This window comes from Manihot esculenta, chromosome 4 (genome assembly GCF_001659605.2).
Source record: "Manihot esculenta cultivar AM560-2 chromosome 4, M.esculenta_v8, whole genome shotgun sequence".
NCBI classification, from domain to species: Eukaryota; Viridiplantae; Streptophyta; class Magnoliopsida; order Malpighiales; family Euphorbiaceae; genus Manihot; species Manihot esculenta.
The window spans coordinates 24337991-24410079 of record NC_035164.2 but is presented as its reverse complement, the minus strand read 5'-3'; the positions used below and the strand labels follow the sequence as shown (position 1 = coordinate 24410079).

Here is a 72089-nt window from a genome sequence, read left to right as displayed (position 1 = left end):
ATTTTTGACTCGCGGTTGTCGAAGCCGGTCAAAAATAACCTTTTCGGTTATCAACAATCTTATAACTGTAGATAGTGGTAAAGGATCGAATCCATAGAGAATTAAAAACTTATCTATTTTTCTCAACAAGACCAAGAGATTAAACTGAATGAGAAACTGAAAGCAAGTAACTGAAAGTGGAACAAAAGTAAAGAGCAATAAAAGTAAAAAGAGGGGGTTTTGAGATTGATTTGATTAGCAAACTACGGACAGCAATTAAATGAGCAAGTAATTAAATAAAAGATAAATCTAATATGAAAAAGGTCTAGTTGAAGAGATAGATCCACTTTGGTTGTTTGGATTGATCATTGAAACATATGTTCTCTTGATTGATTCAATATATTAGTTATGGAGGTGGAAGACGCTTCTCACCACTATGTCTCTCCTTATGATTAAATTAATTAGGGAACGTCCTCTAATGAATTACTAATTAACAAATTGCTAAGGAACGTCCTTGGGCCTTAGGCATCAAAACAATTGTCAATTGCATGAAGAAATAGAGAGATCCAATCCTAGCTACCCAAACGCATGGAGATATTACTAGATCATACAATTCCTTAGTTATTACACCAAGTGTTCTTATGTTAGAATAATTCCAGCAATTACGGACTAAAAATTATCCCAACTAACAATCAATTACCTTGCAATCAAGAATCAAGTGGCCAATTTGATCAAAACAACAAAGTACTCATAGATTCAAGCACACAATTGTATGAATATTGAACTAATCAAAGACAAATAGTTTATGTTCAGATCTCACAATCCATAAAACAACCTTAATTTCAACCAATCTTCAACTAGAATAAAAGGTTTCAGCCACACATGGCTGAAACAAAAATCAAAAACAAGAAGAGAGGATGAAAGGGGAACCGAATGGAGGAGGTGGAGGTGGTGCGCCTCCCTTGCCTTGGCCGAATGGTGTAGATGAAGAGTGCTGTCCCAATCTGCCTTGGATGGCCTCTTTGAGATCTTTAAATATGTTTTAAGGTGCTGTCTTAGGGTTTCAAAAGGCTGCCCACGTTTTTAGAGGCTGTCCAAAATGCCCTTGGTCCAAGTGTGCCATCCATGCACATGTGTGAAAGGAAAAACGTGGGGCATGTGTGGCTTGTGCAAGAGTGGGTCTTTTGGTCTTTGATTGCTGCCCTAGTGTCTTCAAGATACTGCCCAAGGTGCCCAAGACTTGCCTTCACAATCTCCTTGCCGCCCATGCACTAATAAGGAAGGTGGAGCCTCCTTTTGAATTTTGAATGTGCATGGCATGAAAGGGGAAACATGTAATACCCGGCTAGACTCCGGTATCGGAATTCCTACCGTCCGGTGGAATCTCGGATGTCGGAGACCTCTAGAAGGGTTAAACCATGTTTTCATGAAATGTTTTAATGTTTTTGATGATTTTAAGTAAAGAGGAAATGAGTTTTGAATAAAAACAACTTTGGAGGGAAACTCAGGTTCGGCCGCCGAAACTCAAGTTCGGCCGCCGAACATGCATGCATTTCGGGTGTGCCTTAGGCCCCCGAAGGCATAAGTGAGGGAAGTCCAGATTCGGCCGCCGAACCTCAAGTTCGGCCGCCGAACATGGCATGCATGCGGAGGCACATTCGGCCCCCGAACGTGGCCTGGACAGCCACTATAAAAGGGTCCCTTAGCCGAAAACGGGCGAGCTTTTTCCCCATTTTCGGCCAAGGTGAGCTCTCCGCCTTCCCTCACCGATCATTGATGTTTTTCCTCTAGATCTTTCAAGTTTTTCATTTATTTTAACTTTGTTTTGAAGATTTGAGCTTTTGAGCAAAGTTTTGGAGCTTTGAGGTTCAAGAACTCAAATCTCTCCCAACTCCAAGTTTGGTCGCCTCTACTCTCGATCTTCAAGAGGTAAGAGTCGATCTCTAGCTTATGTTATGTTTTAAGTAAGTTTTATGAAGTTCTTAGGGTAGAAAATGCATGAGTAAGCTTATGTTGAGTTTATGAGTTTTTGATGAGTTTTTGAGCAATGTGGCTTGTAATGTGCGTTTGATGTGTTGTAGTTGGGGTTTAAGGTAGTTTGAGACCCCTAGGAGCTTGTATGCATGTTTTGGTTGAGCTAAATGCATGATGGTTTGAGTTTGGAGGCATTTGTGCATGTTTGAACCTAGTTTCTGCCCTTTTGGGAGAAACCAGGTTCGGCAACCGAAGGGACTTTCGGCCGCCGAACCCTCTTGTGGAGGCAGCCTTCGGCTGCCGAAGCTTGCCCCCGAAAGGAGACTTTCGTCTCTGTCTGGGAGTTTCGGCCGCCGAAAGTGCCGCTGAACATGCATGAGTTTCGCCTCTGTCTGGGAGTTTCGGCCGCCGAAGGTGCCGCCGAACCTGCCTGACTTTCGGCTCTGGAGGGACTTTCGGCCGCCGAACCTGCCTCCGAAAGTGCCCTGTCCAGCCTTCCTTTGCATGTTCTTCTATGGTTGTTTCATGATGTTTTAGGGGGTTTTTGGGGGATGTTTTTAGAGTCATGTTATAGTATGTTGGTCCCTCATTTGAGTCCACCTGTGTAGGTTCGGACCCGAGGAACCGAGGACCTCAGCAGTGAGTCAGCTGCTTCTGAGTCAGTAGAGCTTCGGCCAGAGGTGAGTGGAACTAAACTTAATGTTTTAAATTAAATTAAATGAAAGTTTTAGCATGATTCACGCATCATGAATGCCATGAGATATATTAGGGTGTTTGTATTAGAATTCACGAATATGTTGCATTGCATAATATGTTGTTGATGTGGATGAATGTTGAATGATCCACTAGCCCTCATATGTTATGACATGATGATATGATATGGAAGTCCAGGCGTGCCTGCACTACGCCCCTGGCACTATGTAAGAGAAAGACCGGAAGTGGCCTGCACTACGCCCCCGGCACCATGGATTATGTATGTTATGTTATGTATAAGAGAAAGACCAGATGTGGCCTGCACTACGCCCCTGGCATGATTGGATTATGTAGAGGGCTATATGGTGACAAATTCATCCTTGATATGATTAGTTGTGATGTGATGCATTCCATGATAGCATGTGTTTTAAATGCTTTATGATTCTGCTCACTGGGCTCTAGTAGCTCACCCCTCTCCCAAATTCCCTAGGTTTGCAGGTACGGGTTAGACAGAGAAATCAAGAAGAGTAATGAAGTCTTATGTATGTAATAGTTAGAATGTAGACATGACAGATTGTATAATGATGTATAGATATGTAATGTAACGATATTAAGGTTAGAAGTGTGCTTGACCATAGTATGTTGTAATCCCTTTTTGATACATGATCTTAATGTTTATTGATGACTATGTTTAGCCAACTCAACACTTGTTATGCCACCCATTAGGGGCATTGATGAGATCCCACAGAGGGGTCAAGTTTATGATTATGGTTATGTTCAGTGCATGCACAGGTTGAGTTTGGTGTATGACAGAATGTATGAAAGAAAAGTTTTAAATTTTTATGTATGATTGTTGATCATGTATGGGATTAAACAGGTCTTCAGGTTTCATGTCAGGCTTGCTACGGGTCCCGGCGGCCTTAAGCCGATCTGGATCCTAGCGCCGGTAGCGGTCCGATTTTCGGGTTGTTACAGAATGGTATCAGAGCCCTAGGTTCATATGTTCGGACCTAGAGTGTCGGGCTCATAGATGTTATAGAAGGTCAAGCACAATAGGAAGATCATGTCCACTAGGGTAGGATGTGGAGTCCTGTCTTATTTGATGATGTGAAATGCCATGATTATATACATGTGCATTAATGCTATGATGTGAAGAATATGTATGTGATGCGGGTTCATGTGTGTCCACATGAACCATATGATGCTAATGTTTATGTGATGTGTACTGTTTTTCAGAAAACAGGATGAGAGGAACTCGTCGATCAGCAAGATTGACTGGAGTACCACCTGAGGATGAGGACACGAGCGCCCGTCCTCCAGCATTGCCAAGGGCAATGTCTAGTAGGTCTAGTAGAGAAAGAGCAGTAAGAGACCCTAGAAGGTCTTTGGATATGGGTAGAAGCAGATCAGTCATAGGAACAGTTCAGGGAGGAGTGTCAGAGGACATGGGGGATGATATGGATGTAGAGCAGAGGAGGGATGGCAGTTTGGGAGTTAGCATGTCAGAAGAGGGAATGGGAGAATCCCAAGGAGGTACTCAGGCCTCAGGATTTGTTCAGCCACCTTACTACCCACCCTTCTCACAAAACCCTGGGTATTCTATGGGAGGCACATCGGACTACCACAGCTTTAGCCCTTATCCCACACAGATGCTGTAATGACCCGGAAACCGGAATCCCTCTGTAACGGCCCGAACCATTACTGGCACTAGGATCCAGATCGGCTTAAGGCCGCCGGGACCCATAGCAAGCCGACTATACTCTCTGTGTACCTGATAAATCCCATACATGATACAAAACGACTCAACAATCCTGTAAAACTCTGTAGGCTTAACTACTGCTACTCAGATATGTCAATCTGAAATGGCCCTCAGGGCCTATACCAGGGACTACTATCTGCTGTGGTTCAAGGGATTGAAACCCTTTTAATCTGTAACACATCCCACTGGTATCTCATCGAAGCCATACATTAAGCCTAACTCACACATTTCTCATCAAGAAACGTAAAACAGGATTTATGTACAAGGGATTCATCATACATCACACTATAGCAATGACACTAGGGAAAGCACAAGTCTATCCAGTATATGACAGTACATATCTATACATTTTATTACAACTAAGCTTTTAATTACATCATGTCCACCATGCTATTACAACATACATTCATGCATAACTTTCCTCTGTACTCTTGCTGACTCGGACTTCCCATAGCTATCTCAAAACCTGCAAAACTGGGGTTAAGGGAGTGGGATGAGCTACTACAGCCTAGTGAGAAGGAACAGTAAAACAGTTCAGAGTATGTTCAAAGGGGTCTAAAACTTCCTAACAACCCCAACACAAACAACAAACATACACATAATCATGCTTACACCATTAAAACATCAAAAACTAAGCTTTAAACCCTATATATGCAACTCTACCCTTAACCTCTTTACAAGCTTTATAAATCAGTAAAAGAAGTTCAAAACCTTCCTTTACCTTCTGAAACCAGAAGAGGAACAACCTGAAAGCTGATCTATGGACCAACACCTCTTCCAAAGCTCCAAACCACCAAACCTCTCCTTTTGACCCAAAACCTTCAAACGCACTTGACAAACACCACACCTGTGCATGGTGTGATAAAACCCTGCAGATGAGTCATGAGAGACGTGGCCTAACCCTCTGTCTGTGATTTGGAAGCAACACCTGGCCATGTCGTCGACTGATGAGTGCACAATAGCTGGCTGACCAACTCAACTTCGGCTGCCGAATCGCATGCAAAACCATGCAACATTTGGGGGCCGAACTTGAACTTCAGGGGCCGAACATTGGGCACTTTCGGCGGCCGAACTTTACCTTCGGCGGCCGAACATGGCAAAATGCCTCCTTGGCCTTTTCTTCTCCAAACTCAATCCATTTTCATTCTAAACCTTTAAAACACTTGTTTGAAAACATTTTAGAAAACTTTCTCTTACCCTTCCAGAGACCTCTGACATCCCCGAATTCCACCAGACGATAGGAATTCCGATGTTCGAATCTAGCCGGGTATTACAGATGCCATACCCACCTTATTATCCACCATATTCACAATACCCAATGTATCCACCCCCACCTTACTATCCAAATCCAGCAAACCCTACCCCAGGGGATGCTGCACCTCCTCCTCCTCCAGCAAAACTAGCAGCCCCAGTTGCTCAACCTTCTAGACCTAGCTCAGCCAGTGGAAGCAAGGTCAAGATGACCGACTACATGAAGTTGGGTGCTCCTCACTATGAAAAAGGGGATGACCCATTTGTGTATCTTGAGAGGGTCAAGGTGATCACAGATGAGATTGGGGCTGATGATAGTAGAGCCATTCAGATGGCTGGGTTCACACTTAAGTGCAAGAAGGCACGAGAGTGGTTCAAGAATTATGTGAACCCGAAAGTGGATAGCATGTCTTGGGAGGAGTTTGCAAACGAGTTTGCAGGATGGGCTTTCCCAGATAGTTCAAGGGAGCTGAAGATGATAGAGTTTGAGCAGTTGAGGTAGACTGATGAGATGGGTGTAGAGGAGTTCACAGACAAATTTTTGGAGTTGTTGCCATTTGCAGGGCAAAACCTTACTCAGACTAGAAAAGGTCAAGGAGGTATATCATGAAACTCCACTCCAGATATTCCTCCTTGATCCAGTCAGCAGATAGGGAGAGCTTCCATGCCATAGTGGATATGGCCCGGAAAATGGAGGCCAGTGCCATCGTTCAGGGGACAGTTAAACAGTCAGTGGCACAGCCTTCTGGTTCTAAGACCCCAGGCTCTTCTTCAATGAGTGCAGCAACATCAGGTAGTAAAAAGTGGGACAGAGGTCCCAGGAAGTCTAAGAAGAACAAGTTTTGAAACAAGGTTAAGTCCAGTCTGGGACTAAGGAGTGGCTCAAGCTCTGGTGCGGATAATGCAGTTTGTGCAAGGTGTGGTAAGCCACACAGGGGAGTATGTCGGTTTGGGACGACGGCCTGTTACAGATGTGGTCAGAAGGGGCATATGTCTCGAGATTGTCCAAGAGCAGCCCCGATGGCACAGTCCCAGCAGACAGCTTCAGGTAGTGTAGCGCAGCCAGCAGCTCCAGCCATGACTCAGGCCAGTGGCAGAGGCAGAGGGAGAGGGGCAGCCTCTTCTTCAGCGGGTTTCAAAGGTGAAGGTCCATCAGCTCCAGCACGGATCTTCACAATGACTCAGCGGGAGGCAGATGCATCTAACACCGTGGTGGCAGGTAACTTAGTCATTGGTTGTTCAGATGTGTATGCCTTGATGGACCCGGGCGCATCTCATTCTTTTATTGCACCGAGAGCCGTCTAGAGGTTAGGGTTGATGATCTCTGAGTTAGAGTGTCCTCTCTGGGTCAGTGGACCCAAGTGTGATCCATCAGTGGCAGAGTCAGCCTGCCAGTGTAGTCCTGTGTTTGTTGAGGGAAGATGCTTGTCCGTCGACCTTGTGGTTCTAGACTTGACAGATTTTGACGTCATTCTAGGGATGGATTGGTTATCTACCCATGGTGCTACCTTGGACTGCAGGGACAAGGTAGTCAGGTTCAGAGGTCAGGATGGGTCAGATGTTGTCTTCAGGGGAGACAGGAGGGGTGCACCTAGAGGTCTGATATCAGCTCTTCAGGCTCGTAGGTTGCTTAGGAAGGGATGTCAGGGGTATTTGGCTCATGTGAGAGAGCTTAGCAGTTAGGTTAGAGAGCCCGCCTCGGTGCCAGTGGTTAGAGAGTTTCTAGACGTCTTCCCAGACGAGTTGCCAGGTTTACCACCTGCTAGGGAGATAGAGTTCGAGATAGAATTGATGCCTGGAACCCGACCGATCTCTATCCCTCCCTACAGGATGGCTCCAGCGGAGTTGAAGGAATTGAAAGAACAGTTGCAAGAGCTGGTAGACAAGGGATTCATCCGACCGAGTACCTCACCCTGGGGTGCTCCAGTCTTGTTTGTCAGAAAGAAGGATGGATCCCTTAGACTTTGTATCGACTACAGACAGTTGAATAAAGTCACTACCAAGAACAAGTACCCTTTGCCAAGGATCGACGATCTATTCGACCAGCTAGCAGGAGCGGGTTGTTTCTCCAAAATAGATCTGAGATCTGGGTACCATCAGCTGAGGATCAGAGATGAGGATGTGCCAAAGACGGCTTTCAGGACCAGATATGGGCATTTTGAGTTCCTTGTAATGTCGTTCGGGTTAACTAACGCCCCTGCAACATTCATGGACCTCATGAACAGAGTGTTTAGCCAGTACCTGGATCACTTTGTTATTGTCTTCATAGATGATATCTTTGTGTATTCCAGGAATGCAGAGGAGCATGCCCATCATCTGCGGTTGGTTTTGCAGACCTTGAGGGAACATGGCTTGTATGCCAAGTTCTCTAAGTGCGAGTTCTGGCTGAGGAGCATTTCGTTCTTGGGGCATGTAGTGTCAGAGAATGGGATAGAGGTGGACCCCAAGAAGACAGAAACTGTGGCTAACTGGCCTAGACCCACTTCAGTGACGGAGATCAGGAGTTTCTTGGGTTTGGCAGGTTACTACAGGAGGTTCGTTCAGGACTTCCCGAAAATAGCAGCTCCTCTGACCAGACTAACCATCAAGAATCAGAAGTTTCTGTGGACCGACCAGTGCGAAGAGAGTTTTGAAGAGCTTAAGAAGAGGTTGACTTCAGCACCAGTTTTAGCTCTGCCATCTAGTGATGAGGACTTTACGGTCTTTTGTGATGCGTCCCGTGTGGGACTGGGTTGTGTACTGATGCAGAATGAGAGGGTGATTGCTTATGCTTCTAGGCAGCTGAAGAAGCATGAGTTGAATTACCCCACACATGACCTTGAGATGGCAGCAGTAATCTTTGCACTCAAGATGTGGAGGCACTACCTCTATGGGGTAAAATGTGAGATCTTCACAGATCATAAAAGCCTGCAGTACATCCTGAGTCAAAGAGATTTGAACTTGAGACAGAGGAGATGGGTAGAGCTGCTGAGTGACTATGATTGCAAGATTCAGTATCATCCGGGTAAGGCGAATGTCGTGGCAGACGCCCTAAGCCGGAAGTCAGTAGGCAGTCTATCCCACATCACGGCAGAGAGGAGACCAGTGGTGAAGGAGTTTTACAAACTCATTGATGAAGGTCTACAGTTGGAGTTGTCTGGTACCGGTGCTTTAGTGGCCCAGATGAGAGTGACACCTGTGTTTCTGGAGCAAGTGGCTCAGAAACAGCATGAGGACCTAGAGTTAGTGAAGATTGCCAGGACTGTTCAGTCAGGTAAGGACAGTGAGTTCAGATTTGACAGTAAGGGGATCCTCCGCTATGGGAGTCGATTGTGTGTACCAGATGACATAGGGCTAAAAGGAGACATTATGAGGGAGGCTCATAATGCAAGATACAGCGTTCACCCCGGAGCCACCAAGATGTATCAAGACTTGAAGAAAGTTTATTGGTGGCCAGCGATGAAGAAAGAAGTGGCACAGTTTGTGTCAGCCTGCGAAGTGTGTCAGAGGGTGAAGCTGGAACATCAGAAGCCGGCTGGAATGCTTAACCCGCTACCTATTCCAGAATGGAAATGGGAGAATATAGCTATGGACTTCGTAGTGGGGTTACCGGTAGCGTCCAACAGGTTGGACTCCATATGGGTGATTGTGGACAGACTCACCAAATCTGCTCACTTCATCCCTGTCAGGAGTGGCTACTCTGTGGACAAGTTGGCACAGGTATATGTGGATGAGATCGTCAGGCTGCATGGGGTTCCTGTTTCGATAGTGTCCGATAGAGGGCCCCAGTTCACCTCCAGGTTTTGGCGGAGTCTGCAGAATGCCATGGGTACCAGGTTGGATTTCAGTACTGCCTTCCACCCCCAGACGGACGGACAGTCCGAAAGGACCATCCAGACTATCGAAGATATGCTTAGAATGTGTGTGCTGGACTTTGGCGGTTCTTGGAGGCAGCATCTACCTTTGGTGGAGTTTGCCTACAATAACAGCCATCATGCTAGCATTGGGATGGCCCCATATGAAGCCTTATATGGGAGGAAGTGCAGGTCACTTGTTTGCTGGGAGGAAGTTGGAGAAAAGGCCTTGGCAGGGCCTGAGCTAGTAGAGATCACCAGCAGGGTGGTACCCATAATCAGAGAAAGGATCAAGACTGCTGCAAGCAGACAGAAGAGTTATGCAGACATCCGCAGACGGCAAGTAGAGTTTCAGGAGGGGGATCTGGAATTGCTCAAGGTGTCTCCAATGAAAGGAGTGGTTCGCTTTGGGAAGAAAGGTAAACTAGCCCCACGATACATCGGACCCTTTGAAATCTTGCAGAAGATTGGGAATGTGTCGTACAAGCTAGATTTGCCTGCTTCAATGGCAAGAATCCATCTGGTTTTCCATGTTTCAATGTTGAGGAAATTTGTGTCAGATCCGGGCAAGGTTCTTAGTGAGCCTGATGTGGAGATCCAAGAGGATCTCACCTATGTTGAGCAGCCAGTGCGGATCATAGACACCCAGATCAGAAAGCTGAGAAACAAGGAAATCCCGATGGTGAAAGTCCTATGGAACCACCACAATATGGAAGAGTGCACCTGGGAGACACGGGAGTCCTTGCTCCAGCAATACCCTTATCTTTTCTGAGGTTAGTTCCCTGTGAGTTTTATGTGCTTTGCATGTTTGATATGTGTATGCCATGCTATGTGTTAGTTGTGGAACATTCGGGGACGAATGTTCTTAAGGGGGGAGAATGTAATACCCGGCTAAACTCCGGTATCGGAATTCCTACCGTCCGGTGGAATCTCGGATGTCGGAGACCTCTAGAAGGGTAAAACCATGTTTTCATGAAATGTTTTAATGTTTTTGATGATTTTAAGTAAAGAGGAAATGAGTTTTGAATAAAAACAACTTTGGAGGGAAACTCAGGTTCGGCCGCCGAAACTCAAGTTCGGCCGCCGAACATGCATGCATTTCGGGTGTGCCTTAGGGCCCCGAATGCATAAGTGAGGGAAGTCCAGGTTCGGCCGCCGAACCTCAAGTTCGGCCGCCGAACATGGCATGCATGCGGAGGCACATTCGGCCCCCGAACGTGGCCTGGACAGCCACTATAAAAGGGTCCCTTAGCCAAAAACGGGCGAGCTTTTTCCCCATTTTCGGCCAAGGTGAGCTCTCCGCCGTCCCTCACCGATCTTTGATGTTTTTCCTCTAGATCTTTCAAGTTTTTCATTTGTTTGAACTTTGTTTTGAAGATTTGAGTTTTTGAGCAAAGTTTTGGAGCTTTGAGGTTCAAGAACTCAAATCTCTCCCAACTCCAAGTTTGGTCGCCTCTACTCTCGATCTTCAAGAGGTAAGAGTCGATCTCTAGCTTATGTTATGTTTTAAGTAAGTTTTATGAAGTTCTTGGGGTAGAAAATGCATGAGAAAGCTTATGTTGAGTTTATGAGTTTTTGATGAGTTTTTGAGCAATGTGGCTTGTAATGTGCGTTTGATGTGTTGTAGTTGGGGTTTAAGGTAGTTTGAGACCCCTAGGAGCTTGTATGCATGTTTTGGTTGAGCTAAATGCATGATGGTTTGAGTTTGGAGGCATTTGTGCATGTTTGAACCTAGTTTCTGCCCTTTTGGGAGAAACCAGGTTCGGCAACCGAAGGGACTTTCGGCCGCTGAACCCTCTTATGGAGGCAGCCTTCGGCTGCCGAAGCTTGCCCCCGAAAGGAGACTTTCGTCTCTGTCTGGGAGTTTTGGCCGCCGAAAGTGCCGCCGAACATGCATGAGTTTCGCCTCTGTCTGGGAGTTTCGCCCGCCGAAGGTGCCGCCGAACCTGCCTGACTTTCGGCTCTAGAGGGACTTTCGGCAGCCGAACCTGCCGCCGAAAGTGCCCTGTCCAGCCTTCCTTTGCATGTTCTTCTATGGTTGTTTCATGATGTTTTAGGGGGTTTTTGGGGGATGTTTTTAGAGTCATGTTATAGTATGTTGGTCCCTCATTTGAGTCCACTTGTGTAGGTTCAGACCCGAGGAACCGAGGACCTCAGCAGTGAGTCAGCTGCTTCTGAGTCAGTAGAGCTTCGGCCAGAGGTGAGTGGAACTAAACTTAATGTTTTAAATTAAATTAAATGAAAGTTTTAGCATGATTCACGCATCATGAATGCCATGAGATATATTAGGGTGTTTGTATTAGAATTCACGAATATGTTGCATTGCATAACATGTTATTGATGTGGATGAATGTTGAATGATCCACTAGCCCTCATATGTTATGACATGATGATATGATATGGAAGTCCAGGCGTGCCTGCACTACGCCCCTGGCACTATGTAAGAGAAAGACCGGAAGTGGCCTGCATTACGCCCCCGGCACCATGGATTATGTATGTTATGTTATGTATAAGAGAACGACCAGATGTGGCCTGCACTACGCCCCTGGCATGATTGGATTATGTAGAGGGCTATATGGTAACAAATTCATCCTTGATATGATTAGTTGTGATGTGATGCATTCCATGATAGCATGTGTTTTAAATGCTTTATGATTCTGCTCACTGGGCTCTAGTAGCTCACCCCTCTCCCAAATTCCCCAGGTTTGCAGGTACGGGTTAGACAGAGAAATCAAGAAGAGTAATGAAGTCTTATGTATGTAATAGTTAGAATGTGGACATGACAGATTGTATAATAATGTATAGATATGTAATGTAACGATATTAAGGTTAGAAGTGTGCTTGACCATAGTATGTTGTAATCCCTTTTTGATACATGATCTTAATGTTTATTGATGACTATGTTTAGCCAACTCAACACTTGTTATGCCACCCATTGGGGGCATTGATGAGATCCCACAGAGGGGTCAAGTTTATGATTATGGTTATGTTCAGTGCATACATAGGTTGAGTTTGGTGTATGATAGAATGTATGAAAGAAAAGTTTTAAATTTTTATGTATGATTGTTGATCATGTATGGGATTAAACAGGTCTTCAGGTTTCATGTCAGGCTTGCTACGGGTCCCGGCGGCCTTAAGCCGATCTGGATCCTAGCGCCGGTAGCTGTAACGACCCCAAAATGGACCGTCACCGGCGCTAGGATTCAGGTCGGCTTAAGGCCGCCAGAACCCGTAGCAAGCCTGCTATACTCTCTGTGTACCTGTAAACCTCATACATGATCATACATTTTCTGTGAAAATAAAACTCTTTTCTGAACCAAGGCTTAACCTGTGCATGCACTATCTCTGTACTCTGTACTCATGTACTCTGTACTCTGTATCCCTGACTAGAGCTTGCTCTAGATGGGTTAACTCATACCTGTTAAGCCTGGTTTTCACATACAGGAAAACATATATACATATACAGATCATGTACAAACAGACATCACTAGGTCAAGCAACAACTATTACATCTCTTTAATATTACATGTCCACTCTAAGCTATTACAGATCTCTTTACTTTTCCTGTACTCTGCTGGACTGTCCCTGTACACTGTACACTGAACCTGCAAAACTGGGGTTAAGGGAGTGGGATGAGCTCTATAGCCTAGTGAGTAGAACAGTAAAACATCTCAGTCAAATATGATCTCATGGAATGCACCATATCACAGACAAGCCACATCAAGAGTAAACCTGTCACCACATAGTCCCAGTAACTCTGTGCCAGGGCGTGGAATCGAGCACCTGGTCTTCCTGTCATATATGTATATGTGTAAATAACACCTCTGTACTTACCATTGCCAGGGCGTAGTCAAAGGCTCCTGGACTTTGCTATACCTGCCAGGGCGTAGTCAAAGGCTCCTGGACTTCGCTATACCTGCCAGGGCGTAGTCAAAGGCTCCTGGACTTCCTGTCTGAGACTATTGGATCATTCAGCATTCACTCACATCACCAAATAACGATGCAATGCAACATATTCGTGAATACTAATGCAATCAACCTATGGCATAAACATGATGCATGAGATATGCTAAAAGCAGTTTGTGGTTCAATGAAAAGTCATAAGTTTAGTTCCACTCACCTCTGGCTATCTGGACTGACTGACTCTGCAGGCTCTGAACCTCTGGAGCAGTACTCACTGCTGCTCTCTCTGGTTCCTCTGGTCTGTACCCTATACAGATGGACTCAAATGAGGGACCAAACAAGCGGAGCAATAACTCTCTTAAACTCCCCAAGAATCCCCTTCTAACACTCATGCAAAGCATGTAAAAGAAAGCTGGACAGGACACTTTCGGCGGCAGGTTCGGCGGCCGAATGTCCTCTCCAGAGACGAAACTCAAGCACCTTCGGCGGCACCTTCGGCGACCGAATCCCCCAAACAGAGCCGAACATTCAAAACTCACGGGGGCAAGCTGTGGCAGCCTAAGCCACCATGCAAGAGGTTCGGCGGCCGAATGAACTTTCGGCTGCCGAACCTGAGTTCATCCAGAACTCAGCTTCAACGGCAAACCATCTTCTCCTTCCCTTCCCTTCAACCACTCACACCATATATACTCCAACTCCTCAACACACATACACGTATATGATCACAGGGGTCCAAACTATCTAATAACCCCAAACAACAACTCAAACATAACACAGAAACATGTATACATGCATAAATCATCAAAACCACTATTTCTCACTTAACCATGCATCTCTATCCCTTAACTTCCATAAAACCTTCAGAAAACATATAAACAAGGTCCAGATCTTCCCTTACCTCTATAAACACGAAGATGAACACTCTGAACAAGGGAAAACGGATCAATTCTTTGTCAACCTCACTAACTCTCAAAGACTAACTTTTGCTTCAAACATTCAAAATCTTGTGACTAAGCGAACACTCTGCATGAGCTGCTCAAACTCAGCAAATAAATCATGGGAGACGTGGCCAAGCTTCTGGCAACAAGTTGAACATAACACCTGTCCAACATGCTGACTCAGGATGCCCAAAAACCGGCTGGCCAACTCAGCTTCGGCTGCCGAATCGCATGCAAAACCATGCAACATTCGGGGGCCGAACTTAATCTTCGGAAGCCGAACATTGGGCACTTTCGGCGGCCGAACTTAACCTTCGGCGGCCGAACTTGGCAAAAGTCTCCATGACTATTTTCTCTTTAAAAACTCAAAACAATTCAACATTAAATCACTGAAGAAAAACATAAATCCTACCCTTCAATAGAACTCCAACACCTTGGATTCCATCAGACAACAGGAATTCCGGTGTCAGATTCTAGCCGGGTATTACATTCTTCCCGCCTTAAGAACATTCGTCCTCGAAGGTTCCTAAAACACACAATTAACATATGAAACGGAGAAAACTAACCTCAAAACAAATAGGGATACTGCTGGAGCATAGACTCCCGCGTCTCCCAAGTGCACTCTTCTAGATTATGGTGGTTCCATAGAACTTTCACCATCGGAATCTCCTTGTTCCTTAACTATCTGATTTGCGTGTCCAGAATCCGCACTGGTTGCTCTATATAGGTGAGATCCGTATGAATCTCCACCTCAGGCTCACTCAGAACCTGATTCGGATCTGACACAAACTGTCGTAGCATAGAAACATGAAATACCGGGTGAATTCTCTCCATAGAAGCAGGTAAATCCAGCTTATACGACACATTTCCGATCCTCTGCAACACCTCAAAGGGTCCAATGTACCGTGGAGCCAATTTACCTTTCTTTCCAAAACGAACCACTCCTTTCATTGGAGACACTTTCAGCAATACCCAATTACCCTCTTGAAACTCTAACTGCTTTCTGCGAACGTCTGCATAACTTTTCTGTCTACTCTGAGCTGTTTTGATTCTCTTTCTGATCATGGGCACCATTCTACTGGTAATGTCTACTAACTCTGGCCCTGCAAGAGCCTTCTCTCCTACCTCTTCCCAGCAAACAGGGGATCTGCACTTCCTCCCATACAAAGCTTCATAAGGAGCCATCCCGATGCTCGCATGATGGCTGTTATTGTAGGCAAACTCCACCAAAGGTAGATGCTGCCTCCAAGAACCGCCAAAGTCTAACACACATAGTCGAAGCATATCCTCTATGGTCTGGATGGTCCTTTCTGACTGTCCATCAGTCTGTGGGTGGAAAGCAGTACTAAAATCCAATCTCGTGCCCATCGCACTTTGCAGACTACGCCAAAAGCGGGAGGTAAACTGAGGTCCTCTGTCTGAAACTATAGACACTGGAACTCCATGTAATCTCACTATCTCATCCAGATAGACCTGTGCCAACTTATCCACAGAATAGTTACTCCGTACTGGAAGAAAATGAGCCGATTTTGTGAGTCTGTCCACAATCACCCATATCGAGTCTATCCTGTTGGACGCTACTGGTAAACCCACTACAAAATCCATGGCTATATTCTCCCATTTCCACTCTGGAATCGGTAATGGGTTAAGCATTCCGGCTGGTTTCTGATGCTCTAATTTCACCCTTTGACAAACCTCACAGGCTGTCACGAACTGCGCCACTTCTTTCTTCATGGCTGGCCACCAATAGACCCTTTTTAGATCTTGATACATCTTGGTGGCTCCTGGGTGAACACTATACCTCGCATTATGAGCTTCCCTCATAATGTCTTCCTTCACACTGCCCCTATCTGGTACACAAAGTCGACTCCCATAGCGAAGGATCCCTTTGCTGTCAAATCTGAACTCTACACTATTGCCTGACTGAACAGTCGTGGCAATTTTCATCAACTCAGGGTCCTCATGCTGTCTCTGAGCTATCTGCTCCAGAAACACAGGTGTCACTCTCATCTGTGCTATCAACGCACCTGTACCAGACAACTCTAGCTGTAATCCCTCGTCAAAGAGCTTATAAAGCTCCATCACAACTGGTCTCCGCTCTGCTGCTATATGAGATAAACTGCCGAGTGACTTCCGGCTTAGGGCGTCTGCGACAACATTCGCCTTACCCGGATGATACTGGATTTTACAATCATAATCACTGAGCATTTCGACCCACCTTCTCTGTCGCATATTCAGCTCTCTCTGACTTAAGATGTACTGTAAACTCTTGTGATCGGTGAAGATCTCGCATTTCACCCCGTAGAGGTAATGCCGCCACATCTTAAGTGCAAAGATAACTGCTGCCATCTCTAGGTCATGGGTAGGGTAATTCAACTCGTGCTTCTTCAACTGTCTAGAAGCATAAGCTATTACTCTATCACTCTGCATCAATACACAACCCAATCCCACTCGAGATGCATCACAGAACACTGTGAACTCTTCATTACTGACAGGCAGAGCTAACACTGGTGCTGTTGTCAATCTCCTCTTGAGCTCCTCAAAGCTCTCTTCACACTGATCTGACCAGATAAACTTCTGGTTCTTCTGAGTCAATTTGGTCATAGGAGCTGCTATCTTTGAGAAGTTCTGAACGAACCTCCTGTAGTAACCTGCCAGTCCCAGAAAGCTTTTAATCTCAGTCACTGTCGTGGGTCTGGGCCAGTTAGCTACAGCCTCTATCTTCTTGGGGTCTACCTCAATACCCTCTGCTGATACCACATGTCCCAAGAAGGAAATGCTCCGTAACCAAAACTCACACTTCGAGAACTTGGCATATAAACCATGCTCTCTCAGTGTCTGCAGAACGATCCTCAGATGCTGGGCATGCTCCTCTGCATCTCTGGAATACACTAAGATATCATCGATAAACACAATGACAAAGTGATCCAGAAACTCACTGAATACCCTGTTCATGAGATCCATAAATGCTGCAGGGGCGTTAGTCAACCCGAACGGCATCACTAAGAACTCATAATGCCCATATCTGGTCCGGAAAGCTGTCTTAGGCACATCTGCCTCTCTGACTTTCAACTGATGATACCCAGATCTCAGATCTATTTTCGAGAAACAACCTGCCCCAGCTAGCTGGTCAAATAGATCATCAATCCGAGGTAAGGGATACCTATTCTTGATAGTGACCTTGTTCAACTGTCTGTAGTCGATACAAAGTCTAAGGGATCCATCCTTCTTTCTGACAAAGAGCACTGGAGCACCCCAAGGTGAGGTACTAGGGCGGATGAAACCCTTATCTACCAAGTCCTGCAACTGTTCTTTCAACTCTGTTAACTCAGCTGGCGCCATCCTGTAGGGAGGAATAGAGATAGGTCTGGTACCTGGCAGTAATTCAATTTCAAACCCTATCTCCCTATCAGGTGGTAGTCCTGGCAAATCGTCTGGGAACACATCGAGAAACTCTCGGACTACTGGTACTGTGGCTGGTTCCCTCACCTGACTGTCTAGCTCTCTCACATGAGCTAGAAACCCCTGACAACCCCTCCTAAGCAAACGACGAGCCTGAAGGGCTGAAATCATACCTCTGGGTGTACCTCTCCTGTCTCCTCTAAAGACACACTCTGACCCATCCTGGTCTCTGAGACTCACTAGTTTCTCTCTACAGTCCAACGTCGCACTATATGTAGATAACCAATCCATCCCTAGAATGACATCAAAATCTGTCAAATCTAGAACCACAAGGTCAGCTGGAAGGTATCTACCCTCGATAAACACTGGACTGAAACGACAGACTGACACTGCCACTGATGGGTCACATCTAGGTCCACTGACCCAGAGAGGATACGCTAACTCAGAACTGATCAAACCCAATCGCTCTATGGCTCTCGAAGCAATAAAGGAATGAGAAGCACCGGGGTCCATCAAAGCATACACATCTGAACACCCAATGATGAGATTACCTGACACCACTGTGTTCGACGTGTTAGCCTCCTCCTGTGTCACTGTGAAAATCCGTGCTGGGGCTACCGGATTTCCACCTCGGGAACCTGCTGCTGAAGTAGAGGCTACCCCTCTCCCTCTACCTCTGCCACTAGTCTGAGGCATGACTGGAGCTGCTGGCCGTACAACTGGCTGTACCACACTGCCTGAACTCATCTGCTGGGATGGTGCAAAAGTCATCTGCGGACAATCCCGAGCAATATGCCCTTCCTGTCCACATCGAAAACAAGCTGTAGATCCCAACCGACAAACTCCTCCATGTGGTTTTCCGCATCGTCTGCAGACTGGAGCTGTGCCAGAGCTTGAGCCACTACCTATTCCCAGACCTGACTTGACTTTACTCCAGAACTTACTCTTTGTTCCTTTTGCTCTATCCCATCTTTTACTGCTTAGTGTGGGGGCTTTAGAACCCGAAGCCTGTGCCTTTGAATGTTTCTGAATCTTGGCACTAGCTTCCATTTTCCTGGCTGCGTCAACGATGGTATGGAAACTCTCCTTTTCTGCTGGAAGAATCAAGGAAGCATACCTGGGATGCAGTCTCATCGTATATCTCCTTGCTTTCTTCTGATCAGTATCATAGGCTTGACCCACGTACTGAAGCAGATCCAGGAACTTATCTGTGAATTCATCAACACTCATTTCATCTGTCTGTCTCAACTGTTCAAATTCAATTACTTTCATCTCCCGCGAACTGTCAGGAAAAGCCCACCCTGCAAACTCATTGGCGAACTCTCCCCATGACATACTGTCCATTCGAGGCTCCACATAATTCTTGAACCATTCCCTGGCTTTCTTGCATTTTAATGTGAAACCTGCCATCTCAATGGCTCTCCTATCATCTGCTCCCAATTCACTGGTTATCATCCTAACTGCTCTGAGGTAATCAAATGGATCATCTCCCGTGTTGTATTTAGGAGCATCCAATTTCAAGTACTCCGTCATTTGGACTTTACCTCCAGATGAGCTAGGTTCATGTCTGTCAACAACAGGGGCTACTGGTTCTGGTGGTAGTACTGGTTCATTTGGCTCTAGGTGTGCTGCACTTGGATGGGTAGGGGAAGATGGATACATAGGATATGGTGGATAGTAAGGATAAGGCATATAAGGCATATAAGGAGGATATGGCACAAAACTCGAGTACTCCGACATACCTCCCATCGGATACTCTGGATAGCCAAAACCTGAGGTCTGAGCACCTCCCTGCGACTCTCCCATACCTTCCTCAAAACTGCCTATCCCCATGCTATCATCTCTAGACTGATCAATCTCCATAGCTTCCCTCCTTTCCTCTGATCTTCCTCCCCTAGCTGTTCCTCTTCTGCTCTCGTCGACAGACCTTCTAGGGTCTATTGACGTACCTTCCCTGCTAGATCTTTGAGACCTTGCCCTTGGCAATGCAGGAGGACGAGCAGCTGGTCTCTCATTCTCTAGTGGGACTCCAGTCAATCGAGCTGATCGACGAGTTCCTCGCATCTTTACTCTGGAAACACAACATAGAACATACCACTTTAGCACAGAAACATCACATATCAATCATACACATGCAACACTCATGGCATATCATAGCAGATAGGACTCAAGACCCTATCCTAGTGGACATGCTTGCCTATTGTGCTTGACCACTTCTAACCTGTCTGAGCCCAACACTGTCTCTATAGGTCCGATCATGTGAACCTGGCTCTGATACCAATCTATAACGACCCCAAAATGGACCGTCACCGGCGCTAGGATTCAGGTCGGCTTAAGGCCGCCAGAACCCGTAGCAAGCCTGCTATACTCTCTGTGTACCTGTAAACCTCATACATGATCATACATTTTCTGTGAAAATAAAACTCTTTTCTGAACCAAGGCTTAACCTGTGCATGCACTATCTCTGTACTCTGTACTCATGTACTCTGTACTCTGTATCCCTGACTAGAGCTTGCTCTAGATGGGTTAACTCATACCTGTTAAGCCTGGTTTTCACATACAGGAAAACATATATACATATACAGATCATGTACAAACAGACATCACTAGGTCAAGCAACAACTATTACATCTCTTTAATATTACATGTCCACTCTAAGCTATTACAGATCTCTTTACTTTTCCTGTACTCTGCTGGACTGTCCCTGTACACTGTACACTAAACCTGCAAAACTGGGGTTAAGGGAGTGGGATGAGCTCTATAGCCTAGTGAGTAGAACAGTAAAACATCTCAGTCAAATATGATCTCATGGAATGCACCATATCACAGACAAGCCACATCAAGAGTAAACCTGTCACCACATAGTCCCAGTAACTCTGTGCCAGGGCGTAGAATCAAGCACCTGGTCTTCCTGTCATATATGTATATGTGTAAATAACACCTCTGTACTTACCATTGCCAGGGCGTAGTCAAAGGCTCCTGGACTTTGCTATACCTGCCAGGGCGTAGTCAAAGGCTCCTGGACTTCGCTATACCTGCCAGGGCGTAGTCAAAGGCTCCTGGACTTCCTGTCTGAGACTATTGGATCATTCAGCATTCACTCACATCACCAAATAACGATGCAATGCAACATATTCGTGAATACTAATGCAATCAACCTATGGCATAAACATGATGCATGAGATATGCTAAAAGCAGTTTGTGGTTCAATGAAAAGTCATAAGTTTAGTTCCACTCACCTCTGGCTATCTGGACTGACTGACTCTGCAGGCTCTGAACCTCTGGAGCAGTACTCACTGCTGCTCTCTCTGGTTCCTCTGGTCTGTACCCTATACAGATGGACTCAAATGAGGGACCAAACAAGCGGAGCAATAACTCTCTTAAACTCCCCAAGAATCCCCTTCTAACACTCATGCAAAGCATGTAAAAGAAAGCTGGACAGGACACTTTCGGCGGCAGGTTCGGCGGCCGAATGTCCTCTCCAGAGACAAAACTCAAGCACCTTCGGCGGTACCTTCGGCGGCCGAATCCCCCAAACAGAGCCGAACATTCAAAACTCACGGGGGCAAGCTGTGGCAGCCTAAGCCACCATGCAAGAGGTTCGGCGGCCGAATGAACCTTCGGCTGCCGAACCTGAGTTCATCCAGAACTCAGCTTCAACGGCAAACCATCTTCTCCTTCCCTTCCCTTCAACCACTCACACCATATATACTCCAACTCCTCAACACACATACACGTATATGATCACAGGGGTCCAAAACTATCTAATAACCCCAAACAACAACTCAAACATAACACAGAAACATGTATACATGCATAAATCATCAAAACCACTATTTCTCACTTAACCATGCATCTCTCTCCCTTAACTTCCATAAAACCTTCAGAAAACATATAAACAAGGTCCAGATCTTCCCTTACCTCTATAAACACGAAGATGAACACTCTGAACAAGGGAAAACGGATCAATTCTTTGTCAACCTCACTAACTCTCAAAGACTTTAACTTTTGCTTCAAACATTCAAAATCTTGTGACTAAGCGAACACTCTGCATGAGCTGCTCAAACTCAGCAAATAAATCATGGGAGACGTGGCCAAGCTTCTGGCAACAAGTTGAACATAACACCTGTCCAACATGCTGACTCAGGATGCCCAAAAACCGGCTGGCCAACTCAGCTTCGGCTGCCGAATCGCATGCAAAACCATGCAACATTCGGGGGCCGAACTTAATCTTCGGAAGCCGAACATTGGGCACTTTCGGCGGCCGAACTTAACCTTCGGCGGCCGAACTTGGCAAAAGTCTCCATGACTATTTTCTCTTTAAAAACTCAAAACAATTCAACATTAAATCACTGAAGAAAAACATAAATCCTACCCTTCAATAGAACTCCAACACCTTGGATTCCATCAGACAACAGGAATTCCGGTGTCAGATTCTAGCCGGGTATTACAGTAGCGGTCCGATTTTCGGGTCGTTACAAAACATGTGATCTTTGGATTTGGCTTTCTTAATAAGCTAGATTTTGAAATTCAAAATTTGAATATGAATCTTGAAGATTTGAATTTCAAAATACTTTTCTTATTTGGCTCTTCATTTATGGCAACTTGAGACTTGGCTTCTTGAATAAGGAAAAGGCTACTTAGAAATTTGAAATTTGAATTTCAAATTGCTTTGGCTGAATTTTTTTCCTTCTTTGCCACTTTTCTTATTTAGCACTTTCCTTATTTAGCTTCACTTGAATTCAACTTGGCAAACTTGCTCTCCTTTGCTCCATTTAAGGCAGTTTTAAAGGCATTTTCTCCAAAATGTCCTTTTTCACCATTTTCTGCAAAATAATGTCAAGAGCACTAAATTAAGCAGAAATCATATAAATAATCATCAATAATATCAAGATAAAAAGGACTAAAACATGCTATATCATCTATTCAAAAGAAACACATGTTTAATGAATCCTCTCGGAATAATGTGTCTTTGGCATTTTGAAAAGTTACGAATATTAGGAGCTTAAAAATCTACCTATATGTAGATGAAAACTAAGTGCAGGAATGTGAAAGTGTAAGAAATTTAATGATTTTTTGTGGAATGAAGTAACAACTACTAAATAGTAGCTATCCCACTCACTACAACCATAAGAAAAATTATGGCTAAAATGTCAAATTTACTCTTAAACTATATAGCAAGCCTAAAACTATTATATTTTAATTTTATCTAAATTTGTCCTTAAACAACCATTAGAAAACCAAATAAAGTCATCATTTATCTCAGTCTTAATGTGTGAACTACACTCTACTCGGTCTATTTGTACTTATTTGATCTTTTAATAATAGTCCAATTTTAATTTTATAACAAAAATATTATATTTTATATTTTTAGGCCTCACTGCATAGTTCAAGAATAAATTTAGTCTTATTGCTGAAAAATAGCCTAAAATTTTTATTTTATGCCATCCAAATCTGTTTTTAATAAGTATGAAATTTATTATATTTTTATAGAGGAAAATATATAAACTATATATAGCTAAATTTAATATAACTATGAAACTAATTAAGAGTTAAATTTAAAAATAAATAAAAAAAAAGATAAGGGAAAAGTAATCAAGAATTTATCTCTAAAAAATATTTTTATTTTTAATAACTATCTAAAGAAAATCTGAAATTTGAGACAAAAGTATTCCTCTCATCTGACTAGTTGCAAATAATAATTATCCTTAAAAATCATTTATTTAATGTTTTTTATTTTTAAATAAAAATTAATTTAAAATTTTTAAAAATAAAAAATCCCTTTAGTCTTCAAACAAAAGAAATGGATGAGTTCTTTTGTTTAATATTCAAAATAGAATATTTATTAAGGCCATTCAGAACATTAAAAATGTTGAAGTTAGTCCAATTAAATAATTAGAATTTTCAGTTTAAAAAAAGCTTATGTAATGAAATCAGGTACATAATCTAAAAATTTGGTGTGTATTTATTATATCAAATGTTCTTGCCATTCCTTAGTGTCTTAAGTTTTTCGGAATCCATTTTATTTCATGGTATTTTCATTATATAGCTTTTTATCATTTATACAAATCATACAATGGAAGAATTAAGAAAATAAATGTCTACAATAATTAATGAAAACCAAATAAAATATAGATAAAATATAAGAAAATGACATCTTCAATAAATAAAAAATGTAAATGCATCAATCCGTAATTGCATGTCCATATACAAGGAAAATAAAAATGAATTCATTAATAAAATTTAAACTAAAGCTTAGTTAAAAAAAAAAAAAAAAAAAAGGTGAACAATCACAAAATCCCTTTATTTTCTACATGCAAATTTGTTCTTCAGATATTCATAAGTTCTTTTTTACTTTTTGGCTAGCCGACACTAGTGTACTTTAAGGTTTTCTCTAATCTCTAAGAGATATTTGAGACCTTTTCCTAGCCTTTATGTTGCCATGTTAACTTTGTATATTATTTTAGATCCAAATGATCATATTCATAATTTTTAGCTCATATTTACTCCAGCTATTTGCCTTAAAAATCCATAAATTTTAATTTTAATTCACAAATTCACTTCAACAATCTCTCAAAGCTCAAACTCAAGATTCTTTGAATAGAGTGAGCAAAGGGCATTTATGCCTACATATATACCTAATTAAGTTTCTTGAATTTTCTCATGTTCATCTTTACTCCAAGTTTTTATACTCTATTATAGTTTTTTTTTTTTTCGCTTTTAATTGCTTTTAATTGCTTTTAATTTATGGGCTTTTCATATATCCCTCAAAACGTCATAAACCTTTTAATAAATGAATTTTAAAAGTCAAGCCAAACTAACCCTTTTTTTATATAAAATTTGTACACTCATACAATATATTATAGTATTATTATTCCTTTTTTGACATGCCAAATAGCAATTAAAGCTCAAATAATAGTAACAACAATGGAGATCGAAGGCCTCGAGATTGAGTGAGATTCTTTTATATGGGCAAAATGACCACTCTAGGCTAAAAGTATTATTCCTATGTACAAAGTTAATTGATAAGGCACATGCATGAACTCTTGTCCTTACTATTTTGATGACTACTGTAATAATCAATTAAAGTTTATAACACTTGATTTATTATAATCAAGTATAAAAATACAGAGCTTCAAAATTTTAAATTCAGAAATTTATTTAATTTAATAATAGCTTAATCAATAAAATAATCTAAATTTTCATATTTTGGTAATGTAATCCACATTAGAAGAATTATGGTTTTTAACGATAAAAAAAAAACAATGAACAATTTAACTTTAACTCATTAATGATATATATATATATAACGATCAATAATGTAATTAGTCGTTATTATGCTAAATTTTTATGATTACTTTGAAATGCTCTCATTAAAAATGATATTCTTGATCCTTAAAGTGTAAGTATATCTTTTTTTTTTTTTTCAAACCCCATGTCAAATAGAGAATGAGTGAGCTATCACTTAAAGCTACTATAATATTAACAATATGGCTTGTAGAATATATAAACTCGCATTGAGTACATATTGAACTTTTCTTTTTTACTAGAAATATTGTGTACTCAATTATTATCATTATTGTAAAATTATTACATTGCAAAATATATTTTTTTAAATTTAATTTATAACAACCAATTTAATTATCATTATGAAAGAAAAATTGATCGTTATTGTTATAATTTTAATAACTAATCATATTATCGTCATAATTAATATTAATGACTACTGTACAATATCCTTATTAAAAATTCTTAATGAGAGAACCTCTAACGACGACATAACAACATAATAAAATAGTTATTAATGATTTTCATCTACTAATTTTTAAGATTTGAAAAAATATTCTCTCATTAATAAAAATTTTCTTTTAGTGCGAACTATTTAAATATTCATACAATTTACCGATTTTTCAAAATGTTTGAAAATTTTATCTAAATGGTTATTTTAGTTTTATTCAATTTTTCCAACTAGTACTTTTACTTTATTTTCTTGACGATTAAATCTTCATACTTTTATCAAAAACTTCTAAATTTCATTTTGATATATATTGATTAAATTATGTGGTTTTAGTCATACACCCATGATTCTCACTACCAACAAAGATTATCGTTTATGAGTATCACAATGAAATTATGGAAGACATGGTAATTGTGTTAAATTTAGATTTCAAAATTTAGTTTACAAAAATTAGATAATATCTTGACAACTTTAATAAATATGCCAATATATCAAGATTAAATACTTAGATTAGATCATGAAAATGCAAAAAAAAAAAAGATTATTTTTATAACTAAGCCTTTGATAATGCATTACCTATTGATTAATTTCATCATATAAAGCTTTCAAACAAATAAAACATTTTTAAAATAGCCATCTAGAAATAATAAATTATGCAATTTAAAAGAAATTTCCTTTGTACATTCATATTTGCTCTGTAATATCTTATCATATATTACATTGAAGCTGGGGTAAGATGTCTTTAATGAGCCATTTTGATATGTATTTGTTCGCTTGATGTGAAAAATGTGATCCATCCCAAAACACATATTCTTTGGGGTTTGGACAAATAGGTACTCCATGAGCTCCGCACATTTTTTTAATTGAGGGATTATAATTAAATCTTCCACCAATCCCACAACAACCTTTTCTAAGTGATTTAAATCCTGCACAATGTCAAAAAAAAATTATGAAAATATTATGCATAAATAACCTCTATATGTTATAATTTAGAAGATTTAAGAGATTTTTAAAGTCACTAACCAAGATTGGAAAAATTATCCAAAATCCACTCGAGAGCACCGTAAAGATCTCCATATATAATGTGTATGTGAGGATTCTTCTTTCTTATTTTTTGCAATGCAACTTGTAGATGATTGTTGTGATACATAAAGAAATCATTGTAGTCTTTTAAACAACCATGTGAATCATAAGAAGACTTGTTTGAAGAAAATGCTGTAAGGAAGCTTGGTGCACAACCCAATTGGAATGCTCCAGGTACAACCACTCGATAAGCACCATAATCAATAACTTTCTACAATCAATTAAAGAAATAGAATTAATTAGACCTAGTTGAATTAAAATAATTAAGGCTATATATCGTATAATGTAATACAATGCAATATAATCAATCATACAATATAATGGACAAACTAATAATTAGTTATGAATACTAGATTATATTAATTTTATTTTCATATTTAGTTTATTTTATAGTAGTAATAATTAGTTTTGATTACTAGATGATTAATAGTGGCTGTAATAATAATGGTGATAGTAGTAACAATGACTAAGTTATGGAAGCAATAGTAGCAATAATGGTGACAACAACGATGGTTCTTGTGGTAATTGTATTAGTAATAACCAAAAGGTGGCAGTAGTAGTTGTAGACATAACCAAATGGTGGCAGTGGTGGTTGTAATGATGGCAGTGATTGCAACCTATTGCAATGCTCGAGCAGGGGTCATTGTTAGGTGGTGATGGTGTAGCATATTTGAATGGTGATGGTACTAGTAGCTATGACGACGGTGACGAAGTGCTAGTCATGGATACAGTTGATTAGTGATGGCAATCAGTAGCAAAGACATTAGCTGTAGTGGTAAGTGGCAACTGTGATAGTGGTGGTGGTGACTTTGTGGCAATATCCATAATAGAATAAGAGCGTTGTTGGTAGTTATTGGCAATAAATAAAATAAACCAAACAAGTAATCATAACTATATCTATTTTTGTATATAATTCTTTATAAAATATAATAGGTTTACATTATATAATTATCATTCCATCTCATTATGTTAATTTTTTTTGCTACCAAATAAAATAATCAAATATAAAATGAAATTATGATTATATTGCATTTTTAATTAATATATATAAAAAACAACCTAAAGTTACTCTCATTGCAAGAAAGTTAAAGGTGAACTTACTCGAATAGCAGTCTTAATGGACTGTATAACTCTTGGCACCATGACCTTTACCTCTTCAATACTTTTTCCATATTGAAATGCAATGATATAATCATTGCATCCAATTGTCCCAATCATGTAAAGAGCATGTTTAAGTTTTCTCTTACATTCTATTAGACATAAAGAAATAAAACTGGTTGATTAATTTATAATATCGTTAATAAAGTATTAATTGACATAAGGAGAAAGATTATCACCTTTTCTGTCATTGCAAATTGCAGACAAATATTTCTTTAACCATTTATTTTGTACATAGAGAGAACTATTAGTGTATGGAAGTGGGATATGCCAGTTTATTAGGGTTTTAATAGACGATGCAGTGGCTCCAGCAACGGCAAAATTTACTCCGTGGCTGAAAGTTGAATTTGGATTCTCGTATGGCTCTAGTAGTGGAAGCCCAGCTGATTGAGCTGCAATTATTTTTGAAAAAAGTAATCAAATTTGAAATTTTAATTTTTTTTTAATAGAAACAAGTTAGCAATATATACATGAAATTTATCATGTAGAAAAATAATTAATTTAAATATATAATATTGACCCATGGTACAAAATTTATGTATGGATTTTAAATTAATATAATATTATTTTTATTTTTATTTTTTTCTATGTATAAACATCAATATTAAAGTGAAAAAATTATGTTAAACCCACTAAATCAACCCAAGGAATATTAAATAAAATAAAGTAAAATAACAAAGCATAAATAAATATCTATGGTGAAAAGGATAGAAACTATATAAGCCAAAATATTGAATATCTTCAGTAGGATGAATATATCATTTAGAAACTTATTTATCATTCAGTATTTCCATTTAATGCAATTTGGCTACTAAATTTCAATTAAATTATGATTGAAAAGGTAAACAATTTCCACAAGATTGTAAAAATTTGAAGGAAAACAAAAGATAAATATTAATAACAATCAAGACAGCTTTTTGATTTAGTTAATTAAACTAATCAACAAATCAAATAAAAAATCCTCTAATCAATTTTCTATTAAAAATCTACCAAATCAATGTAAAATTATTACTTACCAATATAATCAATTATTAGATATCCATCTGAGGATCTACCCGTTGCTTTGTGAATTGTTTGACCATAAGGAAATCTTGCATGATAAACTTCAGGCATCTCTACAATAGAATTACCCGTATCTGATATTGAGTCTCCTAATTGATATATTGCATCAAATTTGCATGTCTTGAGATCCTTAGCATCACCTGAATAAGATTGAATAAAGATGAAAATAGAGTTGATAAACAATGCAAATAAAAAGCCCATTTTAGAGGAACTCAGTGCTTGAAAGACAATATTGTATTTTGGCACTTTTTCCTCTATATTAGATCTTAAGGAGACTAATGTTTTATAGACATATTATGATAATAAACTAACTAACAAGTGATTAAGAAACACAAAATTTTAATCGAACAAACAACTTACTTGATAAAATTAGATGTTTTATATGTTATATGTACTTGTTATGACAGAAATATACAGATTAAAATAGATGATATTTTACTATTAACAAAACATTAAAAGAGGTTATTTATTTATTTATTTTCATTTTTAATTTTCTGACCTATATATTGAATGAAAATAGTTTATTTCACTCTATTTAGGTTTCTGTATGAGGTGTAGAAGACCAAATTATGATTGATTTAAGAATTTGTTACAATTTTAATTCAAAACTAATTTCTAATATCAATTTAGCACAAGCATATCTAATTCTATGTGGTAGCTCAAATGGTATTATTATTAATAAATGGTGAGACTTACGAAAACATTTTTAAACTTCCAAAATAAAGAATACAATAATAACTATTTTGGTCCTATAAGTCTTCCAAATCCCATAGTAAGCACAACATAATTTCAACCAAGAACATGACCATTTTGTCTTGCTCAATTTCCATTAAAAAAAAAAAGTCAAAATCCAACCTTAACCGGAATATCTCAATGGGGAGTGAAACTCAATCAACTTGCATAAATATTTAATTTATCTGACTGATATACTTTACAGACGATAAGGAATATTAATAAATTAAGATTACTGGAAGACACTTTTTACCTTGTGAGGGAAAAATAGTCTACTCCAAGATTTCAGCCAAAAGAGTATTTTCGAATCAGCAAATGTCGTTTGAGTATTATTTTATATTTAAATAAGTATATAAAAAGATATAATACAAGTAAATTCCTCATTAAGATAGAATGACCACAAAGAAGATCAAATCTATAGTAAACGCTTCTGTAACAGCCCGGAAACCGGTACCCCTCTGTAACGGCCCGAACCGCCACCGGCGCTAGGATCCAGATCGGCATAAGGCCGCCGGGACCCGTAGCAAGCCAAACATACCTCCTATCACCTGGTCAAATCCCATACATGATCAAAACTTTAACATAAAAACTGAAACATCTGATGTAACTACCGAGCTTGACCTGTATGCAACATAACTGAAAATATAAAAGGATCCCCTACTAGAGTCCTCATCAAAACTCTAGCTGGGTCAACATAACATACATCAAGCTGGGATTACATCCAAAGAACTAGAACCTAACCTGTGCATGCATCAAACACAAACACAAGACCTCCTCTAGGGTCCTCATCCATTACCATAGCGTGGTAAACAACACATGCCACCAGATTAGTTCAAACATAACTCAACAATAAACCAAAACATACATCATGTATTAAACAGGGACTAACCAAGTCTTAGGGCCAAGCACAGTACTAAACCATAAACATAACTCCACTTAACTTTACATTACAATAACTCAGTTGCATTACATCATGTCCACACTAACAGTACTAATCTATAACTATTACAAAAGCATAACCTCTGCTCTTGAGACTTCCCGATCAACCTCAAACCTGCAACACTGGGGTTAGGGGAGAGGGGTGAGCTAAAAAGCCCAGTGAGTAGAAACAAGGAAAACAGTTCATTAATTACATGCTCTCATGAAATGCGTCATAACACAAAGAAATCACATAACTGTATCTTGTCCGTCTCGGGGTCATGCAATTATCTACTCCCCACGGACCTGTTTCTGAGAGTTCTTTTCTTTGCTAGCATCCTTTACTCTCAAGGATCGGACATGACCTCAAAAATCCCTCTGTCGGTGCCCGGCTCCCCCAAAGGAGCTCACACAGGACTTTCACATACATGACAGGGTACCGAGTCCACAGAGAGCTCACAGGGACTTTCCTATATGTACTTGTCCGGCTCTCAAAGGACTTACCCAAGACTCAATGACAGAAATGGGCTATTGAAGTCGCCTTGGTCCAAACCTCCTGAATCAACATCAAATAATGCAATGCGCCATATTCGTGAAACTAGTGCAATCAATCCTATTACATATAAACATGATGCATGAACATGCTTTAGGCATTTGATTTTATAAAATAAAAGATTTAGTTAGTTCTACTCACCTCCTGGCAGACGCTGACTGACTCTGCAACTGCTAGCACTACTGGCCTCCTCGGTCTCTCGGGTCCGATCCTACACAGGTGGACTCGAATGAGGTGCCAAACATACTCTAAACAACTCATAAACATACCCCCAAAAACCCCTCTAAACATCACTTAAACATGCATAGAAAACACCCATGAAAAGGCTGGACAGGGCACTTTCGGCGGCACCTTCAGCGGCCGAACCCTCCCTCCAGAGACGAAACTCGGGCACTTTCGGCGGCACCTTCGGCGGCCGAAAGTCCCACTCCAGAGACGAAAGTCAGGCACTTTCGGCGGCCGAACATTACCTTCGGCGGCCGAAAGTCTGCTTTCAAGCCAAACTCAACTTTCGGGGGCAAGGTTAGGTGGCCAAACCATGCATCCAAAGGCAGGTTCGGCGGCCGAAACCACCTTCGGCGGCCGAACTTGAGTTCTTCCCAGAAGGGCAGAACTCAGCTTCACATGCATTCAAGCCTCCCAAACCTTCCAAACACCCCAAAACAAGCACCCAACCTTACCAAAACATGCATAAACACTTAACCATGCACAAAGGAGCTTAAACAACTAGATTAAACTCCAAAACCAACATCAAAACATACATAGATAGCTTATGACCCACATAGGCCAAAACCATCAAAACAACCCATAACCTCACTTACTCTCTCCCAATCATGCATACTCACTCCCACATGCATAAAGGGGCATAAACTAACATAAACTCCTCAACATAGCATCATATAACACACATTGGGCATAAAACCCACATAAATCCTAACATGCATATCTACCCAAACACATACATCAAATCTTCTTAAAACTTACTTAAAACTCATTAAAACATAAGGAAAAGCAGAGATCTACACTAACCTCTTGAAGATCGAGGGTTGGTGGGACCCGAACCTTGGAGATGTGGAGGAAACTAGCTCCGGGGTCTCCAAGCTCCAAATCCTTGATCTAAGCTTGAAAACTCTTCAAAATAACCATGGAACTCATGAAAACGTGGAGGAGATGAAGAAAAACATGAAAACGGCCAAGGGAGGACAAAAACTCACCTGAGCTCGAGAATGGGGAGAAAACTCGCCCATTTCCGATCTGAGGGCCTTTTATAGGTGGCCTGGTCGAAGACTTTCGGCGGCCTAACGTGCCCCCTAAACTCATGCAAGTTCGGCGGCCGACTTGACTTTCGGTGGCCGAACCTTGGCTCGTTCAAACAAGACTTTCGGAGGCCAAAAGCACTCCCGAAGTCTTTCCATGTTCGGCGGCCGAACTTCACTTTCGGCGGCCGAACCTGGCAATTGCCTCCTTGGTCTTTTCTTTTCAAAACTCAATTCATTTTCATTTAAAACCATGAAATCATGTGAAAAAATTTTAGAAAACACATTTTACCCCTCTAGAAGCCTCTGGCATCTTCAAAATTCCAGATTCCAACGGAGATTCCGCCGGAAGGTAGGGATTCCGATGCCGGAATCTAGCCGGGTATTACATTCTTCCCCCCTTCAAGAACATTCGTCCCCGAATGTTCCACAAACAAACAGGCATACAAAACACGCAAGCAAACAAGCAAGCAAAACTTAACAACCTCTCTCCTAAAAGAGAGACACAGGCACTACTGGAGTAAAACTCCCGGGTCTCCAAAAGAAACACCTTAGCAGTACCCAACCTACTCCTGAACTCCACTGGCTTCCGCTGCGCTACTCTGATCCTTACTCATCTCTTCTCTTCTCATCTTTACCAACTGGCTTCTTCACACTGCTAACCCAAAACTAACTCTAACTTTCACAGGTAGTACCCGGATTTCAGATCTATCTTGGAAAACAACCAGCTCTTACTAGCTGTCCTAATAGATCATCCACCCTGCATGGGAATACCTGCCCCCGGTAGTGACCTTGGTCAACTGCTTGAAATTGACACAGGGTCTCAAGGATCCATCCTGCTTTTCCCACAACGACACTGGAGCAATCCAGGGTGAGGTACTAGGTCGGATAAAACCCCTGTCTACCAAGTCTCACCTCTATTCTGACAACTCTCAACTACAAGTGCCATCCTATAGGGAAGGACAGAAATGGTTCTGCGTCCAGACACCACTCCTATACTCAACTCCATTTCCCTAACAGATGGTGAACCTGACAACTCGCCTGGGAGGACATCTAAGAACTCTCTCTCTCTAACAACTGGCACTGAGGCTGGTTCCCTGACCTGACTACTAAACTCTCAAACAAGAGCTAGAACTTTCTGACAACCCCTCCTACGTACCCTATGAACCTGACAGGCTGACATCAAACCTCTAGGCATCCCTACTGTGTCCCCTCAAAAGACTACCTCTGACCCATCCTGTCCTCTGAACTTGACTACCTCGTCTCTGCAGACCAAGATAGCACCACGAGCAGAAAAATCCAGTCCAACCCTAAACTGACGTCCAGACAGTCAAATCTAAGACCTCAAATTCGGGTGGAAGGCATCTACCCTTAACTGTCACAGAACTGAACCGGCAGACTGACTCTGCCCCAGATGGATCACACTCGAGTCCACTGATCCAAAAAGAACACTCTAGCGCAAAAGCTATCAACTCAACCTCTCGACGGCTCCTAGAGCAACTAAAGAAAGAGAGTACCAAGGTTCTCAAAAACATACACATCAGAACATTCGAAAGGGAGCGTACCTGACACCACCATGTTCGATGTGTCTACCTCTTGCTGAGCTTGGGTGAAGATCCGAGCTGGAGCTGACGGACCTTCTCCACGGGAACCTTCAGAAGAAAAGGCTGACCCTCTTCCTCTGCCTCGACCACTAACCTGAACCACGGCTGGAGCTACTGGCTGAGCTGCTCTACCTGAAGCTGCTTGCTGGGACGGAGCCAACCTGGGCACAGTGGGACACTCACGTGCTATATGCCCCTCCTGTCCGCACCTGAAACATGCTGTCGTCCCAACCCGACAGACTCCTTTGTGCGGCCTTCCGCACCTCAAGCACCTTGGACTGCCGGAGCCAGAGCTTGAGCCACCATAACCCAAACTAGCCTTCAACCGATTCCACAACTTGCTCTTCTTTGACCTTCTCAGGCCTCTGTTCCCCTTCTTAGTGGTGTTTCCCCACCTTTTATCTCTTGAGGCAGCAGTACTCAGAGTGGAGGGATCAATCCCTCCTGAACCTGAGATTCTGGAATCCTGAGTCTGAGCATCCTCCTGAGAATCTCCCATGCCTTCTTCTGACACTCTGATTCCCAAACTGACATCCCTTCTCTGAACACCCAACTCTACTTCCCTCATACTAGCTGACATCCTTCTCGGAGCCATTCCTTCTCTGCTTGCATCAAAAGACCTTCCAGGGTCCCTTGATGTTCCCCATCTGCTGACTCCCCATGACTGCGCTCTTGGCAGAGCAGGGGGAAAGGTGTCCATACCTTCCCTCTCAGATGGAACTCCAGTCGATTCCACAGATCGACGAGCACCTCGCATTCTGGCTCCTCTAAAGAACAACACACAAGCATACAAACAATCATTAGCACCATACGGTTCATATGAAAACACATGAACCTGCAACATACATGCATACATAGCATAACATCATGGCATATCACATTATCATACAAGACAGGACTCAACATCCTATTCTAGTGGACATGATTCCTCCTATTGTGCTTGCCCTTCTATGACCTCTAAGCCAACCTCTTTCCGATGTGCAACACACCGTACTCTCGAGGCCCAAGGCTCTGATACCATCTCTGTAACAGCCCGGAAATCGGTACCACTCTGTAACGGCTCGAACCGCCACCGGCGCTAGGATCCAGATCGGCATAAGGCCGCCGGGACCCGTAGCAAGCCAAACATACCTCCTATCACCTGGTCAAATCCCATACATGATCAAAACTTTAACATAAAAACTGAAACATCTGATGTAACTACCGAGCTTGACCTGTATGCAACATAACTGAAAACATAAAAGGATCCCCTACTAGAGTCCTCATCAAAACTCTAGCTGGGTCAACATAACATACATCAAGCTGGGATTACATCCAAAGAACTAGAACCTAACCTGTGCATGCATCAAACCACAAACACAAGACCTCCTCTAGGGTCCTCATCCATTACCATAGCGTGGTAAACAACACATGCCACCAGATTAGTTCAAACATAACTCAACAATAAACCAAAACATACATCATGTATTAAACAGGGACTAACCAAGTCTTAGGGCCAAGCACAGTACTAAACCATAAACATAACTCCACTTAACTTTACATTACAATAACTCAGTTGCATTACATCATGTCCACACTAACAGTACTAATCTATAACTATTACAAAAGCATAACCTCTGCTCTTGAGACTTCCCGATCAACCTCAAACCTGCAACACTGGGGTTAGGGGAGAGGGGTGAGCTAAAAAGCCCAGTGAGTAGAAACAAGGAAAACAGTTCATTAATTACATGCTCTCATGAAATGCGTCATAACACAAAGAAATCACATAACTGTATCTTGTCCGTCTCGGGGTTCATGCAATTATCTACTCCCCACGGACCTGTTTCTGAGAGTTCTTTTCTTTGCTAGCATCCTTTACTCTCAAGGATCGGACATGACCTCAAAAATCCCTCTGTCGGTGCCCGGCTCCCCCAAAGGAGCTCACACAGGACTTTCACATACATGACAGGGTACCGAGTCCACAGAGAGCTCACAGGGACTTTCCTATATGTACTTGTCCGGCTCTCAAAGGACTTACCCAAGACTCAATGACAGAAATGGGCTATTGAAGTCACCTTGGTCCAAACCTCCTGAATCAACATCAAATAATGCAATGCGCCATATTCGTGAAACTAGTGCAATCAATCCTATTACATATAAACATGATGCATGAACATGCTTTAGGCATTTGATTTTATAAAATAAAAGATTTAGTTAGTTCTACTCACCTCCTGGCAGACGCTGACTGACTCTGCAACTGCTAGCACTACTGGCTTCCTCGGTCTCTCGGGTCCGATCCTACACAGGTGGACTCGAATGAGGTGCCAAACATACTCTAAACAACTCATAAACATACCCCCAAAACCCCTCTAAACATCACTTAAACATGCATAGAAAACACCCATGAAAAGGCTGGACAGGGCACTTTCGGCGGCGCCTTCGGCGGCCGAACCCTCCCTCCAGAGACGAAACTCGGGCACTTTCAGCGGCACCTTCGGCGGCCGAAAGTCCCACTCCAGAGACGAAAGTCAGGCACTTTCGGCGGCCGAACATTACCTTCGGCGGCCGAAAGTCTGCTTTCAAGCCAAACTCAACTTTCGGGGGCAAGGTTAGGCGGCCAAACCATGCATCCAAAGGCAGGTTCGGCGGCCGAAACCACCTTCGGCGGCCGAACTTGAGTTCTTCCCAGAAGGGCAGAACTCAGCTTCACATGCATTCAAGCCTCCCAAACCTTCCAAACACCCCAAAACAAGCACCCAACCTTACCAAAACATGCATAAACACTTAACCATGCACAAAGGAGCTTAAACAACTAGATTAAACTCCAAAACCAACATCAAAACATACATAGATAGCTTATGACCCACATAGGCCAAAACCATCAAAACAACCCATAACCTCACTTACTCTCTCCCAATCATGCATACTCACTCCCACATGCATAAAGGGGCATAAACTAACATAAACTCCTCAACATAGCATCATATAACACACATTGGGCATAAAACCCACATAAATCCTAACATGCATATCTACCCAAACACATACATCAAATCTTCTTAAAACTTACTTAAAACTCATTAAAACATAAGGAAAAGCGGAGATCTACACTAACCTCTTGAAGATCGAGGGTTGGTAGGACCCGAACCTTGGAGATGTGGAGGAAACTAGCTCCGGGGTCTCCAAGCTCCAAATCCTTGATCTAAGCTTGAAAACTCTTCAAAATAACCATGGAACTCATGAAAACGTGGAGGAGATGAAGAAAAACATGAAAACGGCCAAGGGAGGATAAAAACTCACCTGAGCTCGAGAATGGGGAGAAAACTCGCCCATTTCCGATCTGAGGGCCTTTTATAGGTGGCCTGGTCGAAGACTTTCGGCGGCCTTGCCCCCTAAACTCATGCAAGTTCGGCGGCCGACTTGACTTTCGGCGGCCGAACCTTGGCTCGTTCAAACAAGACTTTCGAAGGCCAAAAGCACTCCCGAAGTCTTTCCATGTTCGGCGGCCGAACTTCACTTTCGGCGGCCGAACCTGGCAATTGCCTCCTTGGTCTTTTCTTTTCAAAACTCAATTCATTTTCATTTAAAACCATGAAATCATGTGAAAACATTTTAGAAAACACATTTTACCCCTCTAGAAGCCTCTGGCATCTTCAAAATTCCAGATTCCAACGGAGATTCCGCCGGAAGGTAGGGATTCCGATGCCGGAATCTAGCCGAGTATTACAGCTTCACTCGATCACGTCAGGAAAAAGTGAAAAACCTAAGTTAATTTGCCACAACACATAAATCTAAATGATAAATTTATCATAAACATTTATCGATAGAATTTCATATCCTATATTATCTAGGATTCATTCTCTTATCTTATTTAGGATTTCTTATCCTATCTTATATAGGACTCCACATCCTACGCTAAATATAATTCTATTATCTCATACACTTCTAACAATATCCAAACTCTATCTAATACGCTATATAAGAAGCTCACAATTATGTTATTATCTCAATAGTCAGTTCAATTATTTATTTAATACTCGTATTGAATTAAGCATCGGAGAAGTTGCCAAGCCAATCCACACTGTGTTCTCTCTTATTTTGCAAGTTCATATCTAAAAAAATATAATGCAAACAACATCATTGGTGCCATCTATGAAAAATGATATAGAAGTTGTGTGTCTCCCTTATTCTGTTTGCACTATAAATTTAAAAGAGAGATAGCGAAATAGATGGCTTGCATTCTGTAACAACTCCATTAAGAAAACTTTTATCTTACTTTATCAAATTTATAGTAGAAATCTGAGGTAATCTATTTATATGTTCCTCCTAAAACTCATCTATAATAGTTAAACAAGATGAATAATAAATTTTGCAAAAAATAAATATCTATTCAGGTTGTAATTTATTAATTCTCATACTGCATTAAATTTCCTCATTACTCAGAGTGAATGTTGAGTCTTAATGATTATTAGTTGATATGGTCTTAGTAGTAGTGATGGCCCTATGACTTTGGCTGTAAGAATTTCATTAGAATATCCAATCTAAGCCACTATATTCTTTAAATAAATCAAAATTCTGATACAATGGAAGATTTGTTGAGTTTACAAATTAACATTAGTTTATAGTTGTCGTGACTTTTAATTTTTTTTTTAATATTAAAGTAAATGTTGTAGTTATTTTACTGATTGGGTAGTCGATGCAAGGAGAAACCTTCTATTGCTCAATTGCAACCCATCCAAATAGGAATGAAAGTAGGCATACTTTTAGCAATATCTACAAAAGCCAACATCAATTACTTTTCTATGATTGGTTGTATGGTTCAAAATTACCAAGATAACATTTTGTCGATCCTTTCATGAAGTGAGGCTATTAGAACTTTATTTATTCATTTTTATTTTTCACAGCCTTGCCACAAAACTTGATTTGTTATAAGAATTTTCTCTTTATTTATTTATTTCTTTCCAAGCATGCCGTCAAAAGAATAATGAGTAGAAGAACATTCATTTACTTACAATAACATAAACTTTCATTAGTTAATCAAAGTACCTAGTGCTCTAACTTGTTTTGCATATCTTAATCCACATGAAGAGCTGGTGCAACATCATTGGCACTGCCTATAGGGAAAATCTATTTTCTCATGGAACACAAATTCTATGATTATTTGTTCTAGCTCCTTCCTTCATCAAAGGCCTCCTATTGACTCTAGCCATGGTGTTGAAAACAATAATTCTACTAGACCGATCAATGGCATAAATAGTAATGTGATGAGCATTAAAAATCTGTAGATTTATGAATCAATGACCCATGAGCAACCCCTTCAAAAATTAAGATTGTTAACTGAATTTTTTAAGAAACAATAAGGGTATGGCATGACCCATCTTTTTTTTTTTTGCTTTTAGAAATAAAAATCCATTTGAGAGGTTTTAGAAATAAATCTAATCAAGTTGTTGAGTTTTAGTTATATTCTTAGTTCCTTCTATAAATTAGTGAAGGGTCTAGAATCTGATCTATTTTTACTTTTTTTTTTCCTTTGGTTTGTACTTTGCTCAATTGATTAGTCAAGAAAAAATAGTATCTACAACTTGATTTTGAGCTTTAGAGATTCATTTGGGTTCACATATTTATTTAAAGCGAACATCAATATTCTCTAGCTTGGTTATGATAGAAATTATTATTTCTAACTTTGAGCAAGTAGGATTATTATGTTTATATTTTGTTAACAACAGAGAGAAAAAAAATGCATATATTAGGCTTTGCATATAATTTTTGATAGGGATGGTTATAAAAGAATTTCAATTGAAATGTAATTTTTCCTTATGCTGTTAAAGGTATGTGTTTGATCTCTTAGAAAAATTTACAAATGTAAAATGACAATTCTCATGTAACTATTGTAAACTATGGAAAAAAAACTAACAATTTACGTAATAGATCGTTGAATTACGATAACTATATCAGACCCATAATCTATGGGGAACAACTAAATACCGTTAATGCGTGCTACGCCTATGAGTGCAATAAATAATATTATTAAATTAATTGGTTTTGTAAAGGCTAACTGCTTGTTTGAGCTAGGATAGAGATCCCGCATCAATAAATAATAAAGTGGTACAGGAATATATTTATACATATTCTAACTTAAAATTAGTAGATATCTTAGGTTAACTATTTTGGTCCAAGTGGAAAATGAATGAAAAAGTTATTTAAATCAGTTTTTGTTGGGCTGTTATGAGTTTATTGTTAAATAATTTAATGGTAACCTTATTGATGATTTTTATGTTATGATACAATAATTTATAAAAGATATAAGGTTTATTTAATAAAAAAAAAAGAGTATAAGACCAAAAGTTATAACTAAAAAAATATTATTGATATTGCATTGACTCTATGAGACGAGTTTAAATCTATAAAATAAGAAAAATACTAAGTTTTAAATTTTGATATTGCATTCTGCAACAACTCCACGAAGAAAACTCTTATCTTATTTTATCAAATTCATAGTAGAAATCTGATGTAATCTATTTATATGATCCTCCTAAAACTCATTTATAATAGTTAAACAATAAGATGAATAATAAATTTTGTCAAAAATAAATATGTATTTAGGTTGTAATTTATTAATTCTCATACTACTGATGCAAGATTTTTTTTATCAAAGAGAAAAAAAAAATCCTCATTACTCTTGAGTGAATGTTGAGTCTTACAAATTATTGGTTGATATGGCCTTAATAGTAGTGGTGGCCCTCACATGAATAAAGAAATTTGTCCTATGACTTTGGTTGTGAGAATTTCATTGGAAGATCCAATCTAAGCCACCATATTCTTTAAATAAATCAAAATTCTGATACAATGGAAGATTTGTTGAGTTTACAAATTAACATTGACCTATGACTTTGGTTGTGTGACTTTTAATTTTTTTAATATTAAAGTAAATGTTGTAGTTATTTTATTGGTTGGGTAGTTGATGCAAGGAGAAACTTTCTATTGCTCAATTGCAATCCAACTAAATAAGAATGAAAGTAGGCATACTTTTAGCAATATCTACAAAAGCCAACATCAATTACTTTTCTATGATTCCTTGTATGGTTCAAAATTACCAAGATACCATTTTGTCGATCCTTTGATGAAGTGAGGCCATTAGAACTTTATTTATTTATTTATTTTTATTTTTCACAACCTTGCCTCAAAACTTGATTTGTTATAAGAATTTTCTCTTTATTTATTTATTTCTTTCCAAGCATGCCGTCAAAAGAACAATGAGTAGAAGAACATTTATTACTTACAATAACATAAACTGTCATTAGTTAATCAAAGTACTTGGTGCTCTAACTTGTTTTGCATATCTTAATCCACATGAAGAGCTGGTGCAACATCATTGGCACTGCCTATAGGGAAAATCTATTTTCTCATAGGAACACAAATTCTATGATTATTTGTTCTAGTTCCTTCCTTCATCAAAGGCCTCCTATTGACTCTAGCCATGGTGTTGAAAACAATAGTTCTACTAGATCGATCAATGGCATAAATGGTAATGTGATGAGCATTGGAAACCTATAGATTTATGAATCAATGACCCATGAGTAACCCCTTCAAAAATTAAAATTGTTAACTGAATTTTTTAAGAAACAAGAAGGGTATGACATGACCCATCATTTTTTTTTTTTTTTTTTTAGAAATAAAACTCCATTTGAGAGGTTTTGTCCTGAAGTATTATTAAAGAGCTTAAATTACTCCTAATAAATCTAATCAAGTTGTTGAGTTTTAGTTATATTCTTAGTTCCTTCTATAAGTTAGTGAAGGGTCTAGAATCTTATCTATTTTTACTTTTTTTTCCTTTGATTTGTACTTTGCTCAATTGGTTAGTTAATAAAAAATAGTATCTACAACTTTATTTTGAGCTTTTTTAGAGAGTCATTTGGGTTGACATATTTATTTAAAGCGAACATCAATATTCTCTAGCTTGGATATGATAGAAATTATTATTTCCAATTTTGAGCAAGTAGGATTATTATGTTTATATTTTGTTAACAAGAGAGTGAAAAACATGCATATATTAGGCTTTCATATATTAGGCTTTGCATATAATTTTTGAAAGGGATGGTTATAAAAGAATTTCAATTGAAATATAATTTTTCCTTATGGCGTTAAAGGTATGTGTTTGATCTCTTAGAAAAATTTGCAATTGTTTAGTGACAATTCTCATGTAACTATTGTAAACTATGAAAAAAAAACTAACCATTTATGTAATAGATCGTTGAATTACAATAACTATACCAGACTCATAATCTATGGGGAACAACTAAATACAATTAATACGTGCTAAGCCTATGACTGCAATAAATAATATTGTTAAATCAATAGGTTTACATCAGTAAATAACAAAGTGGTACAGGAATATATATATATATATATATATATATATATATATATATATATTCTAACTCAGAATTAGTAGATAACTTAGGTTAACTATTTTGGTCCAAGTAGAAAATGAATTGAAAAGTTATTTAAATAAGTTTTTGTTGAACTGTTATGAGTTTATTGTTAAATATTTTAATCGGTTATTGATGATTTTTAGGTTATGATACAATAATTTATAAAACATATAAGGTTTATTTAATAAAAAAAATAAGAGTATAAGATCAAAAGTTATAACTAAAAAAATATTATTGATTTGCATTGACTCCATGAGACGACTTTAAATCTATAAAATAAGAAAAATACTAAGTTTTAATAATAGTACAAGAGAAATAATAAGATCACATATTTAGAGGTTATCATATTGGGACTAAGATATCTTAATTTAGTGGGGTGTGAAATCCTAAGTTTAAAAAGATATATTTTTATAGTAGGTATTATGCCCAGAGCACCAGTCTTGTTAAGTCCAAACTCATAGGGATTGTGACTGGACATTGATGTTGAAACATATGATCCTTTTTCATATTCGAATTTTGCATTTTAGGCATGGTCTTTTATATTTCAAGTATCCAATCCATAATAGTTGGATAATTTAATTGGGAATATATCAAGTACATTACTTAGTTTAATATGTTTGATAATCATTTTAGTGCGTTTAATTTAAAAATATTTTTATCAACATAATTTATATAATTACTATATATTATATAAGCATTAATTATAGCATTTGTCATTTTTGTCTTTAATATTTACAATGGAAATTACAGAAACACATTTACAATTTACTTGTAATTTGTTATCTCATTATAATTTTTCAAATTTAGCCGTAGTTATTTAAATTTTGTTAAATTTAAATTATGATAATTAAAATATAATAATGCTTCTAAAAATAAACCATGATAATATACTTCATAAGAAAAAAATAATTAAAGAACATAAAGTAATAAATCGATTAAAATAGTTAAAATTTAGAATTTGAACAATGATCACTAAAACACAAACTAAGGACGAGGCTTATTGTCTATTCAAAAGAAACACATGTTTAATGAATCCTCTCGGAATAATATGTGTCTTTGGCATTTTGAAAAGTTAACGAATATTAGGAGCTTAAAAATCTACCTATATGTAGATGAAAACTAAGTGCAGTAATGTGAAAGTATAAGAAATTTAATGATTTTTTGTGGAATGAAGTAACAACTACTAAATAGTAGCTATCCCACTCACTACAACCATAAGAAAAATTATGGCTAAAATGTCAAATTTACTCTTAAACTATATAGGAAGCCTAAAACTATTATATTTTAATTTTATCTAAATTTGTCCTTAAACAACCATTAGAAAACCAAATAAAGTCATCATTTATCTCAGTCTTAATGTGTGAACTATACTCTACTCGGTCTATTTGTACTTATTTATACTTATTTGATCTTTTAATAATAGTCCAGTTTTAATTTTATAACAAAAAAAATTATATTTTATATTTTAGGCCTTACTGCATAGTTCAAGAATAAATTTAGTCTTATTGCCGAAAAATAGCCTAAAATTTTTATTTTATGCCATCCAAATCTGTTTTTAATAAGTATGAAATTGATTATATTTTTATAGAGGAAAATAGATAGACTATAGCTAAATTTAATATAACTATGAAACTAATTAAGAGTTAAATTTAAAAATAAATAAAAAAATAAGGGATAAGTAATCAAGAATTTATCTCTAAAAAATATTTTTATTTTTAATAATTATCTAAAGAAAATCTGAAATTTGGGACAAAATTATTCCTCTCATCTAACTAGTTGCAAATAATAATTATCCTTAAAAATCATTTATTTAATGTTTTTTATTTTTAAATAAAAATTAATTTAAAATTTTTAAAAATAAAAAATCCCATTAGTCTTCAAACAAAACAAATGGATGAGTTCTTTTGTTTAATATTCAAAATAGAATATGTATTAAGCCCATTCAGAACATTAAAACTGTTGGATTTAGTCCAATTAAATAATTAGAATTTTCAATTTAAAAAAAGCTTCTGTAATGAAATCGGAATCCATTCCATAGTCTAAAAATTTGGTGTGTATTTATTATATCAAATGTTCTTGCCATTCCTTAGTCTCTTAAGTTTTTCAGAATCCATTTTATTTCATGGTATTTTCATTATATAGCTTTTTACCATTTATACAAATCCTACAATGGAAGAATTAAGAAAATAAGTGTCTACAATATGATATGGAGCAATTAACCTTGGACTTTACGGCAGATTTGGACCGGACCTAACTTTTGCTGCCTACGTCCGATAGAGACCCACGATAGCTTTTCGGAAAAGAAATTTCAAGACGCACGATTTTCAAAAGTGTGACGAGGGCCGAAGGTCCGTCACTAAGTTCGATATGGAAATTCCATCTTTTAGAGGGTCAATTTTACATTTTAATTATTTTTTTGGATATTTTGGGTATTTTCATAATTTTGCATATTAGGGTTTTATTTCTATTATAAATAGCCTCCCTTGGGCATATATTTCGAGTATCCAATCCATAATAGTTGGATAATTCAGTTGGGAATATATTAAGTACATTACTTAGTTTAATATGTTTGATAATCATTTTAGTGCATTTAATTTAAAAATCTTTTTATTAACACAATTTATATAATTACTATATATTATATAAGCATTAATTATAGCATTTGTCAATTTTGTCTTTAATTTGTCTCATAAACAAATGAACAATGGAGATTACATAAACACATTTACAATTTACTTGTAATTTGTTACCTCATTATAATATTTCAAGTTTAGCGTTGGTTATTTAAATTTGGTTAAATTTAAATTATGATAATTAAAATATAATAAAGCTTTAAAAATAAACCATGATTATATACTTGATAGGAAAAAAATAATTAAAGAACATAAAGTAATAAATTGATTAAAATAGTTAAAATTTAGAATTTGAACAGTTATCACTAAAACTCAAACTAAGGAGGAAGCTTACTGTCTATTCAGAAGAAACACATGTTTAATGAATCATCTCGAAATAATACTTGTCTTTGACATTTTGGAAAGTTAGAAATATTAAGAGCTTAAAAATCCACCTATATATAGATGAAAACTAAGAGCAGTAATGTGAAAGCGTAAGAAATTTAATGATTTTTTGTGGAATGAAGTAACCACTACTAAATAGCAGCTATTCCACTCACTACGGCCATAAGAAAAAATTATGGCTAAAATGTCAAATTTACTCTTAAACTATATAGTAAGCCTAAAACTATTATATTTTAATTTTTAGGTCTTAATAGTCAAGTTTTAAATTTATAACAAAAAATTATATTTTATATTTTTAGGTCTTGCTGCATAATTCAAGGGTAAATTTAGTTTTATTGCTGAAAAATATTTTAAAATTTTTATTTTATGACATCCAAATCTGTCTTTGATAAGTATGAAATTGATTATGTTTTTATAGAGGAAAATGGATAGAGTATAGCTAAATGTGATATAACTATGAAACTAATTAAGAATTAAATTTAAAAATAAATAAATAAAAAAGAAAAGGGATATGTATCAAGAATTTATCTCCAAAAAATATTTTTATTTTTAATAATTATCAAAAGAAAATCTGATATTTGAGACAAAATTATTCCTCTCGTCTAACTAATTGCGAATAATAATTATACTTAAAAATTATTTATTTAATATTTTTGTTTTTAAACAAAAATTAATTTGAAATTTTTAAAAATAAAAAATCCCATTAGTCTCCAAAAAAAAAAAAAATCAATGAGTTCTTTTGTTTTATATTCAAAATAGAGTTCTTATTAAGCCCATTCAAAACATTAAAAATGTTGGATTGAATCCAATTAATTAATTAGAATTTCCAGCTTAAAAAAAGCTCCTATAATGAAATCAGGTGCATAGTCTAAAAATTTGATGTTTATTTATTATATTAAATATCCTTGTAATCTCTTAAGTTTTTCAGAATCCATATCATTTCATGCTATTTTCATTATATAGCTTTTTACCATTTATGCAAATCATACAATGGAAGAATTAAGAAAATAAGTGTCTACAATAATTAATAAAAATCAAATAAAATATAGATAAAATATAATAAAATGACATCTTCAATCAATAAAAGATGTAAATGCATCAATCTGTAATTGCATGTCCATATACAAGGAAAATAAAAATGGATTCATTAATAAAATTTAAACTAAAGCTTAGTTTGTTATAGGATTGAAGTGTTAGATGATTAGAAAAAAAAAAGTGAACAATCACAAAATCCCTTTATTTTCTACATACAAATTTGTTCTTCCAAAGATATTCATAAGTTCCTTTTTACTTTTTGGCTAGCCGACCCTAGTGTACTTTAAGGTTTTCTCTAATCTCTAGCAGATATTTGAGACCTTTTCCTAGCCTTTATATTGTCGTGTTAACTTTGTATATTATTTTAGATCCAAATGATCATATTTATAACTTTTAGCTCAAATTTACTCAAGCCATTTGCCTTAAAAATCCATAAATAAATTTTAATTTTAATTCACAAATTCACTTCAACAATCTCTCAAAACTCAAACTAAAGATTCTTTGAATAGAGAGAGCAAAGGGCATTTATGCCTACATATATACCTAATTAAGTCTCTTGAATTTTCTCATGTTCATCTTTACTCCAAGTTTTTATACTCTATTTTAGGTTTTTTTTTTCTTTTAATTGCTTTTTCTTCAATGTCCCCCCTTTAAAATCTCTTTTTTTTTATAAATGAATTTATGGGCTTTTCATAGATCCCTCAAAACATCTCACACCTTTTACTAAATGAATTTTAAAAGTCAAGCCAAACTAACCCCTTTTTTTATATAAAATTTTTACACTCATGCAATATATTATAGTATCATATCCGAAAAAAATTTTATTAAAAAGTATTATTATTGCTTTTTTTGCCATGCCAAATAGCATTTAAAGCTCAGATAATAGTAACAGCAATGGAGATTGAAGGCCTCGAGATTGAGTGAGATTCTTTTATCTGAGCAAAATGATCACTCTAGGCTAAAAGTATTATTCATATGTACAAAGTTAATTGATAAGACACATGCATGAACTCTTGTCCTTACTATTTTGACCAGTATTTTCAATTTTAGCATGTCCATACCAAATGAATTTCATACCTATGATAATTTATAATGACCAACCATGAAATGAAACTTTTGGATAACCATATCAGGTTTTCTAAAACACTTATTAGTGAAAAAATGTTATTACAACTATACTAATCCAATTCCTTAAAATGGTTTTAGCCCTAACTTACATCATTATCAATGTCGTGTATCAAAATAAAATTATCAACATAATAATCAATTAAAGTTTTCAACACTTGATTTATTATAATCAAGTAAAAAAATATAGAGCTTCAAAATTTTAAATCGAGATATTTATTAAATTTAATAATAGCTTAATCAATAAAATAATCTAAATTTTAATATTTTGGTAATGTAATCCACATTACAAGAATTATAGTTTTTAATGACCAATCTAACTTTAACTCATTAATGATATATATATATATATATAACGATCAGTAATGTAATTAGTCGTTATTATGCTAAATTTTGATGACCACTTTGAAATACTCTGATTAAAAATGAGGGTCTTGATCATTAAAGTGCAAGTATATCTTTTTTTTTTTTTCAAATCCCACGTCAAATGGAGAATGAATGAGATATCACTTAAAACCACTATAATATTAACAACATGGCTTGTAGAATATATAAACTTGCATTGAGTACATATTAAACTTTTCATTTTTATTAGAAATATTGTGTACTCAGTTATTATCAATATTATTATTTTCAATTATTATCATTATTTTAAAATTATTACATTGCAAAATAATGATTTGTTTAAATTTAATTTATAACACCCATATTAATTATCATTACAAAAGAAAAATTTATAGTTATTGGTATAACTTTAGTAACTAATTATAGTATCGTCATAATTACTATTAATGACTACTGTACAATATCCTTATTAAAAATTCTTAATGAGAGAACCTCTAACGATGACATAACGACAAAATAAAATAGTTGTTAATGATTTTCAATTACTAATTTTTAATATTTAAAAAAAGTTCTCTCGTTAATAAAAATTTTTCTTATAGTGCAAACTATTTAAATATTCATACAATTGAACAATTTTTCAAAATGTGTGAAAATTTTATCTAAATGGTTATTTTAGTTTTATTCAATTTTTCCGACTGGTATTTTTCACTTTGTTTTCTTGACGATTAAATCATACACCCATGATTCTCACCACCAACAAAGATTATCGTTATATGAGTAACACAATAAAACTATGGGAGACATGGTAATAGTGTTAAATTTAGATTTTAAAATTTAGTTTACAAAAATTAGATAATATTTTAGACAAGTTTAATAAATCTGCCAATATACCAAGTTAAATGCTTAGATTAGAGCATGAAAATGAAAAAAAAAAATTGATTATTTTTGTAACTAAAAAAAAAAATTGATTATTTTTATAACTAAGCCTTTGATAATGCATTACCTATTGATTAATTTCATCATATAATGCTTTCAAACACATAAAACATTTTTAAAATAGCCATCTAGGAATAATAAATTATGCAATTTAAAAGAAACTTCTTTTGTACATTCATATTTGCTTTGTAAGATCTTATCATATGTTACAATGAAGCTGGGGTAAGATGTCTTTAATGAGCCATTTTGACATGTATTTGTTCGCTTGATGTGTAAAATGTGATCCATCCCAAAACACATATTCTTTAGGGTTTGAACAAATAGGTACTCCATGAGCTCCGCACATTGTTTTAATTGAGGGATTATAATTAAATCTTCCACTAATCCCACAACAACCTTTTCTAAGTGATTTGAATCCTGCACAATGTAAAAAAAAAAAAAAATTAAAATATTTTGCATAAATAACCTCTATATGTTATAATTTAGAAGATTTAAGAGGTTTTAAAGTTATTAACCAAGATTGGAAAAATTATCCAAAATCCACTCGAGAGCACCATAAAGATCTCCATATATAATGTGTATGTGAGGATTCTTCTTTCTTATTTTTTGCAATGCAACTTGTAGATGATTATTGTGATACATAAAGAAATCATTGTAATCTTTTAAACAACCATATGAATCGTAAGAAGACTTGTTTGATGAAAATGCTAAGGAAGCTTGGTGCACAACCCAATTGGAATGCTCCAGGTACAACCACTCGATAAGCACCATAATCAATAACTTTCTACAATCAATTAAAGAAATACAATTAATTAGACCTAGTTGAATTAAAATAATTAAGGCTATATATCGTATAATGTAACGCAATGCAATATAATCAATCATACTATATAATGGACAAACTAATAATTAGTTATGATTACTAGATGATCTTAATTTTATTTCATATTTAGTTTATTTTATAGTAGTAATAATTACTTTTGATTACTAGATGATTAATAGTGGCTGCAATGATAATGGTGATAGTAATGACCAAACGATGAAAGTGGTAGTTGTAGACATAACCAAATTGTGGCAGTGGTAGTTGTAATGATGGCAGCGATTACAACCTATTGCAATGCTTGAGCAGAGGTCATTGTTAGGTGATGATGGTGTAGCGTATTTGAATTGTGATGATACTAGCAGCTATGAAGATGGTGACAAGGTGCTAGTCATGGATACAGTTGATTAGTGATGGCGGTCAATAGCAAAGACATTAGCTATAGTGGTAAGTGGCAACTGTGATAGTGGTGGTGATGACTTCGTGGCAATATCCATAATAGAATAAGTGTTGTTGGTAGTTATTGGCAATAAATAAAATAAACCAAACAAGTAATCATAACTATATCTATTTTTGTATATAATTCTTCATAAAATATAATCGGTTTACATTATATATAATTATCATTCCATCTCATTATGTTAATTTTTTTGTGCTACCAAATAAAATAATCGAATATACAATGTAATTATGATTATATTGCATTTTTAATTCATGTATATATATAAAAAACCTAAAGTTACTCTCATTGCAAGAAAGTTAAAGGTGAACTTACTCGAATAGCAGTCTTAATGGATTGTATAACTCTTGGCACCATGACCTTTACCTCTTCAATACTTTTTCCATATTGAAATGCAATGATATAATCATTGCATCCAACTGTCCCAATCATGTAAAGAGCATGTTTAAGTTTTCTCTTATATTCTATTAGACAAAGAAATAAAAGTGATTGATTAATTTATAGTATTGTTAATAAAGTGTTAATTAACATAAGGAGAAAGATGACCACCTTTTTTGTCATTGCAAATTGCAGACAAATGTTTCTTTAACCATTTATTTTGTACATACAGAGAACTATTAGTGTATGGAAGTGGGATATGCCAGTTTATTATGGTTTTAATGGACGATGCAGTGGCTCCAGCAACGGCAAAATTTACTCCGTGGCTGAAAGTTGAATTTGGATTCTCGTATGGCTCTAGTAGTGGAAGACCAGCCGATTGAGCTGCAATTTTTTTTTGAAAAAAGTAATCACATTTGAAATTTTAATTTTTTTTAATAAAAACAAGTTAGCAATATATACATGAAAATTATCATGTAGAAAAATAATGAATTTAAATATATAATATTGAACCATGATACAAAATTTATGTATGGATTTTAAATTAATATAATATTATTTTTTATTTTTATTTTTTTTTCTAGGTATAAACATCAATATTAAAGTGAAAAAATTATGTTAAACCCACTAAATCAACCCAAGGAATATTAAATAGGATAAAGTAAAATAACAAAGCATAAATAAATATCTATGGTGGAAAGGATAGAAACTATATAAGCCAAAATATTGAATATCTTCAATAGGATGAATATATCATTTAGAAACTTATTTATCATTCAGTATTTCCATTTAATGCAATTTGGCTACTAAATTTCAATTAAATATGATTGAAAAGGTAAACAATTTGCACAAGATTGTAAAGATTTGGAGGGAAAAAAAAAAGATAAATATTAATAACAATCAAAACAGCTTTTTGATTTAGTTAATTACACTAATCAACAAATCAAATGAAAATCATATAAATCAATTTTCTAATAAAAATATACCAAATTAATGTAAAATTATTACTTACCAATATAATCAATTATTAGATATCCATCTGAGGATCTACCCGTTGCTTTGTGAATTGTTTGACCATAAGGAAATCTTGCATTATAAAGTTGAGGCATTTCTACAATAGAATTACCCGTATCTGATATTGAGTCTCCTAATTGATATATTGCATCAAATTTACATGCCTTGAGATCCTTAGCATCACACGAATAAGATTGAATAAAGATGAAAATAGAGTTGATAAACAATGCAAATAAAAAGCCCATTTTAGAGGAACTCAGTGCTTGAATTACAATATTGTATTTTGGCACTTTTTCCTCTATATTAGATCTTAAGGAGACTAATGTTTTATAGACATGTTATGATAATAAACTAACTAACAAGTGATTAAGAAACACAAAATTTTAAACTAACAAACAACTTGATAAAATTAGATGTTTTATATATTATATGTACTCGTTATGACAGAAATGTACAGATTAAAATAGATGGTATTTTACTATAAACATAATATTAAAAGAGGTTATTTGTTTATTTATTTTTATTTTTTATTTTCTGACCTATATTTTCACGGAACATTGTTTATTTCATTCTATTTAGGTTTCTGTATGAGGTGTAAGATGACCAAATCATGATTAATTTAAGAATTTGTTACAATTTTAATTCAAAACTAATTTCTAATATCAATTTAGCGCAAGCATATCTAATCTTATGTGGTAGCTCAAATGGTATCATTATTAATAAATGGTGAGACTTACAAAAACATCTTTAAACTTCCGAAAAAAAAAGAATGCAATAATAACTATTTTGGTCCTATAAGTCTTCCAAACCCCGTAGTAATCACAACATAATTTCATCCAAGAAAATGACCATTTTATCTTGCTCAATTTCCATTCAAAAAAAGTCAAAATCCAACCTTAATTGGAATATCTCAATGGAGAGTGAAACTCAATCAACTTGCAATAAGTATTTAATTTCACAAATGAGAAGCTCAACTCATCCAGAATATTAATAAATTAAGATTATTAGAAGGCACTTTTTACCTTATGAGGGAAAAATAGTCTACTCTAAGATTTCAGCCAAATCTTGTAAGAGTAATTTTGAGTCAGCAAATATCGTTTTAGTGTTCTTTTATATTTAAATAAGTACACAAAAAGATATAATAAAACTAAATTCCTCATTAAGATAGAATGACCACAAAGAAGATCAAATTCATAGTACAACGCTTCACTCAATCACATTAGGAAAAACTGAAAAATCTAAGTTAATTTGCCACAGCACGTAAATCTAAGTGATAAATCTATCGTAAACATTTATCTATAGAATTTCATATTCTATCTTATCTAGGATTCCTTCTCTTATCTTATTTAGGATTTCTTATCCTATCTTATATAGGATTCCACATCCTATGCTAAATATAATTCTATCTAATTCACTATATAAGGAGCTCAAAACTATGTTAGTGTCTCAATAGTCAATTCAATTATTTATTCAGTACTCTTGAATTAAGCATCGGAGAGGTTGCCAAGCCAATCCACGCAGTGTTCTATCTTGTTTTGCAAGTTCATATCTAAAAAAATATAATGCAAACAACATCATCAGTGCCATCTGTGAAAAAATGATATAAAAGTTGTGTGTCTCTCTCATTCTATTCGTACTATAAATTTAAAAGAGAGATAGCGAAATATATGGCTTGCATTTTGCAACAACTCCATTAAGAAAACTCTTATCTTATTTTATTAAATTCATAGTAGAAATCTGATGTAATCTATTTATATGTTCCTCCTAAGACTCATCTATAATAGTTAAACAATAAGATGAATAATAAATTTTGTCAAAAATAAATATGTATTTAGGTTGTAATTTATTAATTCTCATACTACTGATGCAAGATTTTTTTTTTCAAAAAGAAAATAACATCCTCATTACTCTTGAGTGAATGTTGAGTCTTACAGATTATTGGTTGATATGGCCTTAACAGTAGTGGTGGCCGTCACATGCATAAAGAAATTTGTCCTATGACTTTGGTTGTGAGAATTTCATTGAAAGATCCAATCTAAGCCACCATATCCTTTAAATAAATCAAAATTATGATACAATAGAAGATTTGTTGAGTTTACAAATTAACATTAGTTTATAGTTGCTGTGACTTTTAATTTTTTTAATATTAAAGTAAATGTTGTAGTTATTTTATTGGTTGGGTAGTCGATACAAGGAAACTTTCTATTGCTCAATTGCAACCCAACCAAATAGGAATGAAAGTAGGCATACTTTTAGAAATATCTACAAAAGCCAACATCTACAAAAGCCAACATCAATTACTTTTCTATGATTCGTTGTATGGTTCAAAATTACCAAGATACCATTTTATCGATCCTTTGATGAAGTGAGGCCATTAGAACTTTATTTATTTATTTTTATTTTTCACAACCTTGCCACAAAACTTGATTTGTTATAAGAATTTTCTCTTTATTTATTTATTTATTTATTTCCAAGCATGCCGTCAAAAGAATAATGAGTAGAAGAACATTCATTACTTACAATAACATAAACTGTCATTAGTTAATCAAAGTACTTGGTGCTCTAACTTGTTTTGCATATCTTAATCCACATGAAGAGCTGGTGCAACATCATTGGCACTGCCTATGGGAAAATCTATTTTCTCATAGGAACACAAATTTTATGATTATTTATTCTAGTTCCTTCCTTCATCAAAGGCCTCCTATTGACTCTAGCCATGGTTTTGAAAATAATAGTTCTACTAGATCGATCAATGGCATAAATGGTAATGTGATGAGCATTGGAAACCTATAGATTTATGAATCAATGACCCATGAGTAACCCCTTCAAAAATTAAGATTGTTAACTGAATTTTTTAAGAAACAAGAAGGGTATGGCATGACCCATCTTTTTTTTTTTTTCGAAATAAAACTCCATTTGAGAGGATTTATCCTTAAGTATTATTAAAGAGCTTAAATTACTCCTAATAAATCTAATCAAGTTGTTGGGTTTTAGTTATATTCTTAGTTCCTTTTATAAGTTAGTGAAGGGTCTAGAATCTATCTATTTTTACCTTTTTTTTTCCTTTGGTTTGTACTTTGCTCAATTGATTAGTTAATAAAAAATAGTATCTACAACTTTATTTTGAGCTTTTTTAGAGAGTCATTTGGGTTGGCATATTTATTTAAAGCGAACATCAATATTCTCTAGATTAGTTATGATAGAAATTATTATTTGCAACTTTGAGCAAGTAGGATTATTATGTTTATATTTTGTTAACAACAAAGAGAAAAACATGCATATGTTAGGCCTTGCATATAATTTTTGAAAGGGAAGGTTATAAAAGAATTTCAATTGAAATGTAATTTTTCCTTATGCTGTTAAAGGTATGTGTTTGATCTCTTAGAAAAATTTGCAACGTTAGATGACAATTCTCATGTTACTATTGTAAAATATAAAAAAAATTGAAAAAAAAAACTAACAATTTAAGTATAGATCTTTGAATTACAGTAACTATATCAGACATTGTTATTTTTTTCCTTGAGATAAAGGAGATGGGTATTGGAGTGTTAAACCTATAATCTATGGGGAACAACTAAATACAGTTAATGCGTGCTAAGCCTATGAGTGCAATAAATAATATTGTTAAATCAATTAGTTTTGTAAAGGCAGCTACTTGTTTGAGTTAGGATAGAGATCCCACATCAGTAAATAACAAAGTGGTACAAGAATATATATATATATATATATATATATATATATATATATACATATTCTAACTCAGAATTACTATATAACTTAGGTTAACTATTTTGGTCCAAGTAGAAAATGAATTGAAAAGTTATTTAAATCAGTTTTTGTTGGGCTGTTACGAGTTTATTGTTAAATATTTTAAGTTTAACCTTATTGATGATTTTTATGTTATGATGCAATAATTTATAAACTTATAAGGTTTATTTAATTAAAAAAAATAAGAGTATAAGACCAAAAATTATAACTAAAAAAATATTATTGATGTTGCATTGACTCCATGAGATGAGTTTAAATCTATAAAGTAAGTGATACAGGACTATTTAGACTCCGTCAGGAGTTTCAACCAATATTGTTTGGTTAAGACGAAATAAGAGAAAAGATAGGCTAAAAGACGAAAAGTCTTATTGAAATTTCTTAAAGATTGAAAAGTGAGTTTCTAATAGCCAAGGGAGGCTATTTATAATAGAAATAAAATAATCCTAATCCTAATAAGAGTCTAAAATCCTAATAGCCAAGGGAGGCTATTTACAATAGAAATAAAATCCTAATATGCAAAAATAATCCTAATCCTAATAGGAGTCTAAAATCCTAATAGCCAAGGGAGGCTATTTACAATAGAAATAAAATCCTAATATGCAAAAATAATCCTAATCCTAATAAGAGTCTAAAATCCTAATAGCCAAGGGAGGCTATTTACAATAGAAATAAAACCCTAATATAAAAATACCCAAAATATCCAAAAATAATTAAAATATAAAAGTTAGCCCCGGTCCAAGTCTGCCGTAAAATCCAAGGCTAGTTGCCCCGTGTCATTCCCTTCCACTTGTAAAGAACTCGTCCTCGAGTTGTCATTAGCAGGGTAGTACTGAAATAGATCTGCCACATTAAACGTCTTGGAAATTTTCATTTCATGTGGGAGCTCAAGAACATAGGCATTGTCATTGATCTTCTGAATGATCCGGAATGGACCAATCTTCTTGGCGTCAAGCTTTTTCTGTCCTCCACCACACTCCTTGCGTAAATACACCATAACTTGGTCACCGACATTGAAGGACTTGAAACGCCTATATTTATCAGCTGTAGCTTTACATTTGTCATCGGCTTTTGTAAGGTATTGTTGTAGCTATTTGAAAATATCCACGTGCTGCTTTGCCAAGTTGCTTGCTGTAATACTGTTGTAAGCAAATTCCACCTGGTCTTGGAATTTTTCACTCTCCTTTGGACTCATCTTGTAATGAGGCAGATTCGGTAATTTTGATCCAGGAATGAGATCAATCTGATGTTGGATATCCCGCGGAGGTGGAAGCTTTGATGATTCCTCCACTGTCTTAGGAAACTCCTTCAATAGCTCTTTGACGGGTGGTGGTAAAGATGGTGCATCCTCCATTGTACTTTTTTCTCTCACCAATAAAGTCAGTGTGCCCCCAGATTTCTCAACTGCGCCTGATAGCTTCTGCACTCCCGTAGAAATAGCAACAACATTCTTCTCTTCCACTTTAGAATGTTTCGCAGAACCGGAAGGCAAGATAGTAATCTTCTTTTGATTCCACGTGAACGTGTATGAATTCTCCTTCCCTTTATGCAAAGCATCAACATCGAACTGCCAAGGGCGACCTAGCAAAATTTCACAGCAATCCATATCCACAACATCACAATTAACAAGTTCAGTATAAGATTTACCGATCGAGATAGGCACGCTGCAGATTATGTTGACCTCAATTGTCGGACCTTCCTTAATCCATCCGACTTTGTATGGTGAGGGGTGAGGCTGTGTAGGCAACTGTAATTTTTCCACCAACTGCTTAGCTATCAGATTCTCACAACTGCAGCTATCTATAATTAGCCTGCAAATTGCCTCTCCTACTCGATACTTTGCCTGGAAAATCTTCATCCTTTGTGTCTCGTCCTCCTATTTTGTTGAGCATAAGATCTTCTTCACCACATAAGTGACCTCTCCATCTTCAGAACCAGCAATAGATCCGTCATCGTCATCCACTTCCTCGTCAGTTTCAGCCACCTGCTCAACTATATTAACCTGCCGGCGGTCAGCATTAACTCCTCTACGTTCTGGACAGTTATTTGATAGATGACCAGATTGCCTGCACCGGTAACAGATGTCTCCCGTTGGCTTCTGGTAAGGATTGGTCCTGCCTCCTTTGTCTGTTGTAGTGGTGACTGCCTTGCCCTTACTATCTCTCCTTTCTTCCGTGGTATTCGGAGGGTTGCCAGAATTTACAACCTTAGAAGGCTACCCGCTGTAGTTGCCTCTATATTGCTGCGTCCCTGTTGAACTAGAGTTTCTGTAATTGAAATTCCGGTTGTACTGCTGCTGTCGTGGTTGCCAATCAACACGCTCTTCTGCCCTTTTTGCCATCTCAATAGCGTCTGCCAAGGTGAAAATCGCAGCTACTCCCATCATACAACGAATTTCGTGATTCAGCCCCCTCTGATAATGAGCAACCTGTTGGGCCTCGTTCTCACAGTTTTCACATCTCGCCTGCAGCCTTAGAAACTCCTCGGTATACTCATCCACCCTTCGGTTCCCTTGTACACTGATAGAGCCAAATTTAGACCCATTTTCCATATTAATATTTATGTTAATTTACACATTTTCTACCTAATTTTGTGGTTTTAACCTTATTTTGCAGAAAATGGAGTAAAATGGTAATTTGGCAAAAATGGCCTGAAATCTGCCCAAAAGAGAGCAAAATTGCACAAGCATGGTTTGCCCAAATTGTTTGCCCAAACCAAAGTTGAAGCTGAAATGGAAGAGGAACAATCTGCTGTTTGACCAGACTGTTTGCCCAAACAGACTGGGCAAACAGATTAGCAGGGCAGAAGCAGAGCACAAAAATTAGACTGTTTGCCCAAACAGACTGGGCAAACAGGCCAGCAGTGCGCAGGCAACAGGGAAAACCGACTGTTTGCCCGAGCTGTTTGCCCAAACAACGCGGGCAAACAACACCAGCAACCAGCAGACAGTAAATTGCGGTAAAATCAAAATTCAAATGCTCAAGAAGTGTTTTCCCTCTCAAACACGTGTGGACAGCTCAGCAAACCCTAAAGACACCTCAGCACTCAATCCCACATATTTAGGAAGGCAAATCTCATCAAAATACAATTACCTTCCAAGAATTCAACTCCAATTGGGAAAAGGAGTCCCATCTCAACAAGGAAACCTAGGGCAGCCTCTTCAGCTATAAAAGGGCATGCAAACCAGCAGATCAGGTATCCTTGAATCATCTTTGGATGAACTCATCCTCGGCAGGACCACTCCAGCAGCTGCGCGCCCCTTGCGCCAGCCCTTCTCCATCTCTTTTTGTTTTCTTTCTTTATTTTCATGTTAGTTTCAGCCATGAGTGGCTGAAACCCTTTTTCTAGTTGAAGAATAAGGTGAAACTTTGGTTGTTTATGGATTGGGAGATCTGAACCTTTATGTTATTCTTTTATTAATCAGTATTTATGCAATTTTGTGCTTAATTCATTGTTGCTTTGTTGTTTTGATCAAATTGGCCACTTGATTCTTGATTGCAAAGTAATTTTTTGTTAGTTTGGATAATTTTTAGTCCGTAATTGCTGGAATTAATCAAACGCAAGTAACCCTTGGTGTAAAAACCTAGGAAATTGCATAATCTAGCAATATCACCATACGTTTGGGTAGCTAGAATTAGGTCTCTCTATTTCTTAATGCAATTAACAGTTGTTAGATGCCAAAGGCCCAAGGACGTTCCTTGGCAACTTGTTGATTAGTGATTAATTAGAGGACGTTCCCTAATTAATCTATGCTTAAGGAGGGATATGGTTGGTGAGAAGCGTCTTCCACCTCCATAACTAATTTATTGAGTTAAATAAGAGAATATAAGTTTCAATGATCAATCCCAACAACTAAAGTGGATCCAACTCTTCAACTAGGCCTTTCTCATTATTGAATTTCTCTACTTTAATTATTTGCTTTTTTACTTGGTCTTGACTAGGAAAATAAGTAAGTATCAATTCCCTGTGGATTCGACCCTATTGCCACTATCTGCAAATTATTTTGTTGGTTGATAATAGGTTTATTTTTGACGGCTTCGACAACCGCTTATCATACACAGTCATGATACCGGTTATATAAAACCTGAGCGTGATTTCTAGGCAAGAACCGTTGTTCAAACATCTGCTTCATCAGCACCCAGTTTCGTATGGGCTCCAGCCTCTTCCGATAGCGTTCGTTTTGAATCGAATTCCACCAGGCTGCTGCACCCCCTTTTAACTTATAGGCCACAATTGGAACCTTGCGTTCCTCTTCCACGTTCATAATTTCAAAGAAGCGTTCAACCTCTGCCAGCCAATCAAGAACAGATTCAACATCTAATGAACCAAAAAAGTTTTGAAGGTCTACCTTGATCCTGTAACCTTCCTGATAGTTCTGTTGGGGATTTGCAAGCATAGGATTGACGACCACAGGATTGGCAGCCACAGGATTGGCGGCCACATGGGGATGTGCGGCGGCGGCGGGTTGGTGGATTCCCTGCTGCAAGGTCAATTGTCCGATCATCTCCCTCAATTCTGCCAAAGATGCCTCAATCGCAGCAAGTCGCGCCTCTTGGTTATCTACCATGGTCGAACTTCGCTTTGATACCAATCTGATACAGGACTATTTAGACTCCGTCAGGAGTTTCAACCAATATCGTTTGGTTAAGACGAAATAAGAGAAAAGATAGGCTAAAAGACGAAAAGTCTTATTAAAATTTCTTAAAGATTGAAAAGTGAGTTTCTAATAGCCAAGGGAGGCTATTTACAATAGAAATAAAATCCTAATATAAAAATACCCAAAATATCCAAAAATAATTAAAATATAAAAGTTAGCCCCGGTCCAAGTCTGCAGTAAAATCCAAGGCTAGTTGCCCCGTGTCAGTAAGAAAAGCACTAAGTTTTAATAACAGAAAAAGAGAAACAATAAGATCACATATTTAGAGGTTATCTACCTGTTGGACTAAGATAACTTAATTTAGTGGGATGTGAAATCCTGAGTTTAAAAAGATATCTTTTTATAGTAGGTCTTATGCTCAGAGCACCAGTCTTGTTAAGTCCAAAGTCTTAGGGATTGTGACAGGACATTGATGCTGAAACCTATGATTCTTTTTCATATTCGGATTTTGCATTTTAAGCATAGTCTTTTATATTTCGAATATCCAATCCATAATAGTTGGATAATCTAGTTGGGAATATATCAAGTACATTACTTAGTTTAACATGTTTGATAATCATTTTAGTGCATTTAATTTAAAAATCTTTTTATTAACATAATTTATATAATTACTATATATTATATAAGCATTAATTAGAGCATTTGTTATTTTTGTCTTTAATTTGTCTCATAAACAAATGAACAATGGAGATTACATAAACACATTTACAATTTACTTGTAATTTGTTACATCATTATAATATTTCAAGTTTAGCGTTGGTTATTTAAATTTGGTTAAATTTAAATTATGATAATTAAAATATAATAAAGCTTTAAAAATAAACCATGATTATATACTTGATAGGAAAAAAATAATTAAAGAACATAAAGTAATAAATTGATTAAAATAGTTAAAATTTAGAATTTGAACAGTTATCACTAAAACTCAAACTAAGGAGGAAGCTTACTGTCTATTCAGAAGAAACACATGTTTAATGAATCATCTCGAAATAATACTTGTCTTTGACATTTTGGAAAGTTAGAAATATTAGGAGCTTAAAAATCCACCTATATATAGATGAAAACTAAGAGCAGTAATGTGAAAGCGTAAGAAAAAATTATGGCTAAAATGTCAAATTTACTCTTAAACTATATAGTAAGCCTAAAACTATTATATTTTAATTTTTAATTTAAATTTGTCCTTAAACAACCATTCAAAAACCAAATAAAGTCATCATTTATCTCAGTCTTAATAGTCAATTTTTTTTTTTTAATCAACTTAATAGTCAAGTTTTAAATTTATAACAAAAAATTATATTTTATATTTTTAGGTCTTGCTGCATAATTCAAGGGTAAATTTAGTTTTATTGCTGAAAAATAGTCTAAAATTTTTATTTTACGCCATCCAAATCTGTCTTTGATAAGTATAAAATTGATTATGTTTTTATAGAGGAAAATGGATAGAGTATAGCTAAATGTAATATAACTATGAAACTAATTAAGAATTAAATTTAAAAATAAATAAATAAAAAAGAAAAGGGATATGTAATCAAGAATTTATCTCTAAAAAATATTTTTGTTTTTAATAATTATCAAAAGAAAATCTGATATTTGAGACAAAATTAATGCTCTCATCTAACTAATTGCGAATAATAATTATCCTTAAAAATCATTTATTTAATATTTTTGTTTTTAAACAAAAATTAATTTGAAATTTTTAAAAATAAAAAATCCCATTAGTCTCCAAACCAAAAAAAAATCAATGAGTTCTTTTGTTTTATATTCAAAATAGAGTACTTATTAAGCCCATTCAAAACACTAAAAATGTTGGATTTTTATTTATTATATTAAATATTCTTGTAATCTCTTAAGTTTTTCAGAATCCATATCATTTCATGCTATTTTCATTATATATCTTTTTACCATTTATACAAATCATACAATGGAAGAATTAAGAAAATAAGTGTCTACAATAATTAATAAAAATCAAATAAAATATAGATAAAATATAAGAAAACGACATCTTCAATCAATAAAAAATGTAAATGCATCAATCCGTAATTACATGTCCATATACAAGTAAAATAAAAATGGATTCATTAATAAAATTTAAACTAAAGCTTAGTTTGTTATAGGATTGAAGTGTTAGATGATTAGAAAAAAAAAAGTGAACAATCACAAAATTCCTTTATTTTCTACATACAAATTTGTTCTTCCAAAGATATTCATAAGTTCCTTTTTACTTTTAGGCTAGCCGACCCTAGTGTACTTTAAGGTTTTCTCTAATCTCTAGCAGATATTTGAGACCTTTTCCTAGCCTTTATATTATCGTGTTAACTTTGTATATTATTTTAGATCCAAATGATCATATTTATAACTTTTAGCTCAAATTTACTCCAGCCATTTGCCTTAAAAATCCATAAATTTTAATTTTAATTCACAAATTCACTTCAACAATCTCTCAAAACTCAAACTAAAGATTCTTTGAATAGAGAGAACAAAGGGCATTTATGCCTGCATATATACCTAATTAAGTCTCTTGAATTTTCTCATGTTCATCTTTACTCCAAGTTTTTATACTCTATTTTAGTTTTTTTTTCTTTTAATTGCTTTTTCTTCAATGTCCCCCTTTAAAATCTCTTTTTTTTCTATAAATGAATTTATGGGCTTTTCATAGATCCCTCAAAACATCTCACACCTTTTACTAAATGAATTTTAAAAGTCAAGCCAAACTAACCTCTTTTTTTATATAAAATTTTTACACTCATGCAATATATTATAGTATCATATCCGAATAAAATTTTATTAAAAAGTATTATTATTGCTTTTTTTGCCATGCCAAATAGCATTTAAAGCTCAGATAATAGTAACAGCAATAGAGATTGAAGGCCTCGAGATTGAGTGAGATTCTTTTATCTGAGCAAAATGATCACTCTAGGCTAAAAGTATTATTCATATGTACAAAGTTAATTGATAAGACACGTGCATGAACTCTTGTCCTTACTATTTTGACCAATATTTTCAATTTTAGCATGTCCATACCATATGAATTCCGTACCTATGATAATTTATAATGATCAACCATGAAATGAAACTTTTGGATAACCGTACCAGGTTTTCTAAAACTCTTATTAGTGAAAAAATGTTATTACAACTATATTAATCCAATTCCTTGAAATGGTTTTAGCCCTAACTTACATCATTATCAATGTCGTGTATCAAAATAAAATTACCAACATAATAATCAATTAAAGTTTTCAACACTTGATTTATTATAATCAAATATAAAAATATAGAGCTTCAAAATTTTAAATCGAGATATTTATTAAATTTAATAATAGCTTAATTAATAAAATAATCTAAATTTTAATATTTTGGTAATGTAATCCACATTACAATAATTATAGTTTTTAATGACCAATTTAACTTAACTCATTAATGATATATATATATATATATATATATATATATATATATATATATATATATATATACCAACAAAATGTAAGGACCGTTTACCAAATGATGATTCAGATTTTAAGCTTTCGACAGTACGTGGCGTTGTAACCCAGGTTTCTTCTACGGCACATCATTTGCCGGATTGAAGAGGTCTGGTTTTCCAGCCTATATACCACGAAAGTGACTAAATTTACCAAACAAATTTCTGATGTGGAAGATCAGCCTGAGCCGCAACCACAGAGCATACTTAAATAACAAAAACTAAAAAATTTTTTAAGGCTTGGGCTCCTGCAACCTTAACCTGGGATCCCCAGAGTTAAGTCAGATTGTGGAGGGAGAAAAGAATGGTGCCGTCAACACGGGCTTATGAAAGTAATATGTGAAATAAAATAAGAGACTTACTATTTTTAAAAATGAGAACTGATACAGAATTTTGAAACAGAAAATTTTACAGAGAAATGAGAAGATAGAGAAAAATAGAAAGAGAGAGAGAGATTACAATTGTGCCTTCACAAGGGGAGAGGCTCCCTTTTTATAGAGGAATTCTTGGTTTTACTGTAGAGTCACAAGATGCTTTACTGTTTATTCACGCGGCTGGCACTGTTCATAAACAGTGTTTTGTCTGTTCCTTTTTACTGTAGATGAATAGTTTGTCTACCACGTCTTTTACTATCTTTGTCTGCTACCAATCTTGTTTTACTCCGAATCTGATGATGAAGAGGATGAAGTGTCCTGCTTCTTTTTCTTTTTCTTTCCTTTCTTATCCTTCTTTGTTTTATCTTTCTTTTTCTTTATCTTGGTAGTTTTACTTTTGATTTTAATTGCTAGTAGGATGTCGTAACAGTCATCTTCATTGCTGTTGCCTGAAGAAACCAGATTTTTATCAGAGGATGACGTTTCTGACGTTGTCGACTCTGAATCTGAGCTTGACTGCTTCTTTTTCCCTTTAGCTTTCTTCTTGGAGGTTTTAGCAGATGGTTTTCTTGAAGATTTTATGCTTGAGCTGGAACTGTCTGTTCTTGCCAATTCCTGTTTTACAGATTTTACTGATCCTTCAGAATCAAGCTGTTTACACATGCTTGCGCAAATGAGCTTGTATTCTTCTGGGGTTTTAGCTGCTGCAAGCAGGGCTTGGTATTGGGCTTTTTGGGCTCCAAAACTGGGCTGCTCTTATAAAGTCAGTTTACTACTATAAGAGATAGCAGGAAACTGGGCCTGTTTTAGAATAAGGGTTTTAACATGGGCTTCTGTGGTGGAATTTTTGAATGATCTCCACCATTTTATTTTATGTTTTTTAGCTATAATAGGTATATTTAGTTCAGTGATATAGGAAAAATCAAAGAACCACTGATATACCCAAGGAATAAAGAAATTCATACAAAAATACATTAGAGGAGGTATATATTTCTCACTCTGATGTGGTTTAAAATTTTGTTTAAAATATTGATATAATTGAGATACCTCTGAGGACAGAATATCATTAGATATACCTCTGAAAGTCCACCATTTAAAAAACCAATTTGGAACTCTTGTGGTGGTTTTAATGGTTTTAGTATCAAAATAAATTAGCCATGAATGAGTACATGTTGGGTTTTGAATATTTAAAACGTTCTTCCATGCATCAATATAATCAAAATAATTATATGATGGGTAAAACCGACTTAAATTTTTTAATGCAATTGGTGTACTCAAACCTTTTACCGGCCAATCTGCAGGATGAAAAACTCTTTTTATTTTTAAGGAAGAATATAAAATTACATTTTTATTATTTCTATCAAAAGTATGCTTTATTTGAACTGAATCAGATTGTTCTAAAACATTCTGATAGTATTCTTGGGTTTTTAAAATATCCACTGGCCGGAAATACCAGTTTTCAGGATAATTTTTATGAATTACTTCCCATGGATTTATGTTTTCAAACCCTTGTTCTAGTTCTATTTCAAACTCTGAATTTGTTTTTAAAAACCATTTATGAGTACCTCCATGGAAAGATGATTGGATTTTTGGCAAACCCACAGCCTTCAACGGATTTGATTTGTCTTTACTGTCTACCGTTTGAGACAGACTAGTTGTACCATGAACGGGTACAATCGCTTTAGAGTTTAGATTCATACCTGAGGCTCCTGAGGAGGAGGCCATTCCTTGCAGGGCTTTAATGACTTCTGGGGATTGGCTTAATTGCTCAATCCAATTTTTTAAATCTGTCTGGCTATGATCTTGGGGTTTTAATTGGGTTTTACTGATTTCATCTCAATGTTCAGATAAGGCTTTAGGAGTTAGGCTTGGGCTTCTCTCCTTATCTTTATTTTTGCTCTTCTTTCGAACCATTTTGCTGTAAAAATTCCCATGTTAGAAAGTCTGGAATATTATTTTTACTGCCTTTAATAAATTCAATATCAAAATAAAAAATCCTTAAAATTGCTTGCCATCTAGCAAAAATCTGTTTTGATGCAAGGTTTTTAACATCTTTCTTTAAAACATCTTTTGCAGCTTTACAATCAATTCTAACTAAAAATTTTTGGTTTAAAAGATCAGACTGAAATTTATTTATGCAAATCACAATACTTAAAATTTCTTTTTTAATAGTAGAATAATTTGTTTGGGTAGAGTTCCAGTGTCCCGAAGTAAACTGGATTATTCTCTCTTTACCATCTATCCTTTGTTTTAGAATTCCTCCATATCCTATATCCGAAGCATCTGTTTCTACAATCTTAAAAGCTTCAGGGTTAGGAAGATATAAACATGGGATCTCTTTTATTAGTGTTTTTATATGTCTTATAATATCTGTATGTTCTTGAGTCCATGGTTTTGCATTTTTCTTTAATCTATCATGGAGGGGTTTTATTATTCTATTTAAATTTGGGTAAAAATCTATGACATAGTTTAAACATCCTAAAAATCTTTGTAATTGGACTTTATTAGTTATTTCATCTGGAAATTTATTTCCAAAAACCATTGTTCTTTCAATAGGTTGGATTTTACCTTGTTCTATGTAATGGCCTAAAAATCTAATTTTAGTTTGAAACAGGTTCATTTTAGTTTTACTCAGTGCTAATCCATTTCTTTTTATTATTCCACAAAATGTTTTTAAGTGTTTAAAATGTTCTTCAATATTTTGGCTAAAAATTAATACATCGTCTATATAAACAATACAGAATCTTGAATAAGGATTAAAAATATCATTCATTATTCTCTAGAATTCTGAAGGTGCATTTTTTAATCCAAAAGGCATTACATTCCACTCATATTGTCCAAAAGGGACTGTGAATGCGGTTTTATATCTATCTTTAGGATGGATTTGAATCTGCCAATATCCTGATTTCATATCAAATTTACTGAAAATGTTTGCACTATATAACCTATTTAAAAGATCTTTTTTATTTGGTATAGGATACCTAATCCATTTTAATGCTGTATTTAAAGGTTTATAATTTATAACTAATCTTGGTGTACCCCTTTCTATTTCTGCACTTTTATTAACATAAAAAGCTGCACAAGACCAATGACTTCTTGATTTACTTATTAATTTTTTATCTTCTAATTCTTTAATTTCTTTTTTACAATGCTCTAATAATTCTGGTGCCATTTGGATTGGTCTGGCCTTAGTTGAGATTGATTTCTCATCAAATCCTTCCTCATATGGCAGATCTACAATGTGTTGTTTCCTATTCCAAAAAGTGTTAGGGTGATCTGCACATAATTCTTTTTCCATGTCATTTTTTAGATTTTCTATTTTCTTTTTTATGATTTCACTTTCTAATTGTTTTTTAATTCTGACTACGTGAACATTATTTTTTAAATCTTTTAAATCTTCTTCTTTAGATTTTATTATTGAATTTATTTCCATTGTCCTAATGGAATGTGCTTTTATTAGATTTAAATTTTTTCTTTTTGGCTTTTCTGTAAAATCTATTCTAACCTTTTTATTTCTTGTTTTAATTTCTATGCAATTTTCTTTGACTGTATAAGGTGTTATTAGGTTTATAAATGGGGTTCCTAATATCACCATATGACTTATTTGTTGTGACAATAAGAATGTAGTTTTTATTTCTAAATCCTGATTTTTTATTAATGCTTCTGTCTTTCCTAGTATATTTAGATTAGTTTTATTTGCAGTTTTTAATTTTTCTTTTGTCTCTTGCCAAAATTTTTTAGGTACTAAACTTGACTTTATACAATTTAAATCTGCTCCTGTATCAAATAATGCTATAGTATTTATTTTAAAATCTTCTAATAGTTTAATTGTTAGTTTTACTAAATATTTTCTGGAAGTTATTTCTTGCAATAGTAATATAAAATTATTATCTACTTCTTCATCTTTTAATTGGTTTATTTTACTGGGTTCTTCTTCTTCTGCTTCCTCGGAAGAGGAAGATGGTTCAGAAACTAATTGATTTTCTAAAATTTTTATTTTTCTTGAATCTATATGAAGTTGCTGCTTTAATTCTTTTAACTCAGCTTTTATTACTTTGATTTCTCTTTGCAGTTCTTCTATAGTTATTTTTTCTTTAGGTTTTTTATTTTTACTTAATATCTTAGTTAAGTCATAAGTTTGCTTTTCTATTTTAGGCATGGTATTTTTAACCTCTTCTGATTCATCAAAACTTCTAATTAATCTTTTAAGAAATTTTTCTTTAGTATTACCATCCTCTATACTATTTATTAATTCTAATAATGAATCTTGTTCTTTAGTTAGAACATTTATGGATTGTTCTGATGAACTATTTCTTAATTCATCTAGTTGATTCTCACTTTCAGTTATATCTGACTCCGAGGTTTCTGAACTTATGTATAATTCTTGAATTTTATTTACTATTTCTTCATCTAATTTTAACTCATTTAATTTTTTATTAAATTTACAAAATTTAGAGGTATGACCTTTCTGTCCACAATTATAACATGTCAAATCTTTGAATGATTTCTTATTCTGTTTCCTATTTTCTGGACTTTTCCTTCTATATTTTTTATGAGTTTTATAATTTTCCTTTTATAATATTCTTCCTTACTTGGCTTTGTTATATATTTCTTTTTATAATACCTATCTTTCTTATAATATTTTCGTGGCTTAGATTTAGAGCACTGCCCATTACAACTTTTGTCTTGTATTATTCCGTAGTCAAATTGTTTACAAAAAGATCCTAATTCTTGTTTAGTTCTATTCATTTCATATTTTAGAGTTCTTTGTAGTTTTAAATCCTGACATATCTGTCATCCTTCTTTCTGAATTATACTTACTAATTGGCCATATGTTAATTTTTTATATGGTATTGGGTTACCAAAATGCTGTTTTATATTATTCCTGACCTTTTCTCCTAAAAAATAAGGGAGTCCTGCTAAGAATTTTTCTTTCCAAAAGTCTTGGTTCGAGTCTTCTCTTAGCATTAACCTTGTTAAGAATGTAGTTTTATAGTTTTGAAAATCACTTAACTTTTTACATTTTAGATTGCTTAGAAGTTCTGCATTTTTATCTTTTAAAAGGGAAGGGTCTCCTATAAAATGTAAAGAAATTATTAGGATTAAAGTTGATACTGCATCTTGAATAGTGTCTCCAGACTCATTATATATGGGTTCTCCATCACTATCTACCTGGACAGAATTTAATATTTCTAATTGCTGCATATCTGTTAGGTGATAATCCCACCATCCTTTTAGTTGTCCTGTAAAACCTGCTATAATTATTTCAGCTATTGCTCTATCTGAGGCAAAAGACTGAGTTTTATATGCATTAGCCACCATAGTCATTTGTTGTAATAAACTTAAAATGTTATACTCAGACAATCCATCTATATTCCACTCATAGACTGTCGAAGCGTTATATTTAAACTGAGAAGTAGTATTAGGTTTCTCTATTAGTCTTAAGTCTGGTGCCCTACTCACTATCTCTTTATGTGATATAGGATTTATTTCAAATTGTTTTATATCTTCTGAATCTGGCTGACTTTGCTCAGTTTCTGACTCTTTATTTAATACATTTATATTCCTGGATTGAGGGGTTTTTGGGATTACATTTTTACTAGACTCTGAGGCTTCTATTTTACTTAACTGGTCTTTTAGGCTTTGCAAGAATTCATTCTTATTTGCTTTTAATTCTTTCTGGCTTGAACTAGATATTTGATATGGTTTAAAAATATGTGATTTTATTTCTTTTTTCTCTTCAATTTCTACCTCTTTTTCTTTTAAAATTTTTTCTATCTTTTTTAATTGGGTACCTATACATATTAGGCTTGCATTCCTGAAGTTATTTTGTTCTATGACGTTTTTATCTGAATCATTTTCCTTAGCTATCTTGTAAGGTCCACAAATTATTTCATTTTCTCCATGTTTTATTTTACTAATTGTTTTAGGTGGAAAATCACTCTGTATTACTTTATCATTTACTATCCATTCTGGCCTTTTATCCCTTACAGTTATAGGATTTATACTTTTCTTTTTACTTAGCTTAAACCATTCAAAAAATCCTATTTCTTCTTTACTCTGACTAGTATAATTAAGGTATTCTTCTTTTAAGTTTTCAAACTTATGTTCTTTAACAATTCTATTTAACTTACTTAAATTCTTTGTCTTTGTTATTTCTTTTAGAAATTTCTTTTCAATTGTCTTTTTACTAAGAACATTTAACTCTCTGTTTATATTATTTATATTTTCTGTTATGGCAGATGCTGATGGTGACTCAGGTGATGAAGGTGCCATTTCAGCTTGTTGATTTAAATAGTTTTCTACTGGATTATAAACTGCTTGAGGAACTGAAGAGCTATAATCTACTCCTTTCATTCTAAGGTGCCTATCAGGAATATCTGATGTAGAAAATCTGGGTTTTACTATAGTCTGAATTATCGGTTTAGGTTCATTTCCTTTATATGTAGCATATATTACAGAAGGTAGGTTTGAAACTCTGCCTATATCTTCTGTTACTACTGAAGATGAAGATCCTGTATATCTACTACTTGTACTTCTATTAAATTTTAATGATACTTTACCATCTTCAAACTGCTCAATCTTACTTAAACTTGTATTTGGTTTTACCTTTTCTGGTTCTGGTGGAGGAACTACTCCTTCTAAAATCCATTCGTCTGGCAAGGTTATATCTTTCCATTGAATTGTTTTAGGAATTACCGTATTTGTTTTAGTCAAATCTGTCTGTAAAAATCTTGTTTCCCCTATCTTAGGCTGTAATTTATATTTAGTCCCAAAAGCCGAATTCATAGCTTTATAATGAATTTTATATATTAATGCTATAGGAATGGAACCTTGTTTCATTCTATAATTATGGGTTTTTATTTCTAACACTATGCTTTCTAAAATATTTAAATCATTTAATGAAATTGTCATGTCAGGATATACTTCAAAGGATATGGGTCCTTCACTTAGGCTTGTTTCTACAGACCCTAACAAAGAATCCTGAAAATTTAAAAATCTTGCATCCCTGACTACTGCTAAAATACTAGTATTTAGTCCTTCTCTGGTTAAAGGTTTTATGCCTACTTGAATTAATCCTATATGTATATATTTATATTTTTTACTTCTATGATGGTTTAATGTTCTTGCTGATAAAAGGGTTATCTTTTCAAAGGGTTTACTTAACTGAAAATCCCTTTCTTCTGTTTTTATTACATAATATGTTTTAAAGACATTAAACTTTGGAATTTTATAAATCTGTTCTTTATCTACTTTAGGAATTTCTCACTCATCTATTGCTTTTACAAAATCTTCTAATATTACTTCATTTTTATTTATTACTCTTTTAATTTCTGAGGATTCTGAATCATCTGATTTTACTGTACTAGCCGATTTACACAGAAAATGATCCACTTTTAAAGATCTTGAATTATGTTGCGGCCACTGCCTGTTATACCCTAATGTCGCCTAACACCTTGGCTAAAACGGGTTCAGTTGGCATACCCAAAACATACTCTTTCAAAATCTTATATTATGTATCCTATATATATATATATATATATATATATATATATATATATATATATATATATATATAATGATCAGTAATATAATTAGTCGTTATTATGCTAAATTTTTATGACCACTTTGAAATACTCTGATTAAAAATGAGGGTCTTGATCATTAAAGTGCAAGTATATCTTTTTTTTTTTTTCAAATCCCACGTCAAATGGAGAATGAATGAGATATCACTTAACCCACTATAATATTAACAACATGGCTTGTAGAATATATAAACTTGCATTGAGTACATATTAAACTTTTCATTTTTATTAGAAATATTGTGTACTCAATTATTATCAAATTTATTATTTTCAATTATTATCATTATTTTAAAATTATTACATTGCAAAATAATAATTTGTTTAAATTTAATTTATATCACCCATATTAATTATCATTACAAAAGAAAAATTTATAGTTATTGGTATAATTTTAGTAACTAATTACAGTATCGTCATAATTACTATTAATGACTACTGTACAATATCCTTATTAAAAATTCTTAATGAGAGAATCTCTAACGATGACATAACGATAAAATAAAATAGTTGTTAATTATTTTCAATTACTAATTTTTAATATTTAAAAAAAGTTCTCTCTTTAATAAAAATTTTTCTTATAGTGCAAACCATTTAAATATTCATATAATTGACCAATTTTTCAAAATGTGTGAAAATTTTATCTAAATGGTTATTTTAGTTTTATTCAATTTTTCCAACTGGTATTTTTCACTTTGTTTTATTGACGATTAAATCATACACCCATGATTCTCACCACCAACAGAGATTATCGTTATATGAGTAACACAATAAAACTATAGAAGACATGGTAATTGTGTTAAATTTAGATTTCAAAATTTAGTTTACAAAAATTAGATAATATTTTAGACAAGT

At 35.5% G+C, this 72089-nt stretch overlaps 1 protein-coding gene and 1 pseudogene across 1 annotated transcript; both read right to left on the bottom strand.

Annotated features, from left to right (window-relative positions):
* Positions 1 to 26178: 26178 nt before the first annotated feature.
* On the bottom strand, positions 26179 to 28974 carry LOC122723425 (acetylajmalan esterase-like). Its single transcript, XM_043955564.1, has 5 exons — positions 28728 to 28974; positions 27891 to 28103; positions 27655 to 27803; positions 26494 to 26764; positions 26179 to 26396 (listed from the first exon to the last, which is right to left on the bottom strand). The coding sequence occupies exons 1-5, from the start codon at positions 28972 to 28974 to the stop codon at positions 26179 to 26181; spliced, it is 1098 nt and encodes a 365-aa protein (XP_043811499.1).
* A 19930-nt stretch (positions 28975 to 48904) lies between these two features.
* Positions 48905 to 51622, bottom strand: LOC122723424 (annotated as a pseudogene).
* Between the last annotated feature and the right edge of the window lie 20467 nt (positions 51623 to 72089).

Bases quoted from the DNA above. Each gene is read 5' to 3' on its own strand.
- LOC122723425 (XM_043955564.1), bottom strand. From the start codon at position 28,974: ATGGGCTTTTTATTTGCATTGTTTATCAACTCTATTTTCATCTTTATT. The intron at 27,804-27,890 runs GTGATAATCTTT...TATGTCTAATAG, and splicing joins AATTTGCAATGACAGAAAAG to AATGTAAGAGAAAACTTAAA. The intron at 26,765-27,654 runs GTAAGTTCACCT...AATTGATTGTAG, and splicing joins CCATTAAGACTGCTATTCGA to AAAGTTATTGATTATGGTGC.